Source organism: Arachis stenosperma, chromosome 3 (genome assembly GCF_014773155.1).
Source record: "Arachis stenosperma cultivar V10309 chromosome 3, arast.V10309.gnm1.PFL2, whole genome shotgun sequence".
Classification (NCBI taxonomy): domain Eukaryota; kingdom Viridiplantae; phylum Streptophyta; class Magnoliopsida; order Fabales; family Fabaceae; genus Arachis; species Arachis stenosperma.
In genome coordinates, this window is record NC_080379.1 from 49,868,736 (window position 1) to 49,940,824 (window position 72,089).

The 72,089-nt window shown below is 35.5% G+C and overlaps 2 protein-coding genes across 2 annotated transcripts; both read right to left on the minus strand.

The window, feature by feature from the left end:
- Positions 1–30,191: 30,191 nt before the first annotated feature.
- Positions 30,192–30,608, minus strand: LOC130966081 (uncharacterized). The gene has a single exon (XM_057890842.1). It carries the CDS (start codon positions 30,606–30,608, stop codon positions 30,192–30,194), a length of 417 nt encoding a protein of 138 aa, XP_057746825.1.
- A 63-nt stretch (positions 30,609–30,671) lies between these two features.
- LOC130966082 (uncharacterized) lies at positions 30,672–55,923 on the minus strand. The gene is made up of 19 exons (XM_057890843.1): positions 55,841–55,923; positions 55,630–55,751; positions 55,053–55,143; positions 54,624–54,776; positions 40,012–40,129; positions 39,705–39,779; positions 39,505–39,594; positions 36,431–36,581; positions 35,636–35,787; positions 35,380–35,494; positions 35,173–35,275; positions 34,910–35,082; positions 34,720–34,797; positions 34,176–34,566; positions 33,538–34,056; positions 33,394–33,471; positions 33,209–33,351; positions 32,188–32,988; positions 30,672–31,486 (listed from the first exon to the last, which is right to left on the minus strand). The coding sequence occupies exons 1-19, from the start codon at positions 55,921–55,923 to the stop codon at positions 30,672–30,674; spliced, it is 4,251 nt and encodes a 1,416-aa protein (XP_057746826.1).
- Between the last annotated feature and the right edge of the window lie 16,166 nt (positions 55,924–72,089).

A 72,089-nucleotide genomic window follows, 5' to 3' on the forward strand; every position in this document is an offset into this window, starting at 1 on the left:
CTATATAAACCCCTCCATTCCACTTCATTTTCACACAACACAACCCCCTCTTCTATACCTTGGCCGAAACCTACACTCCCCCTTCTCCTCATTATTTTCTTCTTCTTCTTCTTCTCTTCTTTCTTCTCTTGCTCGAGGGCGAGCAATATTTTAAGTTTGGTGTGGTAAAAGCATAAGCTTTTTGTTTTTCCATTACCATCAATGGCACCTAAGGCTGGAGAATCCTCTAGAAAAGGAAAAGGGAAGACAAAAGCTTCCACCTCCGAGTCATGGGAAATGGAAAGATTCATCTCCAAAAGCCATCAAGACCACTTCTATGATGTTGTGGCAAAGAAGAAGGTGATCCCTGAGGTCCCTTTCAAGCTCAAGAAAAATGAGTATTCGGAGATCCGACATGAGATCCGAAGGAGAGGTTGGGAAGTCCTAACCAACCCCATGCAACAAGTCAGAATCTTAATGGTTCAAGAATTCTATGCCAATGCATAGATCACTAGGAACCATGATCAAAGTATGAACCCGAGTCCAAAGAATTATCTCACAATGGTTCGGGGGAAATACTTAGATTTTAGTCCGGAAAATGTGAGGTTGGCGTTCCACTTGCCCATGATGCAAGGAGATGTGCACCCCTACACTAGAAGGGTCAACTTTAATCAAAGGTTGGACCAAGTCCTAATGGACATATGTGTGGAAGGAGCTCAATGGAAAAGAGACTCCAAAGGCAAGCCAATTCAACTAAGAAGACTGGACCTCAAGCCTGTGGCTAGAGGATGGTTGGAGTTCATTCAACGCTCCATCATTCCCACTAGCAACTGATCTGAAGTTATTGTGGATCGGGTCATCATGATTCATAGCATCAAGATTGGAGAGGAAGTAGAAGTTCATGAAGTCATCTCCAATGAAATATACAAAATAGCCGAAAAACCCTCCACCATGGCAAGGCTAGCTTTTCCTCACCTTATTTTCCATCTATGTTACTCAGCTGGAGTTATCATAGAAGGAGACATCTCCATTGAAGAGGATAAGCCCATCACCAAGAAGAGGATGGAGCAAGCAAGAGAGACCCTCCACGGATCTCAAGAGATGCATGAGGAAGCTCATCATCAAGAAATCCCTGAGATTCCTCAAGGGATGCACTTTCCTCCCAACAACTATTGGGAACAACTCAACACTTCCTTAGAAGATTTGAGCCACAATGCGGAACAATCAAGGGTGGAACATCATGAGCACTCCATCATTCTCCATGAAATAAGAGAAGATCAAAGAGCAATGAGGGAGGAACAACAAAGGCAAGGAAGGGACATAGAAGAGCTTAAGGACATTATTGGTCCTTCAAGAAGAAGACGCCACTAAGGTGGATTCATTCCTTGTTCTTATTTCTTTCTGCTTTTCGGTTTTTATGTTGTGTTTTGTGTCTCTACTTCATGATCATTAGTGTTTAGTAACTATGTCTTAAAGTTATAAATAATTCCATTAATCCTTCACCTCTCTTAAATGAAAAATGTTTTAATTCAAAAGAACAAAAAGTACATGAATTTCGAATTTATCCTTGAATTTAGTTTAATTATATTGATGTGGTGACAATACTTTTTATTTTCTGAATGAATGCTTGAACAGTGCATATTTTTGATCTTGTTGTTTATGAATGTTAAAACTGTTGGCTCTTGAAAGAATGATGAACAAAGAAAAATGTTATTGATGATCTGAAAAATCATAAAATTGATTCTTGAAGCAAGAAAAAGCAGTGAAATAGCAAAAGATTCCAAAAAAAAAATGGCGAAAAAAAATTTTAGAAAGAAAAAGAAAAAGCAAGCAGAAAAAGCCAATAGCCCTTAAAACCAAAAGGCAAGGGTAAAAAGGATCCAAGGCTTTGAGCATCAATGGATAGGAGGGCCCAAGGAAATAAAATCCAGGCCTAAGCGGCTAAACTAAGTTGTCCCTAACCATGTGCTTGTGTCATGCAGGTCCAAGTGAAAAGCTTGAGACTGAGTGGTTAAAGTCGTTATCCAAAGCAAAAGAGTGTGCTTAAGAGCTCTGGACACCACTAACTGGGGACTCTAGCAAAGCTGAGTCACAATCTGAAAAGGTTCACCCAGTTATGTGTCTGTGGCATTTATGTATCCGGTGGTAATACTGGAAAACAAAGTGCTTAGAGCCACGACCAAGACTCATAAGTAGCTGTGTTCAAGAATCAACATACTTAACTAGGAAAGTCAATAACACTATCTGAAATTCTAAATTCCTAGAGAAGCCAATCGTTTTGAACTTCAAAGGAAAAAGTGAGATGCCAAAACTGTTCAGAAGCAAAAAGCTACAAGTCCCGCTCATCTAATTAGAATTAATATTCATTGATATTTTGGAATTTATAGTATATTCTCTTCTTTTTATCCTATTTAATTTTCAGTTGCTTGAGGACAAGCAACAATTTAAGTTTGGTGTTGTGATGAGCGGATAATTTATACGCTTTTTGGCATTATTTTTAGGTAGTTTTTAGTAAGTTCAAGCTACTTTTAGGGATGTTTTCATTAGTTTTTATGTAAAATTCACATTTCTGGACTTTATTATGAGTTTGTGTGTTTTTCTGTGATTTCAGGTAATTTCTGACTGAAATTGAGGGACTTGAGCAAAACTCTGAAAAAGGCTGACAAAAGGACTGCTGATGTTGTTGGAATCTGACCTTCCTGCACTCAAAATAAATTTTCTGGAGCTACAGAACTTCAAATGGCGCGCTCTCAACGGCGTTGGAAAGTAGACATCCAGAGCTTTCCAGCAATATATAATAGTTTATACTTTATTCGGGAATTGACGATGTAAAGTGGCGCTCAACGCCAAGTACATGCTGCTGTCTGGAGCAAACGCCAGAAACACGTCACAACCCGGAGTTGAACGCCAGAAACACGCTATAACTCGGCGTTCAACTCCAAGAAAAGCCTCAGCTCGTAGAAAGATCAAGCTCAGCCCAAGCATACACCAAGTGGGCCCCGGAAGTGGATTTATGCATCAATTACTTACTCATGTAAACCCTAGTAGCTAGTTTATTATAAATAGAACTTTTTACTAGTGTATTAGACATCTTGGGACGATTAGTTCTCAGATCATGGGGGCTGACCATTCGGCCATGGCTGAACCTTTCACTTATGTACTTTCAACGGTGGAGTTTCTACACACCATAGATTAAGGGTGTGGAGCTCCGCTGTACCTCAAGTTTCAATACAATTACTATTATTTTCTATTCAATTCTCTTTTATTCTTATTCCAAGATATACGTTGCACTTCAACTTGATAAATGTGATGATCCGTGACACTCATCATCATTCTCACCTATGAACGCGTGTGACTGACAACCACTTCCGTTCTACCTTAGACCGGGCACATATCTCTTGGATTCCTTAATCAGAATCTTCGTGGTATAAGCTAGAATTGATGGCGGCATTCATGGGAATCCGGAAAGTCTAACCTTGTCTGTGGTATTCTGAGTAGGATTCCGGGATTGAATGACTGTGACGAGCTTCAAACTCCTGAAGGCTGGGCGTTAGTGACAGACGCAAAAGAATCAAGGGATTCTACTCCAACCTGATTGAGAACCGACAGATGATTAACCGTGCTGTGACAGAGCATTTGGACCATTTTCACTGAGAGGATGGGATGTAGCCATTGACAACGGTGATGCCCTACATACAGCTTGCCATAGAAGGGAGTGATAAAATTGGATAAAAGCAGTAGGAAAGCAGAGATTCAGGAGGAGCACAGCATCTCCATACGCCTATCTGAAATCCCCATCATTGGATTACATGAGTAACTTTTTCTTTATTTTATGTTTATTATTTATTATTAATTTTCGAAAATCCATAATCAATTATTATCCGCCTAACTGAGATTTACAAGATGACCATAGCTTGCTTCATACCAACAATCTCTGTGGGATCGACCCTTACTCACATAAGGTATTACTTGGATGACCCAGTACACTTGCTGGTTAAGTTGAACGGAGTTGTGTCCACACATAGCAAAGAGCCATTATAATTATTCCATACAACAACAAAGAATATAACATTGATGAATCACAATTACGTTCACCAACTGTGATGCCTCATTAAAGGGTTTAGGGTGCGTACTGATGCAACATCATAATGTGGTGGCGTATGTCTCACGACAGTTGAGGCCACATGAAGTTAATTATCCTACGCACGACTTGGAGCTTGCTGCGGCCGTGTTTGCGCTAAAGGTGTGGAGGCATTACCTCTATGGAGTTAAATTCCAAGTTTTCTCTGATCATAAGAGCTTGAAGTACCTATTTGACCAGAAAGAGCTTAATATGAGACAGAGAAGGTGGATGGAATTATTGAAGGACTACGACTTTGAGTTGAATTACCATCCGGGAAAGGTGAACGTAGTGGCGGATGCGTTAAGTCGGAAGTTGTTATATGCGGCTTGGATGATGCTTCAAGAGGAGAAGTTGCTTAAGGGATTCGAGAGTCTAAAAATTGGTGCTCGAGAAGTATCCGGAACTTTGTGTTTGAGCCGATTAGAAATCTCAAGTGACTTTAAGTCCGAACTCCTAAAGGCTCATCAAAATGATGAAACGTTATGGAAGGTGTTACCGGCTATTGAGCAAGGAAAACAGTGGAGAGTGTCGAAGAAAAAGATGGGTTATGGAGATTCGAGGGTAGGATCATTGTGCCGGATATTGGCACTTTGAGGCAAGATATTTTAAAGGAGGCACACAAAAGCAGATTCTCTATTCACCTGGGAAGTACTAAGATGTACCATGATCTAAAGGCGATGTCTGGTGGCCGGGTATGAAGATTGATGTGGCGGAATATGTTTCAAAGTGCTTAACTTGTTAAAAGGTAAAGATTGAACATCAAAGACCTTCCGGGATGTTGCAACCTTTAGAGATTCCACAATGGAAGTGGGAAAGTATTGCAATGGACTTTGTGTCGGGATTGCCAAGGACTAGGGCTGGTTTTGATGCTATCTGGGTGATTGTGGGCCGACTGACGAAGTCAGCTCACTTTTTACCCATTCGTATGACTTACACCCTTGAGGAGCTAGCACGGTTATACATAAAGGAGATTGTGAGACTTCATGGTGTACCTGCTACTATAATCTCTGATAGAGATCCTCGTTTCACTTCAAGGTTTTGGGGTGCATTTCAAAAAGCTTTTGGAACCCGACTATGCTTGAGCACGGCTTACCATCCTCAACCAGATGGTCAATCCGAGAGAACGATCCAAACACTAGAGGATATGTTGAGAGCTTGTGTTTTGGACCAACCGGCGAGTTGGGCTCGGTATATGCCATTAGTGGAGTTTGCATACAATAATAGTTATCATGCGAGCATCGGAATGGCTCCGTATGAGGCCTTGTATGGGAGGAAATGTCAATCTCCGCTATGTTGGTATGAAGTTGGAGAGAAAAGCTTGTTGGGACCGGAAATGATAGCTGAGACTACTGAACAAGTCAAGAAAATCTGAGATAGGATGCTTATGGTGTAGAGTCATCAAAAGAGTTACGCCGATCAGAGGCGAAAGCCCTTAGAATTTGAGGAAGGAGACCATGTCTTCCTTAAGGTTACTCCGACCACGGGAGTAGGTAGGGCGATTAAAACAAAGAAGTTGAATCCTCGATACATTGGTCCATTTCAGATCCTAGAGAGGATTGGACTGGTGGCGTATCGGATGGCCCTACCACCTCATCTTTCAAACCTGCACGATGTGTTTCACGTGTCGCAGCTTCGGAAGTACACTCCTAATGCTAGCCATGTGTTAGAACCTGAGTCGGTTCAGTTAAGGGAAGATTTGACGCTTCCAGTGGCTCCAGTCAGAATTGATGATACTAGTATTAAACGGTTGCGTGGAAAAGAGGTTTCATTAGTCAAAGTGGCATGGAGTCGAGGCGGTGTTGAGGAACACACTTGGAAACTTGAGTCGAAGATGCGAACGGATTATCCGCACTTATTCTGAGGTAATTGCATTTGAATTTTGTGGGCAAAATTCCCAATTAGGTGGGTAAAATGTAAAACCCGGTTAATTAACGGCTAATTAATCCATAAATGAGAATTTATTCTAGAAAGTCTAAAATGTGATTTTTATGGCTAAATGTGATAGAGGAGAATGAGACGAGAATTTTGGTACCAATTTTATAGAATTCGGACCAAGATTAGACTGAACGGCCCAAACCGGGCCAACCGGACCCAAAGTGGGCCCTTGGCCCAACATAACTAAATCAAAACCCTAGTTTTCAGCACTCTCTCTCCTCACTTATCACTCAAAAATGCTGAAATGGAGGCCATGGAGGGGAGAACTCTCTCTCAAGTTCTTTCTTTCACTTGATCTTCAAACCACCATAACTTTTGATCTAGAGCTCCGATTGCCGCTCCGTTTGCGGCCACGCGTTCACCGCGGAGAGCTCTACAAAACCCATACAATCAATTATGAGGTAAGCCATGTTTTGCTCTTCGAAATTCCAGCCTTGTTTTCGAGTTTTATGGGCAAAAAATGTTAAGATTTTGGGCTCTTTCATGTTATAGGACCCAACTCTCTTGAAGGAGAAGGTTAATCTTGTCTCCTTGGACTTTGGGTGTGGTAAGATTCTCAACTCTAGTGTAATTTGTTGTTCTATGATATTTGGGTATTGAGATGTTGTGTATGGGTATGATGATTGTGGTTTAGGTTGTGTATGTGTGAATATTGGAGCTTGATTGGTGATTTTGGAAAGCTTGGAAAGGGTTTGGTAGTGAAAAATCTGTTCTTGGAGGTATTGAGGCCTTGAGAGCTTGAGAAAAAGTGGTTTGGAAGTGCTCCGGTTGAGCTTGGGAATTCGGCTAAGGTATGGTTTCGGTTTCCCGTATTTAATATGTAATGTGGTAGGAAATACTTAGGCTAGAGGCCCTAAGATAGGCATTGAATGGTTGATGTTGTTGAATGATTGAGATATATGATGTGGTCATATATGTGATGGTGATTATTGATGCCTTAGTGGTATGATGTATGAGAAATATGCATGTTGTGATATATGCTTGATGATTGGTTATGGTTGAATTGTGGGTTGAACCATGTTGATGGTGAGTATGATATTGATTGTGTACAATAATGATTTATTAGAATTGGTGTTGTTGAAAATTGGCATGAGGAAGAGTATATGATATGTCAATGTGTTTGGGTTTGAACCACTTGGGTGAAGTGGGTTGGAATGATGGGATAGTGATTTTGGTAAATTGAGATAATGTGTCAATGTGTGAGTTGAGGAGGCTTGATGTTGAATTTGATATATTTTGATTGATTTCAAAGAAAATGGATGAAATTGGCATGTTTTGATTGATTTTGAAAAGAGTTGAAAATGGCTTGTTTTGAAAATGGCACTTTGTGGTTTTGTATGAAAAATATGGTTTTTGGGCATACTTTGACGGGACATAACTTAGACTACAGATCTCTGTTTTGTGCCAAATTTATTTAGAAATGAAATTGGATCCGGGATGTCCATGCCGTTCGAAGAACGGGTGAAAAACGATTTAAAATGAGGAAGTTATGTCCGTCGGAAAATTGTGGGTTGAATTTGTGAATTCTGCAGTTTTAACTTAGAAAATTTTTAGCAGAATGACCCCCCGCGCGTAGGCGCACTTGGCGCGTACGCGCCGTTCTTCTTGAAAGCGCCATCCACGCGTGCGCGTGATGTGCGTGGGCGCGCCGATGTACTGCACCCAATGCCCAGCCATTTTCCAGAGAGTTATGCCAGAACTGTGCCAGTTTTGTGCCTGTGGCACGAGAGTACCTACGCGTACGCGTGGTTGACGCGTGTGCGTCGTTTGGCTATTTTTCAATCCACGCGTTAGCGTGCATGACGCATACGCGTCGATGAGTTTTTGAGGCCATCCACGCATGCGCGTGGAGTGCGCGTACGCGTGGCCCTGTTTTCATCCCAAAGTTGATTTTTGAGTTTTAAAAGCCAAATCTCATACTTCTAAGCCTCCGATCTCACCACTTATGTCTTAAATCATTATGATATGCCTAGCTATTAGAAAAGGAGCTAGTGAATGTGGTAACTTGCGAGTGAAGCAAGGGAAAAATGAATGATCAATGAGGATCAAGCATGATTATGTGAGAGGCGGAGGATGGTGGTAGAAGTGCTTGTTATGCCATGGGCCGAAAGGTTGTGATTGATAATGAAACGGCTGGTTATGGATTTAACCGTGAGCCGGGTGGCTGGTTATGGATTTAACCGTGAGCCGGATGGCTGGATTATTGCCGTGTTACGGCGGAGCCATGATTATGGCTAAGAATAAATGCATATATATGCTGTTGAATGAATTGTGAATGTTGCACTTCCATTATCGGAGATGAGAGTTTCCCTGGGAGAAAGCAGTGGCTAGCCACCACGTGCTCCAGGTTGAGACTTGAAGCTCTTTTGACCCTATGTCGTCAAGGTGGCTGGGCACTGTGAAAGTCCCGGATGAGCTCACCCCCATAAATATTCACCAGTGAAGGTGATGGATATGGATCATGATTATGATCAAGTTTATATTGAGTATAACTCGAGTTGGGGAGACACGACAGAGGGACAGTCCAATGGTTAGCTGCCAGGACTTGTCGGGTTGGCTTTATAACTGACAGATGATATCATCAGCCACTAAGGACAGGCATTTATCATATGCATACTATATAAATTGTTTGAGATTGCCTATTTGACTGCATATTACTTGCTAATTGTCTAAATGCCTTATTTGTTCCTATTTGTATATTTCTTGTTTGCTATAACTGTGTTTGCTACATTATACTCCTGCTGGTGGTTGGGAGGTGTGAAGGAGTTGGAAAGGGAAGTATTAGTTAGACTGAAGAATCTTTAGTCAGTCGCCACATATGGTTTAGCTTGTTTATAAGCTTTGAATTATCTGGAGGAAGTTCTAGGATTGCCTTCGGCTTTCCTCTATTATTATGTATTATATATGTGGAAGCTGTTACCATGCTGGGAACCTCTGGTTCTCACCCATGCGGATTTTGTGGTTTTCAGATGCAGGACGTGAGGTTTCTCGCTGAGGCCTGCTGGAGACTGCTAGATTTGCGAAGATCCTTTGTTCTCGGGACTATGTTTTGGTTTATATGTTTTGCTTATATACTTTTATCTCCATTAAATAATACACACTGTGATGACTCCTCTTATGGGAGATTTTGGAGAATAGGTTTCTGTAATTGTGTCCCTTTGGGTTTTCTTGGGGTTTTCCTTATTTTATCATATGTATATATTGCTATGCTCGAACCGGTTATCTTCGCAGCCGGATTTTGAGTCTTGATATTCCTGTCTTTGACACTCCCTTGTATATATATTATCGCGCGTTGGTTTATCCTTGTTCGTTACGTTATCGATCGGAGTGTTGCGCTTTCAAGTTGCGATTTTTGTTTACCCCTTTTTTCTATAAAGGCTCCTAGTTATAATCAATCATTCATACTACTATATGTACTAAATTTTTTATTTTAGAGGTCGTAATACCTTGCCATCTCTGAATTATGACTTAAGCATAAGACTCTGTATGGTAGGGTGTTACAAATGCCACTAGTATGATGAAAACTGAACTACTGCAATTTAATAAATTCTAATATAATTCACAAATGCACTAAAACTGAACTAATGCAATTTAAGAAAAAAAAAAGTAGAAACAGAACAAGCCCAATTTCCACAATTTTAATACAAATAATTTAAATTGCAAAATACAACAAGTTAACTAGATTTCAAAATACAAGCATAATTTTATAAACTAAATTCTTATAATAGAAGCATAATAGAAGTATAATAAACTAAATTCTCAAGGACTTATTTGTCCTTCGAACTTTATTTGCAAAATGACGTCAAGGACTTATTTGTCTTTCGAACTTTATTTTCCTTCCGGTGTGGCACCGTAACGGACACCTGAACACTATTTCAGCCACGTCAGCCAGTTCTGTTTGGTGTATGAGAGGTAAATAGACGGAAAGACTAAATTGTCCTCCGTTTATTAAAGTCATGGACCATTTTGTATTTAAATTTTTTCAAAGATATATTTGTCAAAAATTTAAAAAGTCAAGAACCTATTTGTCTTTTTCCTATATATAATAAATGCATAAACCAGAGTCTATACACCCGGGACATGTTTGTATTAGTTATCGGATTTTAATATCCGAGATACGTAGGTTTGCACCTATATATAGAATGCAGTCAAGATTAATGCTCATTAGAAATATTTTTACAAATTTAAATAATTAATTGATATATTAGAATAATTCGATTTAAGTAGTTAAAAAATCTGTTAAAATATTAACATCTTAGATTATTTTAATTTAATTAATTAGTGAATATGTTAGGGTCGTTGGATTTAATTAATTAGAATAATATTAGTTAGAAGAGAATATTAGAAGATAATTAATTAATTTTTTAAATTTAGATGAAGTTCTCTTTTTTACCAAATACTTAATTATATTAGGATATTACTAATTAATGTTGTTATATGATATCTATAAATAGAGTATTTTAATTAATTTATTTAATTAGTTAAAAGATCATTAGTTAGAAGAGAATATTAAAAGATAATTAATTAATTTTTTAATTTTAGATGAATTTTTTTTACCAAATACTTAATTATATTAGGATATTGCTAATTAATGTTATTATTAGATTATATTCATAAAATAGAGTATTTTTTAATTAAATTATTTAATTATTTAATCTAATATTTAATTACATTAAATACCAAAAATTCATGAATTAAAAAAGGTTAATTTGTATAATTTAGTTATTGTTTGCATTGTTATATGCAATTACAAAAAGTCTAATCAATCATATTTTTACAGATGTCTTTAATTGTTCTTGTTACATATGTCGTATGATGCTCTCTATTCCACCATCTGACGTCCTACTATTTTACATTAGGGAAGCTGGGTTCGAACATGTAATAAAGTTAAAAAATTTTATGTTTGATAATGTTTTACTTTTTGCATTTGTTGAGCGGTGGAGACTCAAGATCCATAGTTTCTACTTTTCATCGATGAGGTCACCATTACACTATAGAATGTAGCTTACCATTTTGATCTACGCACAGATGATGAACTGATTGGAGTTGCAGTAGAAATTTTTAGTAGTATTATATATGGACATTCCTCATGACAGTGGGTTGAGGACTTGTTTGGCGACATGTCTCTACCACAACTAGAGGACATGAAGTAGAGAATTTTTGGTCTGAGGATGACTTGGTTAAGAAACAGGGTCGCATATATTCTCCTAAATCTACCCACCTCTTTACAAAATTACTCATAAATCTCATCATCTAATGTATAATATAATCAACATTTACTTGTTAATTTTATAAACTGTAAACAATGACATTCAGTAGTAGCTCAGATTTTGTCGAAGTGCTACGCAAAGACTTCATGGACACCCAGTAGAAGATTACTTACATCGACAATGATATTTCAGTCTATCCAACTCCAAAACTTTGTATTTAACTTTTCTTCAAATGTTGTAGTTTTTCACTGCTATGAGAACATCTCAGCTCCTAAATCTATAAGCCATCCGAAATTCCATGCCGCCATCTGTGTTCTAATCTTCCCTTTTACTAAGGTTGAAAGGATCATCCGATCCAGTTGCATGAGACCCAAGTTAAAATTGGGATAATGGCTTGGAACATCTTATACTTGTGAAATGGCTAAAGGAGAGGAAGAAGAAACTGAGCACCTCTACCAGCTGGAGTCTCCGACACAAACTTCTCAGAAGAATCACTCTCGTTACTCGATCCAGATCTAGCAACATAATCCAAATCAGGCTTATTATGGTCTTTTTCGACACAATTGCAAGATTCAGCAAATTAAAGTGAATTAGTGTTTTCATTACTGGGACTATCTACGGGATCGAAGAAGACGACAACATAGCACTCCATGTTGCGACATTAGCCTAATATATACGTCGAACATTATCCTCACCTGCTAATAAGTTTCAATCTAAAATGTCCTATTAAAAAACTTTTTATTTGGCAACGTTGATAGGATTGTATATACAATTTTTTCAATCTCCTTAGAACTTATTGTCCCCATATTATTCAAAAAAAAATTTTGCGCATCTAAAAAATTAGGGCAATTTACATAAATAAATAAAGTGGGATACTTATTTACGTAAATGTGCAAATCTGTTTGTTGTTACGATTTTGTGCAAAATGGAATTTTATGTAAACCGTGGCAACCCACCACGGTTTCTAAATATTCATAAACCGTGGGAGGTCACCACGGATTATAAGCAAATATTTTTACATGTAAACTGTGGTAGGTCACCACGGTTTACAAAGAAAATTTGGCAATAATAAACCGTGGGGAGTCACCACGGTTTATGTAGAGTAAAAAAACCTGGTGGGTTGCCACGGTTTACTCTGACGGAAAATCTATATATATGTGGGTGATTCAAGCACCAGAAGAGATCATTCTCACAATGGCTAGTGAGGAAGAGAGCTTTCTTGCTCTGGTGCATTGCTATGGAAAAATTAAAAAAAGCAAAAGCCAAGGTGTGAAGTTCACCGACAGAGAACCACTAAGTATTTTTATCAGTTCGTCTATGAGTTTGTCGGACTTGGAGAACAGCATCTTGGAGAAGCTTGGCGTGTTGGGTTGCAAGTGGGTGAAAAAACTATTCTACAAGATTCCCATGGCGGTTGTCTCGACCGGTGTTCAGTACGAAACCTTTGCGGTTAAGTCTGATGAAGATATTAGGGTTCTCTTCTACTGTGTAAGGAGTTTTCCGGAGATCAGAATCCATGAGTTGTTTGCGAAGTTGGAGGTTGGTGTCGATAGTTCTGGGGCATCCGCTCCAGTTCCTTGCGTAGCTTCCGCGGGTGGTGCATCTAGTTCGATGCCTGCGGTCAGACCGCATCTTCCGCCGGTTCAATCACCTTCTTTTGCGGCTGACTTAGAACAAACGGAGGTTGTTGGTTCTGTCCCTTTGGAGCATGCAGCAGTCATTGAGCCTCCCAACGTTGTGGGCACCGGTGGTGGCCTCGTGCCTTATCTCGAAGACTTTGGTGGACCTGATCAAGTAGAGAATGCAATGCGTGACGATGAATCTGACGAGGAGCCTGTTGATATCGATAGTGACAGCGACGAAAACACAGGCGGCGATCCAGATGCGCAGCATCGGCCTTCAAGTTCTGCTTCTCATCAATACCCTCCACACTTCTCCACACTAAACTTGGAAGCTCTTGGTCAACAGGAAGACAGTGGTAACAGAGTGGGTAGATCTTCTACAGAATTTGAGATTGGGCAATCTTTCCAGAGTAAAGATGAAGCTGTGCTCAGTGTGAAGGACTATAGCATCCGGCGAGGTGTTGAGTACAGAGTCATCGAATCGGATCATTTGAAGTATCACGGAAAATGCAAGGAATTCGGCAAGGGTTGCACTTGGTTGATTCGTGTAGCGCTTCGTGCACGAAAGGGAACTTGGGAGGTTAGGAGGTACAACGGGCCACACACGTGCCTCGCAACTTCTATTTCAAGTGATCACCGTCAGCTGGATTATAACGTTATATGTGCGAGGATTCTTCCTATGGTTAGGGCGGATGCTGCGGTTACGGTAAAGGTACTTCAACAAGCGACAGAAGCTGATTACGGTTTCAGGCCTAGTTACAGGAAGGTCTGGTTGGCTAAGCAGAAAGCAGTGGCACAAATATATGGAGATTGGGAAGAGTCTTACGCGGAGTTGCCCCGTTGGATGCTAGGGATCCAGACAACAATGCCGGGAACAATCACGGTGCTGAAGACGTCTCCGGTTCAGATTGGTGGTGCTGTTGATGAGTCGATGGTGTACTTTCACCGACTTTTCTGGACATTTCCACCCTGTATCGAGGCATTCCGGCATTGCAAGCCACTCGTCAGTATTGATGGTACCCACTTGTATGGGAAGTATGGAGGGACGCTCCTGTTGGCGATAGCTCAGGACGGAAACTCGAACATCCTGCCGATAGCATTCGCCCTTGTAGAGGGGGAAAATGCAGAGTCGTGGTCATTCTTCTTGTCCAACCTACGAGAGCATGTGACTCCTCAGGAGGGTATCCTAGTTATCTCTGACAGGCATAATGGGATCAAGGCGGCCCTTGAGGCACCTGAGAATGGATGGCTGCCTCCTCGTGCATTTCGGGCCTATTGTATAAGGCATGTGGCAGCGAATTTCGCCCTAACGTTCAAAGGTAAGGACTCAAGGAGGTTACTGGTCAATGCTGCGTACGCCAAGACTGAGGGTGAGTTTTACTACTGGTTCGACATCATGCGGACTGAGAATCCAGCAATGTGTGACTGGGCCAACCGTATGGAGTATGACAAATGGACCCAACATGAGGATGCTGGTCGACGGTTCGGGCACATGACCACAAACATCAGTGAATGTGTGAACTCCGTGCTAAAGGGTACTCGCAACCTCCCTGTCACATCATTGGTTAAGTCAACCTACGGGAGGCTTGCTCAGCTATTTGTGGTCCGGGGACAGACAGCAGAGGCACAACTCGGAGCCGGCCATGAATTCTGTCAGGCATTGGTCAAGGCTATTGATCGGAACCTTAGAGACTCCAGGTGCTTTACTGTGACATTATACGACAGGCATCAACTAGAGTACACCGTCGCTGAGACAACACCAACGGGGACGTTCTCTCTTGGTAGCTATAGAGTTTCCCTTAAAGATCACCGATGCGACTGTGGGCACTTCCAGGCGCTGCATTATCCATGTTGCCACGCCATTGCCTGTTGTGCCTACTCCCGGCTAAACTGGGCATCATATGTTCACGAAGTGTATCGTATGACTGAGGTGTTCAACGTTTACAATCATAGGTTTCTCCCACCAATTCCTGAAGGCCTGTGGCCTCCATATGGAGGCCCAACCATTATTCCTGACCCTAATCTGCGGCGTGCAAAGGAAGGTCGTCCAAAGTCAACCAGGATCCGAGGAAGCATGGATCAGTCTCAACAGAATCAGCCGAAGCGTTGTGGGTTATGCCGTCAGCCTGGGCATACGCGAAGGAACTGTCAGCAGCGATCACAACGTGGTGGAGGGGATGCGTAGATCTCATGTTGTGTAACCCTCTTCTATGTTGTCTTATTTGTTTCTTGCTCTAAGTAGTGTTAGTAATGCGTCGTTGGTTAAATATGTCACTTTCAACGTGTTTCATCAAGAACGAAATCTCAGTATAATAACCTCGTTTTATATTATCAGTTTCATTAAACCACTTTACATATCTTTAATAATGTGCATTATAATATAAACCATACATGAACACATGAAATACTCTGAATCAGGAACTCACTACATAGTCAAAAGATAAATAACATTTAACAGTAAGTCTGAAATACATACACACTAACAATCATGCACGTTACATAAACTAATTAGCATGCTGAATACATAAAGTCACTACCATGATCAATACATAACGTAACTAACATGATCAACACATAACGTAACTACCATGATCAATACATAAAAAAACAAACAAAGTACTGGACAGGAATAATGGTTAATAACTAATCAGAATCTTCAATGGTGTCACTGTCATCATCATCGAACTGGCCAAGCAAGTGCCCTCCGGTGCCACACAAAGGAGCACGTCTAACCCGCCTAGGTCGCTGATCTGGCGCTGGTGCTGTGGGGTGTGCGGGAGCCGCGCTGAAAGCGGAGGCAGGTGTACCTCCTAAAGCAAACCATGGGTCGGACGGCGAAACTGCTGGCTCGTTCAGGTCAACTGCCAACTGAGCCTGAACATCGTCACTGCCTGGCTGCTGAGCACCAAACTGGGCATGCTCCTCAGGCATCTGTGGCCTATAATGGGTCTGATCATCATCCCTAAGCATGTCAGCTATGTCTCTGTAAAACTCGGACTCAGTAACGGGGTCAGCAATGTCCACCCCAACACCCGCGGTCGTAAACTCGGCAAAACCATGTGGGCTCACGTTCCCAAATAGCTGTGAGCTAGAACCCACGTCGAACGTCGGCTGATCCATGGCTGATGCTGATCCTACTACATGCTCAGCGGCGACGTGACCAGTGCCTCCCCCCTGCTCGGATGATCCTCCATCAGGCCCACCTTGACGGTCAGGCCGCGCAGGTGGCCGTCTGCCTCTACGTCGAGGAACACGGTAGTCCACTGGATCCCCAGCCTCAGCTCCAGGAACGTCCTGCTCCAATCGGTCGGCAAACTCCCTCCACTCGCGATCGGTGGTCCGGGTCCCAATACGGCGACGCCTATCAACTCGTCTGTTATCTGGTCTGTCATAAACATGAACTCTAGGAGGTGCCTGAGACGACCCTCTGTGACGCGCCTCCTTAGTCAACACGATCGGCCTCGGATCCTGAAATGCTACATCTGGGGATAGGAACCTGTGCGCCACACGGCACCACCACTCTAGGTAATCTGATGAAGGACCAGGGTCGAGGACACGATCGACCCATATGACTGACTGATGCCGGTTCTCCCAATACTGGTGCCACTCCCGATAATATGCAGGAAACCACCGGTCCCCACCCCTACCATCCTTCGCATGTAGCCAATCTATGTTCAGAGCTACATCTGGGAGATGCTGAACACCGCCGAACTGGGGTAGAACCCTATCCACCTGATGCCACTCGATCGCAGCAAAATATATCAGGCTAGTGACGGCCGTCCATAGCCGTCGGTGCTGATCAACAAGTATCTCCGGATGAATAACAGCAGTAACATCAGCAGAAGAATAAGGCTCCCACACAAACTGCATAGAAACAGTAAGACGTTCATGAGGCAGTGCCATGTAAGAAAAACTAGTTCGACCATCAGTAATAAATAAATCACTCACATCGTGGACACGCAACCGATCAAGTGCAAGGCGTGCGGAAACTAATCTCTGTGCCCCTGCATCGTTCCTCGGAACAAACTCCGCCCACCTACAGTTTAAATTTAATGATGTCAAAACAAACCATAACACTAGCAATTTTTACAATTTATGAACGCATATTTTTAAACCATACCTAGAAGCAAGCGGAAAACCAAACCGGTCAAAACCAGTGGGCCTCAGAGTGGGAAACCTCCAGAAAATCCAAGACTGTAGTAGGTGTAGCGGCCCAGCCAAGTTAACGACGTTCCTGTTTGTACCACGACAAAGACACCTATACAACCAGGCTAGTGCAGCGGATCCCCAGCTATATCTGCCCAAGTCATCCAATGATGCCAAATAAGGCAACCAGCGAAGGTGTACCCTGTTTGCATTCTTGTCCGCAAACAGCTGAGACGACAACAGCATCAGGATATAAGCGCGTGCGTATACACGAACGGTCTCATCAGCAGCATCTGCAGGGAGAACACGGAACCTCTCGTGGAACCAGGTGTAGCACACTGTCATCTGCTTCACTTTACTCTGCGGAGGTAACTCCCCGAACAACTCCCGGAACCACACCCATGCTGGTCTACCGTGTTCCATCAGATTCTCAAACTCAGTCAAGCACCCACTAACGGGTGCACCATCAATCGGCAAACCCAGCTGATACGCAACATCCTGTAGAGTAATGGTGCACTCACCAAACGGCATATGGAACGTGTGGGTCTCCGGACGCCACCGCTCAATAAATGCGCTAAGCAGGGACTCATCAACCCAGAACCACTGACTGTTTAGCCTAGCAAGATGATACAACCCCGCAGTCTCCAGATACGGAATAATCCGGTCATGTAAGGGCATATTCTGTTGCCGCCTAACGGCTGTAATAACCCTACTAGGCTGCAAAACATTGGTAATAAATAAATCCCTTAACATACAACCATTACAAACAACAACATACATAATACTGGTGCTATGATAACTGTGCACATTAAATTCATGGATTCTCTTATCCTGTATTAAATACTGAAGCTAAAAAAACTGTGCACTCACTACAACAAATTAACAATTTAAATTCATGAAAAAAATCTTTGAATAAAATAAAATAATGATAACAAAATATTGTACAAAAATACTAAAAACCACACTAAGAAGAAAAATAAGCATAATAAAATATGCATTACTACCAATACCGATAATATCATTAATATTTATGTAAATAATATTAAACAGAATCACAAAACAAATAAACATAATAAAATAAAAATATTTACTAGCAATATTCCTACTAACATATCAATTGCTATATTAGAATTAAATTTAATTACAATAATAATAACAATAACAGTTACTAACCTCTTCGTCGATATTTCCTGCCACGTGAGCGATGCCATTTAGTCGGTACAATCGATCCTCATCCTCCATTGGCCCCACCACCCACTTCTCCTTCACTGCCTCCAAACCTTTTCCCAAATTCTCTCTACCACAATGAATCCACTTTTTTCCTAAGGTAGCAAATGAATCCGTCCCTGCCTTCAGCGGATTACATATATATATAGATACACGTAAACCGCGGTGGGTTACCGGGTTTTACGTTCAACATTGTTTTCTCATAAACCGTGGTGACTCACCACGGTTTATGCACACCTATTTGCCTTCGTAAACCGTGGTGACCTACCACGGTTTACATGTAAAACTATTTGCTTATAATCCGTGGTGACCTCCCACGGTTTATGAATATTTAGAAACCGTGGTGGGTTGCCACGGTTTACATAAAATTCCATTTTGCACAAAATCGTAACAACAAACAGATTTGCACATTTACGTAAATAACTCTCCCACTTTATTTATTTATGTAAATTGCCCAAAAAATTAAGACAGCAAATGTGCAATATTACAAGTAAATTGCACTCAATATCATTCCCTTCTCATCATTTTTTATAATCCATTAGAATAAACTACCACACAAAAAAAAACTAATTACTAGCTATATCTATGAAAAAGAAGGAGAATAAAAAATAGTCAAATTGATGTAGCGTGATTAGCTTTTAAGTCTTGAAGCTCTTTATATAAAAATTTTTTATATAGTTATCTAATATATAGATATTCTTAAATAACGTTTGTTTTGGAATACTGAAACTGAATTTTATAAGACTAAAACTCAATATTATATTTATTGTCTTAAAACTAAAACTAAAATTTTAGTGATAGCATACAAAATTTCAGTTTTTAAAATTAAAAATTTAAAAGACTAAAAATTTAAAAAACAGAGACTATAATTTAACTGATAATTTCTTTCAAAACTATCAATACAAATCTTAAATTCTAAATTGTTCTTTGTTCAAAACTAATTAGGACTTCTTGTTATTGGTTTCTTCTCTTCACTCAACCTGAAGTACCACCATCGTCGCAAAAAAAAAATCCGTGAATATCAATACTACTTTGGAGATTTAGTGCTCAATTTTCAAACGGACAAAAAGTTGAGTTGTGACTGGTCATCATTTATATATTTGAATCTTCTATGACGTTCCAGTGGAGATAATTTTTTACTATCTTGCCACCAGGGCTATGTGCTATGCCAGCGGAAAAGTTAATTAACCTTTTTTAACTTTTCCCTCCTCCGCGTAATTAGGGAAAGAAACTATAATAGATTTGGTCCGTATTAGTGTATTACTCAATAAACTATAGTTGTGATATGCTAAAAATTAGTTTTGAAATCTTATTATTATTAACGAAATATATTACGCAAAAAAAAAATATAGGTAAACAATAAAAATATTAAACAATGTAAATAATAGATATATCGGATATTCATTTTACTAGTGTACGAATGATTATTTTAATATTAAAATTTAAAAAGTTAATTTAAAAGTGTAATGTGTTTTTATTTGATTGGTGGTTATTCATATTATTCAACAAAATTATTATCCCCTAACATTCCCCTTACACAAAATACATTCCTCTCGATGTATAAAAAATTAAAAATAGTGCTAGATAAATAAATTATTATTCAATTAAGTTTTAACACAAATATTCCAAAAACCAATAAAAAATATATGGGAATGAGGGCTGTCATTTTTATTTTAATAATCTTACCTTTTTATAATATAAAATATAAATAAATCATACATAATTATGTATAAAGTGACATTATAAAACATAATACTGAAAGTTACCTAACAAAGCAATATTTTTTTTCTTTTTTCTTAATTTTTAATTAAATATTTTATAATTAAACTTTTTTCATATAAAAAAATTAAAATTAATAGAATATTTTAAAAAAAAATCATTTACGTTTAGAGATTTAATCCTTAAGTGTAGGCATCTTTAATTTATAAAAAAAATTATTAATTCTAATAATTTTGGCACAACAATAATCTAAATACAAAATTTAAAACAACGTAGGAACTTAATTGAAAGTTTTTAAATTATAAAAACTTAATTACAAGTAAGGACTGTAACACCCTAACTTTTAGCACGTTATATTCGTACTAAAAGTAAGCCGTTACTGATCTGTTTTCTATATTTACTATTTAATACTGAGCCTTTAGTTCGATTTCACGTTTCAAATTAAAAAAAAAAGCCGAAAAGTTATGTTTCTATTAATTAAAATTATATATCAAAGATCTCCAAAAAATACTAGTCACATAGTCAGTAAGAATAATAAATATCATACAAAAGAATTCAAATGAAACTCAGATGCAACTCCTATCCCTCTGTATAAAATAAAATCTTAACTAACAAAGGCGAGAGAATTCTAGGAATGCGACTCAACCATAAACTTACCTCAATTAAGATTAATAATCGCCCGCAGCTTCAAACTGAGTCTTCAAACCTGTGTCACGGAAAGGGTGGAAGATTTTGGGGTGAGAACAAACCACGCATTCTCAGTAAGGAATGCGAATGCCGTAAGAGTAATGAAATAAAATGCAAATAATTAACTTTACTCATTAAAACTATATTTTTATCAAACCTTTTGAAAATACTTTTTACTATTATTTTATATGATTAATTTCCATCATTAAATTTCCGAACTTAAGACAAATCTCAATTACAACCTCAGTTCTCAGTCACCTCAATGCACAACCTAATAGCACGGAAAACAGGTCAACACACAAACAAATATCAATAAAACAAACAGCACAATCACAGAGAGACAAGATAAGCAAACACAATCAAATGCAAATATACAAATAATGATGAGGTATGTCTAGTCTTATCGCAGGTAATGAGCTCATTTGTCGGTTTCGACCTGCACCCGACGCAATTCGACTCGCAAGTCAGATAAGGCATTTCAGCAGCATAACATCTGCAAGTTTCTACTTCTTGCAAGCGCTGATTTTCCAGCTGAAGTATGCCGAACATGACCTCTGCAAGTACTTGCAGCGCTGATTCTCCAGCTGAAGCATGTGCCACTTTCTCCTGAAAGCCATTCCATACACACGGGCGTCCCCGCACAATCAATCACATATAAAGGCCACAGCTTAACATTTTCCTATCGGCACCATAACCATTTACTTTCCGTCACCCTCTCATGATCTTTTAAACATTTCATAATTACACGTGCCATGTTCTTTTCTCATTCTTTCTTTTTCTTAACAAACCGAACTCCGATCATTTTTTATTTAAAACCAACAACAAACTCCAAAACCAAACAATACGATTTCTCAAAATATAGTTTCTTTCTTAAATAATTTAAATAATTTAATTGTGAAACATAAACCTTTCTTTGATAAATCGAATTCAAAATAGAATAATTCTTTTCTTAACTAAATAAAACTTAAATAATATCATTTTCCAAATCCAAATCTTCTAAAATAACCTTTCAAATAAAACCTCAGATTTTATAAAATTTCGACATCTCTCCTAAAACTCGGATTTTGCTACCCTTTTCGGGTCCCAACCGAACCATTCTCAACCTCTTTTCAAATATTTTCAAAATCAGAAATCATTTTCAAATCTCAGTTCAATACCAACAAATCAAACCGAAATCAATCTCACCAGTTAATCACTCACAACAACGACCCCAGTCATAATCACAGCCATAACCCAAACTCAATTCATCAATTATCCATACAATAGATTTTCAATAATCAACTCAGCATATTCAAGTTAATAAATAATCCCAGATTAATCACCATTCACAGCCACAATTCAACCAATTTCATCACATTCAATTATATGCACAATCACCAACAATTTCAATCTTATCAATTTTCATCAGTTAATCAAACGAGACATTTATGAATTATTTGCAGTTACTCACTAAACTTCAATGGTATTTGTAAATTAAAACAGTTAATTTTAAAATAAATCCCCTACTTCCGTGCGAAATCAAAGTCAATAAAAATTTCGAAAAAACTTTTTGATCGAGCTGTTAAAGAAAAAAATGTCAGAAAACGTCTGTGCCTCCTAGAACTCCAATTGACCAAATTCAAGGAGAAGAAAAACTACGTCACCGTCAATTTCTACCGGACAAAAATAACGCCAACATATAAGAAGGAGGATACAAATATTTTTACTAAATTAAATTTTTTATTAGAATTACGAATCTCAAAAAATCAAAATCAGAAGTTCAGAACTTTCATAGTTTCTCAATCTCTTTTTCTCACGGCCTTTCTTTCATTTTCTGATGGTTTCGGTCATGTATGCGAAGAAATGAAGAAGATTAAGGATAATAGTGTTTTGTGGTGGTTAAGGTTGCGTTAGGTGTCAAGGTTGGATATATACATATTGCATTAAAGCCACGTTTCATGATTATAAGGGAATGGTTATATGTATTAAAGGGTCACAAGCCACGCACGTTCCCTTATAATGATGATAATGAATTATTATAAGTAAATAGATATATATTATGTATGTATGTAACAAATCTTTCTTTGTTTCTTACCAAAACTAAATGATTAATAATAATAATAATAATAATAATAATAATAATAATAATAATAATTCAATATTTGTCTAATCAAAATATATATTTTTTGATAAATAATTTAAATTTAATAAAATAAATAATAATTTAATTAAATTTCAATAATTATAAAATTATTTTCAACAAATAAAATATATCTCAATATAATATAATAACTTATAAATAGTTAATTATTTAATTTTTAAAAATCTGGAATCTTACATCTTACTCTACTTATAAAAATTTTTATTTTCGAAAATTGCTATAAAATAAAAGAGGTCCATATGGCATACAAGTACTAGAGTGAAAGTACGATTATAAAACTGAAGTTACAAGGTAAGATTGATACAAAAGATGACATGATTCAAACGTGTGATGGTAAAATAAGGTGGGCGAAAGATTATAAAACAGATATGAAGCTAAAATGACACGCTTAACGTCCGCACATTGATCTCTTACCAACTCCAGAGTTTCAACTTCCCAAACATCAACCTAACGTATATTCACCATTCCAGAATGTACTTTAACAAGTAGACTATTCGTGAATTTTCTCAACCTCATCAAACACTTCGCAACCCAATACTGGTCACAAACTTATCTTCTACAAACTTCTTCACGGGACTCAGAACCCTAAAATATCATGTGACGTCGCACGCTTAAAAGCTCTACCTTTCGTGTTCACGAAACACATCATAAAGAGCTAACACACCACTTGCTATGTATAACGGTCGCACGTGACATCAAAACAAATCTCAAGTCACTAAAAAGATACAAAGACCTTAGAAAAAGAACAAGCAACTCAGACAAGGTTCACAAAAATTTTAACGATTCACTTTGATACATTAAACAAGTCCAAAATTACATCAAAGAATATACGAGTCAAGAAGAGGAGTTTAAATAACACAAGGCAGATATCTAAGAAATTTAAGAGGACATATGCAATTAGGATCAAATGAGAAAGCATATGAAGAAGGAACAAGGTTGAAAAATAATTAGTTAAATTTTTAAGAAAGAAATCCCGAATAAGAAACTCTCGACAAACCATGAAAGAATAGATACGTAACTGAGTGGAATCAAGAAATTAACTCCTAACGTTCCCAAAACCCATGATTCACGTTACTTATTACTTCTATCTCGTCTATGATAATCCATTAGTGTTTTCATATACATGAATCATTAGTATTAAGTTGACCAGACCTAATACCATGAGAGATGCAACGGCCAACTAACAACATTAATCAATAGACAATCATGCATTTGAAACTCAAACTCTTGTCAGTGAGACAAGTCCTACTGCATGACAGACACTCAGAGTACGCAGTAAAGCATAGTCAGTCTATTCCCAAGGCTCTAATGGAAACGAACTGCTCTGATACCATAATGTAACACCCTAACTTTTAGCACGTCATGATCGTACTAAAAGTAAAGCGTTACTGATCTGTTTTCTGTATTTACTATTTAATACTGAGCCTTTAGTTCGATTTTGCGTTTCAATTTTTAAGAGAAAGCCGAAAAGTTATGTTTCTATTAATTAAAATCATATATCAAAGATCTCCAAGAAATACTAGTCACATAGTCAGTAAGAATAATAAATATCATACAAAAGAATTCAAATGAAACTCAGATGCAACTCCTATCCCTCTGTATAAAATAAAATCTTAACTAACAAAGGCGAGGAAATTCTAGGAATGCGACTCAACCATAAACTTAACTCAACTAAGACTAATAATCGCCCGCAACTTTAAACTGAGTCTTCGAACCTGTGTCACTGAAAGGGTGGAAGATTTTGGGGTGAGAACAAATCACGCATTCTCAGTAGGGAATGCGAATGCCGTAAGAGTAATGAAATAAAATGCAAATAATTAACTTTACTCATTAAAACTATATTTTCATTAAACCTTTTGAAAATATTTTTTACTATTATTTTATATAATTAATTTCCTTCATTAAATTTTCGAACTTAAGACAAATCTCAATTACAACCTCAGTTCTCAGTCACCTCAATGCACAACCTAATAGCACAGAAAACAGGTCAACACACAAACAAATAACAATAAAACAAACAGCATAATCCCAGAGAGACAAGATAAGCAAACACAATCAAATGCAAATATGCAAATAATGATGATGCATGTCTAGTCCTATCGCAGGTAATGAGCTCATTTGTCAGTTTCGACCCGCATCTGACGCAATTCGACTCGCAAGTCAGATAAGGCATTCCAGCGGCATAACCTCTGCAAGTTTCTACTTCTTGCATGCGTTGATTCTCCAGCTGAAGTATGCCGAACATGACTTCTGCAACTACTTGCAGGCGCTGATTCTCCAGCTGAAGCATGTGCCACTTTCTCCTGGAAGCCATTCCATACACACGGGCGTCCCTGCACAATTATTTACATATAAAGCCCACAGCTTAACATTTTTCCATCGGCACCAGAACCATTTACTTTTCGTTACCCTCTCATGACCTTTTAAATATTTCATAATTACATGTGCCATGTTTTTTTCTCATTCTTTCTTTTTCTTAACAAACCGAACTCCGATCATTTTTTATTTAAAACCAACAACAAACTCCAAAACCAAATAATACGATTTCTCATAACATAGTTTCTTTCTTAAATAATTTAATTGTGAAAAATAAACCTTTCCTTGATAAATCATATTCAAAATAGAATAATTCTTTTCTTAACTAAATAAAAATTAAATAATATTATTTTCCAAAACCAAATCTTCTAAAATAACCTTTCAAATAAAACCTCAGATTTTATAAAATTTTGACATCTTTCCTAAAACTCGGACTTTGTCACCATTTTCAGGTCCCAACCGAACCATTCTCAACCCCTTTTCAAACATTTTCAAAATCAGAAATCATTTTCCAATCTCAGTTCAATACCAACAAATCAAACCGAAATCAATCTCACCAGTTAATCACTCACAACAACGAACCCAGTCATAATCACAGCCATAACCCAAACTCAATTCATCAATTACTCATACAACAGATTTTCAATAATCAACTCAGCATATTCAAGTTAATAAATAATTTCAGATTAATCACTATTCACAGTTACAATTCAACCAATTTCATCACATTCAATTATATTCACAATCACCAACAATCTCAATCTTATCAATTTTCATCACTTAATTAAACAAGACATTTATGAATTATTTGCAGTTACTCACTAAACTTCAATGGTATTCGTAAATTAGAACAGTTAATTTTAAAATAAATCTCCTATCTCCGTGCGAAATCAAAGTCAATAAAGATTTCGGAGAAACTTTTTGACCGAGCTGCTGAAGAAAAAAATGTCAGAAATCGCTTGTGCCTCCTAGAACTCCAATTCACCGAACTCAAGGGAAAGAAAAGCTACGTCACCGTCAACTTCTACCGGATAAAAATAACACCAACATGTAAAAGAGAAAGATACGAACATTTTTATCAGATTAGATTTTTTATTGGAGTTACGAATCTAAAAAAATCAAAGACTGAAGTTCATAAATTCCATGATTTCTCAATCTCTTTCTCTCACGGCCTTTCTTTCATTTTCTGATGGTTTCGGTCATGTATGAGAAGAAATGAAGAAGATTAAGGATAACAGTGATTTGTGGTAGTTAAGATTGCGTTAGGTGCCAAGGTTGCGTTAGGTGTCAAGGTTGGATATATACATATTGCATTAAAGTCACGTTTCATGATTATAAGGGAATGGTTATATGTATTAAAGGGTCACAAGCCACGTTCCCTTATAATGATGATAATGAATTATTATAAGTAAATAGATATATATTATGTATATATGTAACAAATCTTTCTTTGTTTCTTACCAAAACTAAATGAATAATAATAATAATAATAATAATAATAATAATAATAATAATAATAATAATAATAATAATATTTGTCTAATCAAAATATATATTTTTTGATAAATAATTTAAATTTAATAAAATAAATAATAATTAAATTAAATTTTAATAATTATAAAATTATTTTCAACAAATAAAATTATGTCTCAATATAATATAATAACTTATAAATAGTTAATTATTTAGTTTTTAAAAATCTGGAGTCTTATAAAGATGGAGCTAGATGAAATATTAAAGCAGTAAAAAATATTTGTACAATAAAATAAAATTAAAAAAAAATTTAAAGAGTGCTAAACTGAAATTTACATATAATTTATATGTAAAAGATTAAAATTAGGGGGTCGTTGTCCCCCTTTCTCTCCATGTAGCTCCGCCCTTTATCACAAGTTTTAGTAAAACGATAAAAATTAATAGAATAATTTAATCTTTCTTTTATTATTGTACTCTTTTACCTTTTTTATTTTTTCCAATCTTTTTCTTATTGTGTTTTTTTTAAAAGAAAAATAAAAAACATAAAAGAAGAAGAAGCAACATAGAAAAAGAAGAAAGACGAGAAAGAGAAAATGAATTAATTAAAGGGGGTAAGTATGGTTTTGGTCTCTAACGTTGAGGGTGAAAATCAAAACCGTCCCTTATCTAATTTTCGATTTAGAATCGTCCTTAACGTTTTTTTCGTATTAAAATTGTCTTTTTAATTTTTTTCGGACAAAAGTACCCTTACCACTATCAGCACAATTACCTCCTCCACCACCACCAACACCAACACCAACACCAACACCACCACCACCACCACAACCACAACCACAACCACAACAATACCAACACCAACACCAATACGCCACCACCACCAACACCAACACCACCACCACCACCACCACCATCACCATCACCATGGATAATGGAATCATAAGAACTCAGAACCAAAACTCACCACCACCACCCCTACTCACTGCTACTCCATCACCATCTGCATCACACCAACCAAAACTCAGAAAATTAACATCATCATTGTCATCCTCATCAAAACCCAGAATTCAGATCCAGAACTCAAACTTAGAAAAACAACCCAAAACTCAAACTCAAAAAAATAATAACTCAACTTAGAAAATCATCATCATCATCAGAACTCATAACTAAAAAAAAAAAAAAATCCAAAACTCAAACTCAAAAAACAAGAACCCAAAACTCAGAAACAGAGATCGAAGCAAGAAGCAGAAGTGGCGAGTTGGCGAGGAGCAGCAGCGATGGTGGCGCTGGCTTCCCTCAGCGGCGAGGCGGCAAGAAGCAGCAGCGCGAGTCCTTCTCCCTCTTCGCGTCTCTCTCTGTCCGATCTCTCTCCTCTAGTGTGGGTGGCTGGCGCGACGGCAAGTTGGGCAGCGGTGAGGCGCAGCTGGCGGTGAGGGTTGGATGTGGTCTGGGTGGCGATGCGACGGGGCACGCAGCGGGTTGGGCGCGGCGGCGAGGTTTCCTGCGTTTTCTTCCCATTCAGCTCTCTCAAATCTCCCTCTCTTCTCTTGTCAACAGCGGCGGCGACGGCGACAATGACACCTACCACGCCGCCTCCCTCTTCCTTTCCCCTTTCCCCCTCCCCTCCCCTCCCCTCCCCCTTCGTATACCCTTTTCCTTCCCCCCATCCTCCCCGACGCATTTTCTCCCCCCAACACGGTTTTTTTATTTTTTTTTAAATTTTATAACTTTTTTATTAAAATAGGGATAGTTTAGGAATAATATAAAAAATTTTATTAAAAAGGACGATTTTAATACGAAAAAAACGTTAAAGACGATTCTAAATCGAAAATTAGATGAGGAACGGTTTCGATTTTCACCCTCAACGTTAGGGACCAAAACCATACTTACCCCTTAATTAAAGATACGATCGATAAATAAATAAATAAACACAAAAAATAAGAAAAAAAACACAATTTTTGTATTTTTGTGTTTTGTTTTCAAATATTTATATCCTATAAAAAATCTTTTTGTTTGGTTTCAAAAAATTTATATGTTTATGTTATTTTAAAAAATGTAGTTTCAAAAATACAAAAAATAGTAACTTTTAGTCACTTGATTGAAACTTGATTACAGAAATTCTTGATTCCCCAATATTTCTCAAAAAAGAAAAAGATATTATCAACACAAATATGTAATGACTTTGCAATTATATACGTATAGTAACGTGTTGAGAAATGACATAAAATTATATCTTAATTTTTTTTAAATTTTTTACTTTTATCAGATTTTTAATTAGATTATTATATTTTAAAAATTTATAATTGAATTTTTAATTAAATTATTTTAAACTATTCTTTTTGTTAAAAAATATTTTTTTAGAATATTCACTTTTGTATTTAATGTAGGGTAAATTAAAAAATATTTTAAATTCAAATATTCCAGTATTATTGCATTTTTTATGAAAAATTATAGCTAATAATGATATAATTATAAATTTTTATTTAATATAGAGACTTAATACAATTACAAACTTTTAAATTGTAATGATTTAATTAAAAATTTGTTAAGATTATAGAAATTAATAGAGTAATTAAACATAAAATTATTCACAGGTGTGTTTCATTATGATAATTTGAAAAGATTTTTACAATTTTAATTTTGTATTTTTTATATAGTTGAATTAAAGCTGAAATTGATTTTAATAATTAGAAACTATTGTTGTTATATTTTCAAAGTTGAAAAGAAAAGAAACTGATTTTTTATGATTTTGTTTTGTTATTTCATAAAGTTATACAAACTTGTGAAAAATTGATTAGTCACCAAAAAAAGAATTGTGAAAATTGATTTTTTTTAATAAAAGAAAACTGATTTTTTTAAAATAAAAAATATCAAAGGAACCTTAACATTTTATTAAAACTAACCTTTAATAATTTATCTATATTTAAAAATATTATATGCTTTAATTATAACTTTATAAAAGTATATATATATATATATATATATATATATATATATATATATTATAGACAACTAGTGTAAAAACTCGTTCTCAGCACGGAAAAATTTATAAAAATAAGAAAAAAAATTATATGTTTCGATATTTAAAACAAAAATACAAAATGATTATTATTTTAAGAAATTTATAAAATTATTATCAAAATTAAAGTTTAACTTAAAAAAGGGAGTAATAATTATTTTATATTTTTTAAAATAAAATAATTATACACTAATACAGAATTTAAAATAAAATTAACATATTTACATTAGAATACTATTTTTTCAAAGACTTCTCTATAAACAACATTGATGGTTGAATTTGTAGACATTCCTACGTGATTCATAAGTAAAACTTTTAAACCTCTCTTACTCTTAACTCTTGAAAGTGCCACATATAGTTGGCCATGTGTAAAAACTGGTCTGGGCAAGTACAATCCAACCTGAGATAAAGTTTGTCCCTGAGACTTATTAATTGTCATGGCAAACGATACTATTTTGGAAAACTGTCTTCGTTGGAATCTAACTGGGACGGTTTCATTTGTTGGTATCATATACATTCTTGGAGTCAAAGTAATATGACCAACATTGTTACCCGTTAAGACTTCACATTCTATGACATGATTTCCAAGCTTCCTAACTTATAGTCTTGTACCATTACAAAGACCACTGGATTCGTCAATATTTCTTAGTAACATCACCGGAACACCAACCTTGAGTATTAATTTATGTGGAGGCAAACCAGAACAATTTATGCTATTCAGTAATTCAGGACCATAGAGATCTAGTTGACTCTCCATATTCCCTTCATCCATACAAATAGAATTCGAACTAAGATATAATTTTTTCCCTCCAGGAATGATAGCCATCAGATGGTTGTTGACCTCTTCAACAATGTCTAGTGTGGGAGCCAGTATAGTTCTTGCTTTGAAAAAATCCTTTGAGGACATGTTTTTCAAAATATTTAGATAAGAAAAATAAACCAACTCATCAAATGCCTGGTCCGAAGAAGGAATAACAATATCTCCTGGAAGACATATCTCAGATTCACCATCCATATTGTCACTTATTAGACCATCACCAACTTTTAATAACCATTCACCAAATTGCTCTGTCTCATCTTAATCTGAAGCAGTCGTCCCTACAGAGAGTCTCATGTTTTTTGTTAGTTTGAGCACCTGACAAAACTTCCAAAGGTAAGATGAATTCACGGTTGAATGAACGATATCTTGTCTCGATCCTCGTGGAATGACAGGAAGAATTTGTCTAAAGTCTCCACCTAGTACAACCACTTTTCCTCCAAATGGCAAATCTTTTTTATATGTTGGAAAAGACCTCATGATATCACTCAAGCATTTATCAAGTGCTTCATAGCAGTACCTACTAACCATTGGAACCTCATCCCAAATTATAAGTTTGGCTTTCAACAGCAACATTGCTTGAGGAGAACCAGGTTTGATGTTACATACAGAATCCTCAGTTATATTCAGCGATAGTTTAAACCTTGAGTGTGCCGTTCTTCTATTGGGAAGAAGTAAAGATGCAATACCACTCGAAGCAACGTTTAATACTATATCACCCCTTGAGCGAATCTCAGCATACATAAGGTTCCAGAGAAATGTTTTTCCAGTACCCCCATGACCATACACAAAGAAAAAACCCCCTTCATCACAATACACAGTTGTAACAATTTTATCGAATGCATATCTCTGCTCAGGTGTTGCGATGGCTAACATGTCTAAGGCATTTTTCTTTGAATCATCCCTGTTAAAGTTTAGCTCTTCCCTAATAACCCTTTCGGTTAACAAAGAACTATCAACTTCAGTTGTTAAAGGCATAGGAGGATAGTCTTTCAAAGTTTTACCATAGGAATATAAGATCTTGTCTATATCCATTAAGCACAACTGCTTAATCTCATCATCTGACATTGTTAACTCTGTATACTATACGATATTGTAAAAATTCAATCAAACTAAAAATGATCAATAAGGAAGAACTTTTATCATTGTAATTAATAAAAATTTACCCCTCATGTTCATCACGGCTCGCTGTCGATACAAAATATCATCTGACAGTTCATGCCAACATCTATCCCAGACATGTTCTGGTCTTGAGATATTGTTGGATGTTAATAGAATGACAAATAACCTTCTAACATATGATCCTGAGGCCCATGAGCTTGCTTCCTTAATTGCATCAATGAATTCTTTGTCATCTTGCAAGAGTCCAAGGGCGAAGCATGCATCTCTATACGTAGCATAAATTGTTCCTCCTACTGTTCTTATATCTCGAAAACTCATTCATCCTCTTTGAGTATTCAAGAGAAGTCGTTGATAATATTCTTCGGTATTTGCTGCAAAAAACTTGGTTAAAATTTGACTTTTAAGTTGTTAAATGGATTAAGCTATGCTATTTTAATTATTATGTGGCTACATATCTGCATAAGAATAATTTTCTGAAAAAATATAGAAAAATAAAAAATTGTTTAATCTATAGATTATAACTGTTGAAAGTTATTTGAACATTTATTTTCTAGTGTAGATAAATCGAATAAAATGGACGTGGGGTACAAGCTATTAAGATTTTAATAAATCATTAAATAAGTAAGATAAAAAATGAATATAAACTCGTCATTACCTGCAGGTACATGAGTTAACCTTCCAATTGCAAAGCCTTTCTTTCGAGGAAACCACTTTGAAGAATCATCCTTCCAAACAAACTTGGTTGGAAACTCAGCATAAGTCAGACTTCGAGCATAGAGATATGACATGTTCGCCGCCATCCATCCCAAAAACATAGACTTATGAGATATTGCTCTTTCGACGATATCATTCACAGTAGAAGTTTCACCATAAACCACAGGCTGCTCATCCTCCAAATGGAATGGAAGTCTAATCACAAATGGTTCTTTCTCTTGGATTTCGTATCCAAATAGATGCCAGACTGCCTCACATGCCGAAATGTACCTACAATCGTAGTAATTCCTAATTTTGTCAACAACTTGTGTGGCTTCTGACGGATCACTAGCATTGTATAGAGTAGCTGTTACGCAGTCATTACCCTTGTGTACATACTTAAACAGATACTTAATAGAACTTGTTTGGTATGTGTATTCCACATTTATGTGGCACCCGAACTTGAGCAACAATTTTGGATTATACGGAACAATGAACTTATTGTCTAGTACATATTCCCTTTTCTTCACTATTCGACAGTTATCAATACGCCTATATTTGGGAAATCTGGCCTCGTCAATGAGTGTTCGTTGTCTAAACTCTTTAGGGTAAAACTTTGAACAGGATCCATTCTTCATGCAAGGAGAATTCTTGTTGTACGGACCACATGGACCATGTACCATGTAATTTTGAACAGCTCCATGTAGATTTGGCCTTTCATTTTCATCAGGAATCTCAGCTGTTATATGTTTGTCTATGTCATCTGGTGTTTATGGCTTGAACTCGTTACTCATGAATAAAAGAATATGTTGTATGCGGAAGCCCTCTCTTTTGAAACTCTACGGTGTAAACATCTGAAAATTGAAAAAGATAAATGAGCAAAGCATTACAACATAAGATTTTAATAAAGCATTGCATAAACACAGACTTACATCCCAAAATTTTGCCAAAGATTTTTCCCTATTTTAGGTCATCAATCAAACCATCAAGCTTGATCTTGAAAACTCGACACAATATATCAGGACGGTATTCTGCTTTCAATCCAATAGGAGTCACTTCTCTTCTTATCTCATCCCATTCAGGGTTGCAGGTCATGGTAATAAAATAGCTAGAATATCCTGCATATCTGCAAATTACAAATGCATCTTTACAATTATTCATCATATACCTAGGTCCACCGGTAAAAGTACTGGAAAGAATGATTCTTTTGCCAGGCCTTGCAGCATCTACATCCCCGTTTATAAGACTTTCATGTAGACATTTGTATTTATCAACCCTCAACTACGGTTGTTTACACCTAAAGAATTTTAACCTCTCTGATTCCACCATTGTGTAGGCATCTACCAGAAACTGTTGGAATAATCTCTTTGATCTCAGAATTAACGGAGATTCACCCGTCCTTTTCTGTAGTCGAAAAGCAAAGAACTGTCGCAAAGTGATTGTTTTGTTTTTCTTTGTAAGTCTAGCGAAGATAGAATCTGATGTTGCAATACCTAAACAAAATCCATCCTCCCCATACGGAAACAACAATGGATATTGCAAGGCTAAATAAGATGGATGAAAAACATCAATCCGCTGGAGCTTTCTAGATTGACTCTCTATAATAATATCTCTATCTTTGCTAAGTTGATCGACATCGCCAACAATCAATGCAGCCACTTCAGATGCAGATGGCAAGTTGTATGTCCTGCCATCTGTAGTCTTTTTACTAATCAACTTAAGCTTTATGTTTGTGCAATTTTTCTGTTGGTACCTATCTCTTGCATAGCGAAAACTCTTTGCCAAACTATTATATTTGTCTAGCATGTTTCTTAATATTGACACAATTTCCCTATCCCACTCATTTATAGCTTCATTGGAATTGCAAAAAAAAAAAACATTAAAATTTATGTTATTTTCTCTCACAGATAAGAAATAACTAAAAAATTTGACTGGTTGCATGAAAATTACCGAAGTGTGCCTATTTGATTATCAATCTCATTTTCTGTGTCATAGATATATAGCTGAGCAAATGTTGGTCGCAAACTATCAGGAGGAAGTAAGCTACCAATGCTATGGTAGTTTTGACCCCCAAGCTTAAAAATTGGAGGAGCAGTCCCATTGTTCACTCCACGGTCAATTTTTTCAGCCATTGATGTAAAACAAAACATTGAATTAAATGTCCTTATATTTTTTAGGAAACGAATACTTCTTTGATCTCCTACAGTATGAAGCTGAATGAGCTCATTAGGAGGCACAGAAAGTAGAGGAAGCTCGATCTTTCCTTCCATACAACATAATGAAAACTTTGGTTGGGGCGACTGTTTGGATTTAGCAAGCCTTTCTCCAGACCACATCCATACTTTACAGTGTTGACATTGATAAATAGAATTTTCTATATCCCAGACATCTACCGAATGAACTCTCTTTAGCTACTCAGTTGTCATACCGATACAATTTAGTCCATGATGTACACAAAGATGCAAATAAACATACACTTAAAAATTTTACATACCGTCTAAGGTTTCTGAGGATGGTATAAAATTATCTTCCATATCCACATCCAACATTGAATCATCATAACCATTCAAAACTACAGTAAAAAAATTTATAAAAAATGCAAACATAATCATTTTGATGTATTACTAATAATTTATATCTCTTGCAAACTACAAACTTAAATTTTTGATATAATGAGAAATTACCTTCATCATCAACAAAAGGGTCAACATGTTGGCCACTGTGTGTGTCAGCGCTTGGTGGGTGCGTCTTAACAGTCGATAAATTTACATCTTTATAAAGCTGTGCCAAATTAATAGCCACCGAAGCAACAACAGAGGAAGATTGTCCTTTTTGCACCCCAATTATGGTAGAACTTCTTTACAAAAAAGTTTAATTTTATTCAATTAAACCATAGAAACTACAGAAAAAAAGAATATAATAATGATGATTATCTTTTCTAAATTACCTTTCTGTTAGGCACGATCTATGGGAACCAGAGTGTGATGGAAGCTGATTTTGCGGAATGACTTCAGTTACATTATTGGCGGATCCTTGTACACTGGAGTATGCTAGAATTGTAATAAATCAATGTTATATAAATTATTTCCGATGAAGTATACTTTTTATTAAATATTGGTGTATGAATCATTTGGCAATCATTAATTATACGTACGATTTGTTAACACGGACAGTGGAGTTCTTGTCAATGACGGATCCGTTTGTAGAGTTAAAGATTTAGATCTTATCTCTGATATAGAAGGTCTTACATAATTAGGAGGAGTATTTTCCTGTCCAAAAATTTCATGCGAGGCACAGTGTACACCATGCATAGATAGTTACTTTCCTATGAATGAGTAATGAGAAATATATAGAAAATTTTCGTCATTATACCGATATAAATTAAATTTAGATAAATATGAGTCAATTACAGTGAGAAAAATGTCACCTTTATCCTCACTGGATTGTAAACTGAAAATATTAGATGAGGTACCAGTTTCTCGACACACTGTTCTTTGACTTGTAGTAATATGATGCACATTTTTATGTACGTCAAAATTTGTATTATTGTTGTTCTTCAAAACTGTTAAGTCAAAAAAAATAAATGAAACACAAATAATAATTATTCAATTAACTAATCTTGTATTTGATTTTATATAATTTTAGTAGTATACTTTCGTATTTGATTATATAATTATTAAACTAAATCAATGAGTATTTATATCATATTATTTAAAATATAACCAGTCATGACTTAAAAATAAATACAATTCAATTTAAATAACAAATAAAACTCTAAATTTAAATATAATTTTAAATTTTCAATTTATTTAAATCGAGTTAAATAGATCTACACAAAAGCATCAAATTTTATATTTTCTCAATTAATTAGAGTTTTATGCATTAATTTAGATTAAATAGTATATTATTTTAAATTATGATAGAGTATATTTTAAATAATATTAAATATTTAATTAACTTAAATAGTACATGAAGATTTGAAAATTGCATAGTTTTTATATAATTCATAGCTTATTAAATATGAGTTTAAAAAATAAAATTATAAAGATGAATAGTTATTTACAGTTTTCAAATCACTAAACTAAAATATTTAAAAAATTATGTATAATACAAAATACTTCGCTAATATTCTCAACAATGATGATAGTTTATACTCTATTTCTCATAAAAAATAGAAATTAAAAAAGTTTTAGAAGAACACTTACCAGAAGCACAAAAGAAAGCAGACTCATTATCATCAAGTCTTTTTCGTTTTCTTGCCAAAATTATCTTTCGTCTTAACCTTGCAACCTTCGATTGTGTGATTGGAGTGGGATACATTATCGTTGTTAAGTCACTATCTACAATGTACTTCTCCTGCAATAATGAGCTACGAATACAAATTTTAAATTTTAATACTTATTTTGAAGTTAAATTTTAAATATCCATTAACTTACAATACTGATTATTTATTGATTAATTTATGAGGTATCAATTTTACTTAAAAAGTAAAAAATTTAATTTTTAAATATGTAAAAATATATTAACAATGACTTTTAATTCACAAATTAATAATCTAATTAAAATGGATATATATATATATATATATATATAAGCCAATCCAATTTAAATATAGCTATCTTAAGTAAACTAATTTTTATATTATATATATTATCTAATAATTAATTGAAAATATACACTTCTGCACGACAATTTTTAAATTTGAATTTAGAAGTGATAAATAAATCACATTTTTTTAATCAACGTATAACAAAAAAAATTAATTAAAGACAAAATATTTAACACAGAATAATTTTAGTCATTTAAAATTTAAATATTAAAAATTAGATTACATATTAAAAATTAAATACAACTTTGTGATATGCTTCAATAATAATAATAATAATAATAATAATAATAATAATAATAATAATAATAATAATAATATACTTTTAAAAGGTGGTACTACATATTCTCCGTGACATGTATTTTTTAAATTTATTTTATAAATAATGAAATAATTTTTGTTTGTTAAATTACATTAAGTGAATAATAAAAATTAATATCCAAATTAACAAACTTTAACCTATCTGATAAAAGAAAATGAAACTTACATAAAACATATGAAATTTACATAAAATATAATGTATTGTGTAGTAACAGTATTTTTAAAGAGTGTATAATAGTCTTATTTTTTTCATGTATTTAACAATTATATAAATATTATTTATTTTCAATTACTAAGCTAATAAGTTTATAACATGTGAAGAGTAAAAAAAATAAAATTGTAAAAAAATTGAACAAAATAAAATGAAAACACTAATCAACACTTAAAAAATTTATTTGAAATGAAAAAACAAATAAAACTTACATAAAGATGTGGTGCAATGTGCAATAGTAACACCTTCAAAAAATATCTAATAATCAAATATTGAATATGATAGATTATATGTAATTGTAGAGTTCTTATATAGAGCTATTGTATTTTGGGTTGGGCTAAAATATTAATGTGTATATGTTATAATTTGTTGGAAAGAATCAAAGATATTATTTTATTTTAAATCAATAGTTTTTTTTTTTGAACGAAATAAAAAATTTCTATTTATGGAGTTATAAATATAATATAACCTACTTTAATGAGTCACAAAGCATACAACACCAACACCCTAACAATCACTCTCATTCAGTAATTACTCTCATTTAATAATATTTTTTATTTGATAATTTAACGTTCAATCATTAATTAATAATAAAGTAAAAGCAGTTTTTATTATTGTTATTATTTTATTTTGGAAAAATCCATATACTAATTTTTATTTATGGATTTTGAGTTTCAGGTTGAAGAATTTAGAATATAAATAATATATATCGATAGATCTCATATCATGATTGCTTAAAACTTGTGCTATCTTCTTCGTAAACCACTCCTATTTCTGAATATTTTTATGATCTTTAAACATTTTTATGAATAAATTTTTTTCTCTAAATCTCGATCTTAAATGGGGAGGAAGGAGAGTGGAGGGTCACTGCTGTCAAAGTAGAGACAACGGCAGCAACCCTCCAGCTAATTGTGTGTTACCATGAAAAAGAAGAGAGTTTTTATTAACAGAGAGAAAAATTTTTTTAAGTAATAATATAAATGAAATAATTCCAAAAAATTATATAATTTATTTAATTAATTTTATTAAAAATTAAGAGAATCAAACATAAGTCACCTAATATAAAATTAGTAGTTCAATATTAGAATCTTAAAATAATGCTGCATGAGAATATAATCGAATATTGAAATTTTATTATTCTTAAAATTGATAATGACACCTTTATTTTATTATTTTATTTTTCCTAAAAATTTTTTCATTAAGAATAAGTTGAAAATAGCATATAATAAATAAGTGACACTATTAATTAGAAGTTGGTAAAATCGTTCTCCTTCGAATTAATACTAAATTATAAAATTGGAAGAAAAAAAGAGTCAAGTGTACTGATATTTTGGAATTCATGATGAATATTTAAAAAAAAAAACAACACCAAGAAGCTTACATTGTATCTTCTTTAAAGGAAAAAGAAAATGATAAAAGTTGCTTAAAATACGATGATTGATCCCCACCCAAATAATAATAACTTGAGGAGTAAGGTCGCTGAATGCCAATGACACTTGTTTGATATACAGGTCAATTAGACAATTACTTTCTTATTCTTTTAGTCAATTATAGAAATAGCAGACATAAATATTGACTCATATTCCATTAGTCAAAAAATCTCTATTCTAAAGTATTCTATTAATTTTAATAAAAAATAAATAACGTCTAAAATAATATATATATATATATATATATATATATATATATATATATATATATATATATATATATATACTATACGCTAATAATACTCATAATTATTGACTTATATATTAGAGTCATGTTTGACTTGTATCAAAATAAAAAAAAGTACTTCCAGTGTCATTAGTATGTCCAAAAAATATAGATAATTAAATAAAATAAAACAACAATTGTTCAATTTAAAAGATTTTAAAATTTGAATAGCATGGTTCTCTTAATAAATAATAGCTATAGCCAAGACTCCACCAAATCTTTAAAGCATGCTCTTTTATTTCCTTTACATGAAAAATCTCATGTTTCACAGCAGTTACTTTTTAATGGAAGGAGCACCAAACATGTTGAACTCATCCAATAGGCACTTCAAACAAAACAAAACAAAAAAATATAATTAAGATTTTAACCAAAAAATAAAATCTAAAATATAAAAGAGGCCATATAAGTGAAGACTAAATGAATACCCTGACAACAGGTCTTTTAGTAACAGACAAATTTTTCACGATTGGATCAGGTGACTCATCACAAACAGAACATTCATCTTCACCTCGAGGCTACATAGAAAAACAATGAAAAAATAAATAAATAACACCTCATATTTGGCAAATTAAGCCTTAATATACATAGTCTAAAAATCAACAAAAAATAAAGAAAAAAATCAAACTTGCACAGGGTTAACAGGACCAGCAGGGGTACACCAGATTTTACCGGGCCTTGAGTGTCCCTCCACCTCGGTAAACTGGTAGAATCAGAACGTATCACCGATACATCATAAGAATCGCACCATCCAGTAGTTTCTACTTCGACCTTGAATAGAAACTCCTTATCAAGAAAAAACTCATTAAAACCAGTAGGATCTTTGCTTGCTTCCCCTTTTCCTACACCAAATATTTTACATTTTTATCGTTCTAAATAAACAAACATCTCTTATTGATAATCATAACGTGTTCAACGAAATTGGTTTCACGTACATTCAACTCTTTCACCATCTCAGTACAGGTTCGTCCGAATAGAACTGCGATCTCCTTATCGAACACAACAAAGTTTGTTGTACCAGTACCATCAAAAACCAACAAATTCAACTTATACCTATTTTTTTTATTCAAAAACATCAATTAACACCTGGCCTATCACCTTTTAGTTACAACAAAATTATAAAAATTATATTCAATATAATTTAGATGCTCAAACACAATTTTTTTAGATTTATCAGTTTTCTAGATTTTAGTGTAACACCCTAACCTTTAGCACGTCATGATCGTACAAAAAGTAAGGAGTTACTAACTTGTTCTCCTTATTTACTATTTAATATTGAGCCTTTAGGTCGATATCGCATTTCAGTTTTTAAGAAAATTTCAGAAAAAGATTTTAGTAATTAAAATCACATAACAAAAGATCTTCAAATAATAATAATCACATAATTGCTAATAATAATAGATGTTATACGATTAAATTCAATGTAAAACCCAAATACAATACCTATCCCTCTGGATAACATAAAAACCCTAAAGCAACAAGGACGAGGGAACTCTATAAAAACAAAAGGAATCACAAGTAAATCTACTAGTCGTCTGCATCTTCTAACTGAATCTTCGAACCTGTGTCACTGAAAGGGTGGAAGATTTTGGGGTGAGAACAAACCACACGTTCTCAGTAGGGAATGGGAATGCCGTAAAAGTAATGAATTTAATGCAAATAATTAACTTACTTAGTAAAACTATTTTGTTAACCCTTTGGAAATACTTTTATTTCTACTTTAGATAAATAATTACTTTTCTTTAAATTTCTAAACTCAAAACAAAATTTAAATATAAAACTAGTTACATTTTCTGTCTCTCAGCCACATAGTTAATCCTCAGTCAAATGTCAACTCGTAATCACTTTAATACACTCACAAACAAATAGTGCAAGCAAGAAATTCAATTCAATGTACAAGCAAGTCACAACAAGACAAACAATACAATCATAAAGTAATAAAACAAGCAAGCGCAATCAAATGCAAATGTGCAAACAACATGATGCATGTCTATCCCTAACGCAGGCCATGAGCTCATGTGTCGGTTGCCTACCCGCTCCCGACATTACCCGGGCACAAGTCCCAGATATGGCTTTCCAGATGCATCAGTGTGCTTATAAGTCGTACGGCTAGGCCGCATCAGTGTGACTTTCCAAATCAATAAGCGTACATATGGAAAACAGTTCTCAGTGTGTGGGCGTCCCCACTTTACATTTGGCACTAAGGCCCAAACAATGTCACATCTGCTCTCCTGTGGCAGACGCTTCTTTAATTAATATATTCCTTTAATCTTTGTTCTCTGCTCTCCTGTGGCAGAGATTCCTTTTCTTAAAAAAACAAACTCAAAACAACACTTAGAACAAAATCTCTCCTTACAAAATTGGATTTAAAACATTATGTTTTTCTTAATAAATCTAGTTTAAAAATAGAATACACCTTTTCTCAACTAAATAAATCTCAAATAATTTAATTTTCCAAAACCAAATCTTTTAAAATAACTTTTCAATCGAGAAATCAAATACATATTCATCAAATTCAGTCACAAACACAACTCAAACTCATCATTCAATCATTTCAAACAATCATAAATTATTTACAAATACCCACTAGACTTCCATGGTATTCATAGTTTAAAAACAGTTAATTTCAAAACAAAATCCCCTACCTCCGTATGAAATCAAAATCAACAAAAGTTTCGGAAAAACTTTCTGACCGAGCTGCTGAAGAGGAAAGCGTCAGAAATCATCTGTGCCTCCTAGAACTCCAGTTGACCGAACTCAAGGGGCAGGAGAGCTACGTCACCGTCGACTTCCACCGATCAAAAGTAACGCCAATACGTAGAAGAGGAGGATACAAACACTTTTATCGGATTAGATTTTTTATTGGAGTTACGGATCGCAAGAAATCGAAACCAAAAGTTTTACGGTGTCATGGTTCCTCTCGTTCTCTCTCACGGCTTTTCTTTCTCTCTCGGTGCTTTCTTTCCTTTTCTTTCTTAACGCTAAAAGGGAGAAATGAGATGCTGAAGACGATGATTAATGAAAATTAGGAAGCTTAGGTGTCGTTAGATTATACATATATAAACAAATATGTGTCATGAAAGGAATATCATTGGTTTTATAATATAGATGCATGCATGCATAAGTCATGTGTTGGCTTTTCTTAACTTTACTTTCTTAATGGCTTCGGTCATTAATATAATAATAATAATAATAATAATAATAATAATAATAATAATAATAAAAATATTTCTTTTATATATATATATATTTTTTTGAAATATCTTATTATAATAATAAAAATAATTTAAAACTTTTAATAGATTTTAAACTCAAATTATCATAAAATTTAATTTAATCTTTTAGAAAAATAATATTTTTTAAATAAAATAATATATTATTATTTAATTTTTTTAAAAATTCGGAATGTTATATTTAGCCTAGCAAAGGAGACTGTGGTATAAAAGTGTTGTAGGTATATGAGCTTTTTCTGTGCACTCTATCTTTGTTTGCCATATTTTTTTTGTGGCTAAACCATATTTCCATCAATCAAAGCAGTTTTTGTTTTTAATAATTATTGGTATTAAGCCAGATATTGCTAAATCATTATAAAATCAACATAATCAATTAGTTAACTATATTGCTTTTTTATGAAAAGATTGCACAAATAAATCTAATTAGAGTAATATGTAAAATCCGGTTAATTAATGGCTAATTAATCCATAAATAAGAATTTATTCTAGAAAGCCTAAAATGTGATTTTTATGGCTAAATGTGATAGAGGAGACTGAGACGAGAATTTTGGTACCAATTTTATAGAATTCGGACCAAGATTGGACCGAACGGGCCAAACCGGGCCAACCGGACCCAAAGTGGGCCCTTGGCCCAACATAACTTAACCAAAACCCTAGTTTTCAGCACTCTCTCTCCTCATTACACACACAAACACGCTGAATTAGAGGGAAGGGGGGAAAAGAACACTCTCTCAAGTTCATTCTCTCACTTGATCTTCAAACCACCATAACTTTTGATCTAGAGCTCCGATTGTCGCTCCGTTTGCGGCCACGCGTTCACCGCGGAGAGCTCTACAAAACCCATACAACTAATCTTGAGGTAAGCCATGTGTTTCTGTTCGAAATTCCAGCCCTTATTTTCGAGTTTCATGGGTAAAATGTTGAGATTTTGGGTTCTTTGATGTTATAGGACCCAACTCTCTTGAAGGAGAAGGTTAATCTTGTCTCCTTGGACCTTGGGTGTGGTAAGATTCTCAACCCTAGTGTAATTTGTGATTTTATGATGTTTGGGTTTTGAGATGTTGTGTATGGGTATGATGGTTGTGGCTTAGGTTGTGTATGTGTGGATATTGGAGCTTGATTGGTGACTTTGAAAAGCTTGGAAAGGGTTTGGTGGTGAAAAATCTGTTCTTGGAGGTGTTGAGGCCTTGAGAGCTTGTGGATAAGTGGTTTGGAAGTGCTCCGGGGGAGCTTGGGAAAATCGGCTAAGGTATGGTTTCGGTTTCCCGTATCTAATATGTAATGTGGTAGGAAATACTTAGGCTAGAGGCCCTAAGATAGGCATTGAATGGTTGATGTTTTTGAATGATTGATATATATGATGTGTTCATATATGTGATGATGATTATTGATGCCTTGGTGGTATGATGTATGAGAAGTATGCATGTTGTGATATATGCTTGATGAATGGTTATGGTTGAATTGTGGTTGAACCATGTTGATGGTGAGTATGATATTAATTGTATAAAATGATGATGTATTGGGATTGGTGTTGTTGAGAATTGGCATGAGGAAGGGTATATGATATGTCAATGTATTTGAGTTTGAGCCACTTGGGTGAAGTGGGTTAAAATGATGAGATAGTAATTTTGGTAGATTGTGGTAAAGTGTCAATGTGTGAGTTGAGGAGGCTTGATATTGAAATTGATATATTTTGATTGATTTCAAAGAAAAGGGATGAACTTGGCATGTTTTGATTGGTTTTGAAAAGAGCTGGAAATGACTTGTTTTGAAAATGGCACTTTGTGGTTTTGTATGAAAATATGGTTTTTTGGGCACACTTTGGCGGGACATAACTTGGACTACGGATCTCCGTTTTGTACCAAATCTGTTTAGAAATGAAATTGGATCCGGGATGTCCATGCCGTTCGAAGAACGGGTGAAAAACGATTTAAAATGAGGAAGTTATGTCCGTTGGAAGATTGGGGTTTAAATTTGTGAATTCTACAGCTTTTAACTTAGAAAATTTTTAGCAGAATGACCCCTTGTGCGTGGGCGCACTTGGCGCGTACGCGCCGATCTTCCAGAAAACGCCATCCACGCGTGCGCGGGCGCGCCGATGGTGCTGCACCAATGCCCAGCCATTTTCCAGAGAGTTATGCCAGAATTATGCCAGTGTTGTGCCTGGGGCACGAGAACACCCGCGCGTACGCGTGATTGACGCGTGCGCGTCGATTGGCAAATTTGTAATCCATGCGTTAGCGTGCATGACGCTTGCGCGTCGATGAGTTTTTGAGGCCATCCACGCGTGCGCGTGGAGTGCGCGTACGCGTGGCCCTGTTTTCATCCCAAAGTTGATTTTTGAGTTTTAAAAGCCAAATCTCATACTTCTAAGCCTCCGATCTCACCATTTATGTCTTAAATCATTATGACATGCCTAGCTATTAAAAAGGGGCTAGTGAATGAGGTAACTTGCGAGTGAAGCAAGGGAAAAATGAATGATCAATGAGGATCAAGATGATTATGTGAGATGCGGAGGATGGTGGTGGAAGTGCTTGTTATGCCATGGGCCGAAAGGCTGTAATTGTTAATGAAATGGCTGGTTATGGATTTAACCGTGAGCCGGAATAGCTGTGTATGCTATGAATATTGGCTGGTTATGGATTTAACCGTGAGCCGGAAAGGCTGTGTATGATATGAATATTGGCTGGTTCTGGACTGAACCGTGAGCCGGATGGCTGATATGGATGTTGATCCATGGATGAGAATTCATGCATGTTTATGCTGAATTATTGATAATTGAGATTTGCACTTCCACTATCAGAGGCACGAGATCCCTGGGAGAAAGCAGTGGCTAGCCACCACGTGCTCCAGGTGGAGGCTCGAGACTCTGTTGACCCTATGTCGTAAGTGTGGCCGGGCACTGTGAAAGACCCGGATGAGCTCGCCCCCGAAATATTCACCAGTGAGGGTGATGGATATGGATCATGTTTATGATCAAGTTTATAACGAGTATAACTCGAGTTTGGGATGCGCGACAGAGGGACAGTCCAATGGTTAGCGACCAGGACTTGTCGGGTTGGCTCTATAACCGACAAGATGATATCATCGGCCACTAGGGACAGGCATTCATCATATGCATACTATGTGAATTGTTTGAGATTGCCTATTTGACTGCATATTACTTGCTAATTGTCTAAATGTCTTAACTGCTCCTATTTGTATATTCTTTGTCTGATATAATTGTGTTTGCTATAATATACTTCTGCTGGTGGTTGGGAGGTTTGAAGGAATTGGAAAGGGAAGTATTAGTTAGACTGAAGAATCTTTAGTCAGATGCCCTTATACGGTTTAGCTTGTTTATAAGCTTGATATTATCTGGAGGAAGTTCTAGGATTGCCTTTGGCTTTCCTCTATTATTATGTATTATATAAGTGGAAGTTGTTACCATGCTGGGGACCTCTGGTTCTCACCCATGCGGATTTTGTGGTTTTCAGATGCAGGACGTGAGGTTTCCCGCTGAAGCATGCTGGAGACTTCTAGATTCGCGAAGATTCCTTGTTCTTGGGGACTCTGTTTAGTTTATATGTTTTGCTTAGATACTTTTATCTCCATTGAATAATACATACTGTGATGACTCCTCTTATGGGAGATTTTTGGAGAATAGGTTTTATGTATTTGTGTCCCTTTGGGTTTCCTTTGGGGTTTTCCTTATTTTATCATATGTATATATTGTTATGCTCGGACCGGTTATCTTCGCAGCCGGATTTTGAGCCTTGATATTCCTGTTTTTGACACTCTTTTGTATATATATAATCTCGCGTTGGTTATCCTTGTTCGTTACGTTATCGATCGGAGTGTTGCGCTTTCGAGTTGCGATTTTTGTTTACCCCTTTTTCTACAAAGGCTCCTAGTTATAATTAATCATTCATACTACTATACATACTAAATTTTTATTTTAGAGGTCGTAATACCTTGCCATCTCTGAATTATGACTTAAGCATAAGACTCTGTATGGTAGGGTGTTACATTATGGTATCAGAGCAGTTCGTTCCTGTAGAGTCTGAGGAATGGACTGACTATGCTTCTGTGCATTCTCTGTGTGTGTGTTATGTGCTATTAGTATATCTGCTTAATATAATTGGCATAAACGTTCATGAGCAGGCATTTGGGACTTTGAAGCACTAGACTTCCGATATTGAGACTGATCAACTTAATATCGATTGTTGGGTGTGTATAGGAACCAGATGGCGCCTCGTGGACGCGGTAGAGGTAGTGCGAGAGGTCGTACGAATGCTCGTGCACCGGAGAATAACCCTAATGACCCGGTGAACTTTATGGCTGCGTTGGAGAACATGGCTGCTGCTATGCAAGCCACTGCTGAGGCTCTTGGTCAACAGATGAACAACCATGGTAATGATGGAGGTGGAGTTCAGGGCCCGATGACCTTGGCAAACTTTTTGAAGGTTAATCCGCCTAAGTTCAAGGGGACTACTAGCCCGACTGAGGCTGATACATGGTTTCAGGCTATAGAGCGAGCACTGCAAGCACAAGTGGTACCTGAAGGACAGCGTGTCGAGTTTGCTACCTATATGCTCATAGGTGAAGCATCGCATTGGTGGCATGGCATCCGATGTCTTCTGCAGCAGGGTGATGACTATATCACCTGGAATGTCTTTCAAGAAGAGTTCTATAAGAAGTACTTTCCGACTTCTGCTAGGACGGCTAAGGAACTTGAATTGTTACAGCTGAAGCAAGGTACTATGTCCATATCAGAGTATACGGACAAGTTTGAGGAGCTGTTCAGGTTCTCTCGTATGTGCCAAGGGACTCCGGTGGAATATGAGGAATGGAAGTGTGTTAAGTATGAAGGAGGACTCCGGAGCGATATCTTCAGTTCAGTAGGACCAATGGAGATTAGGACTTTCTCCGAATTGGTGAACAAGTGTAGAGTTGCTGAAGAGTGTGTGAAGAGGGCAACCGCCGAGAAAGGGATTCACAAAGGTTCATTCCCACAGAACCGAGGGAAGAGCTTTGCACCTAGAGGTCCGTCTTTCAAGAGGGGAGGCTCTTTCAGGAGGCCCAACAACAACAACTCCCAAGGAAAGAAGTTTGGGAGGCAGCCTCAGAATGATCAAGCTTGCGCTAGGTGTGGGAGTCACCATCCTGGAGCACCATGCAAGGCCGGATGGGGTTTGTGCTACAATTGTGGAAAAGCGGGGCATAAAGCCGCCAGTTGTCCGGAGAGGCAGAAACAAGGTGCTGGGAAGGCACAACAGACTGGTCGGGTGTTCACCACTTCAGCTGTAGGAGTTGAGGGATCCGAGACACTTATTCGAGGTAACTGTGAAATGGCTGGTCAAACTTTAAATGCTTTATTTGATTCGGGAGCATCGCATTCATTCATTACATTTGAGAAAGCCCACGAGTTAGGATTGAGGATTGTAACCTTAGGTTATGATCTAAGAGTGTACAATGCTACCCATGAAGCCACGGTAACTAGGCTAGGATGCCCGAAAGTTTCCTTTAGGTTCAAGCAGCGTGATTTTGTTCATAATTTAGTCTGCTTGCCGATGGTCGGTCTTGATCTTATCTTGGGATTGGATTGGTTATCTAAGAACCATGTCCTGCTTGATTGTTCTACAAAGTCGGTGTACTTTATGTCGGAAGATACAGAAGGGCCGGTCGTGGTGAATAATTATTACTTGAACTCGATGATGGTGAACTGTTCTGGAATCGAATGTCAGGGTATCATGTTATTAACCGCGGGCGTTTCGGGAGATGATCAAAGGTTGGAACAGATTCCGGTTGTGTGTGAGTTTCCGGATGTGTTTCCCGATGATATTGATGAGTTTCCACCTAACCGAGAGGTTGAGTTTGCTATTGAATTGGTGCCTGGGACAGGCCCAATCTCAAGTGCTCCTTATAGAATGTCACCGTTAGAGATGAACGAGCTAAAGTCTCAGTTAAAGGATTTGTTGGAAAAGAATTTCATACGACCAAGTGTCTCTCCGTGGGGTGTTCCAGGTTACTGGTGAAGAAAAAGGATGGGAGTATGCGGCTCTGTGTGGATTACAGGCAGCTGAACAAGGTTACAATAAAGAATAAGTACCCATTGCCGAGAATTGATGATCTCATGGACCAGTTACAAGGAGCTGGAGTTTTCTCCAAGATCGATTTGCGATCCGGTTATCACCAGATAAGGGTGAGGGGTGAGGATATCCCTAAGACCACTTTCAGGACTCGTTATGGTCATTACGAGTACACCGTAATGTCTTTTGGGTTGGCGAACGCTCCTGCGGTATTCATGGATTACATGAATAGAGTCTTCCGTCCGTTTCTGGATAAATTCGTTGTTGTCTTCATTGATGACATACTGATTTATTCCAAGACTGAAGAAGAGCATGCGGAACACTTGAGGACCGTGTTGCAGATTCTAAAGGAGAAGAAACTTTATGCAAAACTGTCTAAGTGTGAGTTTTGGAAGAGTGAGATGAAGTTTTTGGGCCATGTGGTGAGTAAGAAGGGAATAGCCGTAGATCCAACTAAGGTGGAGGCGGTGATAGATTGGAAACAACCAACCACCGTAACAGAGATAAGGAGTTTTCTGGGTTTAGCTGGCTATTACCGAAGGTTTATCAAGGGCTTTTCACAGATAGCTTTGCCAATGACAAAGTTAACCCGCAAAGACACTCCGTTTGTTTGGACTCCTGAATGCGAGGAGAGCTTTCAGGCATTGAAGAAAAAGTTGACAACTGCACCTGTGTTAGTGTTACCCGAGCCGAACGAGCCTTTCGAGGTGTATTGTGATGCCTCATTGAAGGGTCTAGGGTGCGTGCTGATGCAGCACCATAATGTGGTGGCGTATGCCTCACGACAGTTGAGACCTCATGAAGTTAGTTACCCTACGCACAATTTGGAACTCGCTGCGGTTGTGTTTGCCTTGAAGGTGTGGAGGCATTATCTCTATGGGGTTAAGTTCCAAGTTTTCTCTGATCATAAGAGCTTGAAGTACCTCTTTGATCAAAAAGAGCTTAATATGAGGTAGAGAAGGTGGATGGAATTGTTGAAAGACTACGACTTTGAGTTGCATTACCATCCGGGAAAGGCAAACGTAGTGGCGGATGCGTTAAGTCGGAAGTCATTATATGTGGCTTGGATGATGCTTCAAGAGGAGAAGTTACTCAAGGGATTCGAGAGTCTGAAAATTAGTGCTCGAGAAGTATCCGGAACTTTATGTTTGAGCCGATTAGAAATCTCAAGTGACTTTAAGTCCGAACTCCTAAAGGCTCATCAAGATGATGAAGCGTTATGGAAAGTGTTACCGGCCATTGAGCAAGGAAAACAGTGGAGAGTGTCGGAAGAAAAAGATGGGTTATGGAGATTCAAGGGTAGGATCATTGTGCCGGATGTTGGCACTTTGAGGCAAGATATCTTAAAGGAAGCACACAAAAGCGGATTCTCCATTCACCCGGGAAGTACTAAGATGTACCATGATTTGAAGGCGATGTTTTGGTGGCCGGGTATGAAGAACGATGTGGCGGAATATGTTTCAAAGTGCTTAACTTGTCAAAAGGTAAAGATTGAACATCAAAAGCCTGCAGGTATGTTGCAACCTTTAGAGATTCCACAATGGAAGTGGGAAAGTATTGCAATGGACTTTGTGTCAGGATTGCCAAGGACTAGGGCTGGTTTTGATGCTATTTGGGTGATTGTGGACCAACTGACGAAGTCAGCTCACTTTTTGCCCATTCGTATGACTTACACCCTTGAGGAGCTAGCACAGTTATACATAAAGGAGATTGTGAGACTTCATGGTGTACCTGCTACTATAATCTCTGATAGAGATCCTCGTTTCACTTCAAGGTTTTGGGGTGCATTTCAGAAGGCTTTTGGGACCCGATTAAGCTTGAGCACGGCTTACCATCCTCAAACAGATGGTCAATCTGAGAGGACGATCCAAACACTAGAGGATATGTTGAGAGCTTGTGTTTTGGACCAACCGGCGAGTTGGGATCGGTATATGCCATTAGTGGAGTTTGCATACAATAATAGTTATCATGCGAGCATTGGAATGGCTCCGTATGAGGCCTTGTATGGGAGGAAATGTCAATCTCCGCTATGTTGGTATGAAGCTGGAGAGAAAAGCTTGTTGGGGCCAGAAATGATAGCTGAGACCACTGAGCAAGTCAAGAAAATCCGAGATAGGATGCTTACGGCGCAGAGTCGTCAAAAGAGTTACGCTGATCAAAGGCGAAAGCCCTTAGAATTTGAGGAAGGGGACCATGTTTTTCTTAAGGTTACTCCGACTACAGGAGTAGGTAGGGCGATTAAGGCAAAGAAGTTGAATCCTCGATACATTGGTCCATTTCAGATCTTAGAGAGGATTGGACCGGTGGCGTATCGGATGGCTCTACCACCTCATCTTTCGAACCTGCACAACGTGTTTCACGTGTCGCAGCTTCAGAAGTACACTCCTGATGCTAGCCATGTGTTGGAACCCGAATCGGTTCAGTTAAGGGAAGATTTGACGCTTCCAGTGGCTCCAGTCAGAATTGATGATACTAGTATCAAACGGTTGCGTGGAAAAGAGGTTTCATTAGTCAAAGTGGCTTGGAGTCGAGGCGGTGTTGAGGAACACACTTGGGAACTTGAGTCGGAGATGCGAACGGATTATCCGCATTTATTCTCAGGTAATTGCATTTGAATTTTGTGGGCAAAATTCCCAATTAGGTGGGTAGAATGTAAAATCCGGTTAATTAACGGCTAATTAACCCATAAATGAGAATTTATTCTAGAAAGCCTAAAATGTGATTTTTATGGCTAAATGTGATAGAGGAGACTAAGACGAGAATTTTGGTACCAATTTTATAGAATTCGGACCAAGATTGGACCGAACGGGCCAAACCGGGCCAACCGGACCCAAAGTGGGCCCTTGGCCCAACATAACTTAACCAAAACCCTAGTTTTCAGCACTCTCTCTCCTCATTACACACACAAACACGCTGAATTAGAGGGAAGGGGGGAGAAGAACACTCTCTCAAGTTCATTCTCTCACTTGATCTTCAAACCACCATAACTTTTGATCTAGAGCTCCGATTGCCGCTCCGTTTGCGGCCACGCGTTCACCGCGGAGAGCTCTACAAAACCCATACAACTAATCTTGAGGTAAGCCACGTGTTTCTGTTCGAAATTCCAGCCCTTATTTTCGAGTTTCATGGGTAAAATGTTGAGATTTTGGGTTCTTTGATGTTATAGGACCCAACTCTCTTGAAGGAGAAGGTTAATCTTGTCTCCTTGGACCTTGAGTGTGGTAAGATTCTCAACCCTAGTGTAATTTGTGATTTTATGATGTTTGGGTTTTGAGATGTTGTGTATGGGTATGATGGTTGTGGCTTAGGTTGTGTATGTGTGGATATTGGAGCTTGATTGGTGACTTTGAAAAGCTTGGAAAGGGTTTGGTGGTGAAAAATCTGTTCTTGGAGGTGTTGAGGCCTTGAGAGCTTGTGGATAAGTGGTTTGGAAGTGCTCCGGGGGAGCTTGGGAAAATCGGCTAAGGTATGGTTTCGGTTTCCCGTATCTAATATGTAATGTGGTAGGAAATACTTAGGCTAGAGGCCCTAAGATAGGCATTGAATGGTTGATGTTGTTGAATGATTGATATATATGATGTGTTCATATATGTGATGATGATTATTGATGCCTTGGTGGTATGATGTATGAGAAGTATGCATGTTGTGATATATGCTTGATGAATGGTTATGGTTGAATTGTGGTTGAACCATGTTGATGGTGAGTATGATATTAATTGTATAAAATGATGATGTATTGGGATTGGTGTTGTTGAGAATTGGCATGAGGAAGGGTATATGATATGTCAATGTATTTGAGTTTGAGCCACTTGGGTGAAGTGGGTTAAAATGATGAGATAGTAATTTTGGTAGATTGTGGTAAAGTGTCAATGTGTGAGTTGAGGAGGCTTGATGTTGAAATTGATATATTTTGATTGATTTCAAAGAAAAGGGATGAACTTGGCATGTTTTGATTGGTTTTGAAAAGAGTTGGAAATGACTTGTTTTGAAAATGGCACTTTGTGGTTTTGTATGAAAATATGGTTTTTTGGGCACACTTTGGCGGGACATAACTTGGACTACGGATCTCCGTTTTGTACCAAATTTGTTTAGAAATGAAATTGGATCCGGGATGTCCATGCCGTTCGAAGAACGGGTGAAAACGATTTAAAATGAGGAAGTTATGTCCGTCGGAAGATTGGGGTTTAAATCTGTGAATTCTGCAGCTTTTAACTTAGAAAATTTTTAGCAGAATGACCCCTTGCGCGTGGGCGCACTTGGCGCGTACGCGCCGATCTTCCAGAAAACGCCATCCACGCGTGCGCGTGGTGTGCGCGGGCGCGCCGATGGTGCTGCACCCAATGCCCAGCCATTTTCTAGAGAGTTATGCCAGAATTGTGCCAGTGTTGTGCCTGGGGCACGAGAACACCCGCGCGTACGCGTGATTGACGCGTGCGCGTCGATTGGCAAATTTGTAATCCACGCGTTAGCGTGCATGACGCTTGCGCGTCGATGAGTTTTTGAGGCCATCCACGCGTGCGCGTGGAGTGCGCGTACGCGTGGCCCTGTTTTCATCCCAAAGTTGATTTTTGAGTTTTAAAAGCCAAATCTCATACTTCTAAGCCTCCGATCTCACCATTTATGTATTAAATCATTATGACATGCCTAGCTATTAAAAAGGGGCTAGTGAATGAGGTAACTTGCGAGTGAAGCAAGGGAAAAATGAATGATCAATGAGGATCAAGATGATTATGTGAGATGCGGAGGATGGTGGTGGAAGTGCTTGTTATGCCATGGGCCGAAAGGCTGTAATTGTTAATGAAATGGCTGGTTATGGATTTAACCGTGAGCCGGAATAGCTGTGTATGCTATGAATATTGGCTGGTTATGGATTTAACCGTGAGCCGGAAAGGCTGTGTATGATATGAATATTGGCTGGTTCTGGACTGAACCGTGAGCCGGATGGCTGATATGGATGTTGATCCATGGATGAGAATTCATGCATGTTTATGCTGAATTATTGATAATTGAGATTTGCACTTCCACTATCAGAGGCACGAGATCCCTGGGAGAAAGCAGTGGCTAGCCACCACGTGCTCCAGGTGGAGGCTCGAGACTCTGTTGACCCTATGTCGTAAGTGTGGCCGGGCACTGTGAAAGACCCGGATGAGCTCGCCCCCGAAATATTCACCAGTGAGGGTGATGGATATGGATCATGTTTATGATCAAGTTTATAACGAGTATAACTCGAGTTGGGGATGCGCGACAGAGGGACAGTCCAATGGTTAGCGACCAGGACTTGTCGGGTTGACTCTATAACCGACAAGATGATATCATCGGCCACTAGGGACAAGCATTCATCATATGCATACTATGTGAATTGTTTGAGATTGCCTATTTGACTGCATATTACTTGCTAATTGTCTAAATGTCTTAACTGCTCCTATTTGTATATTCTTTGTCTGATATAATTGTGTTTGCTATAATATACTCCTGCTGGTGGTTGGGAGGTTTGAAGGAATTGGAAAGGGAAGTATTAGTTAGACTGAAGAATCTTTAGTCAGATGCCCTTATACGGTTTAGCTTGTTTATAAGCTTGATATTATCTGGAGGAAGTTCTAGGATTGCCTTTGGCTTTCCTCTATTATTATGTATTATATATGTGGAAGCTGTTACCATGCTGGGGACCTCTGGTTCTCACCCATGCGGATTTTGTGATTTTCAGATGCAGGACGTGAGGTTTCCCGCTGAAGCATGCTGGAGACTTCTAGATTCGCGAAGATTCCTTGTTCTTGGGGACTCTGTTTAGTTTATATGTTTTGCTTAGATACTTTTATCTCCATTGAATAATACATACTGTGATGACTCCTCTTATGGGAGATTTTTGGAGAATAGGTTTTATGTATTTGTGTCCCTTTGGGTTTCCTTTGGGGTTTTCCTTATTTTATCATATGTATATATTGTTATGCTCGGACCGGTTATCTTCGCAGCCGGATTTTGAGCCTTGATATTCCTGTTTTTGACACTCTTTTGTATATATATAATCTCGCGTTGGTTATCCTTGTTCGTTACGTTATCGATCGGAGTGTTGCGCTTTCGAGTTGCGATTTTTGTTTACCCCTTTTTCTACAAAGGCTCCTAGTTATAATTAATCATTCATACTACTATACATACTAAATTTTTATTTTAGAGGTCGTAATACCTTGCCATCTCTGAATTATGACTTAAGCATAAGACTCTGTATGGTAGGGTGTTACATAATACCTGTCAACCACATTATTCACGTTCCTATTATAGCCATCGCAGAAGTATTCATCCGCATTAGCTTCTGTCTTCACACTGCAAACACGATTTATACCACCAACTTGGAACGGGTTCAACATCAAGAATAGTGGCCCGAACAACATAGAATCCAACCTACATAGGAACAGTTTGAAAGTTAAAAAAAGAAATTGAACCAAACAAAAAAAAATAGTTTTATATAAATCACTCACATCCGCAGCAGCACGTAACTCCTTTATTGTCTTCCTCCCAATGGAATATAGAACTTCATCTTCATCAAGATATGCCGGTTTTCCAGAAATCACAAACAGGTACTGCGAGATCTCTCTATAATACACACTACTTATCAATCACGATGCCACAAAAATACAGTCAATATGCACAACAATAAATAATTCACAATATTGGTACAATACCTTTTTTCGAAGCATCAAAACCTCAGGAATATCTGGATTTATCAAGAGTCTAGTACCATACATAATGTTCTGCACAATATTGGTACCTATATATAACAATCATTGCTTAAATGAGTTGTACAATTAATTATTAAAACTTTTTATTTTAGCAATGACGTATAAAAAAATATTTAATGCAAATATAAAATAATAAAAAATATTATATAATAACAAAAATATAGTTTAAAATTATATATTGATTAATTAATTTTTGAGTAATTTAATATAGAATTTACAATCAACAAAGAAAAAAAAAACTGGTGATACCTCATTTATCCAATTTTATATACTAATAGTTTGTATCACTTCAACCAATTAAATTTTAGAAATTAAAAACAAAAAAGAGAATTTCCAATAATATTTTTAAAAAATTTTTTACTTATCTCAACTGTTTTTACTATATGAAAATATTGATGGCATAACCTTCCTTCTATTGATAACCTTTCCTGATCCACTCCTTTCGCATCTCAATAATTAATAGAAATAGTTACAATAAGATATAATCATTTGATCGTAATCAAATTTTCACGTACCTCCAGTATTTTTTACTCTTGCAAATTGAAAAATTACTATTGGCAGTTGTTGATCGCCCGATGTCAGAAAATTCTTGATCCGGTCCACCATCTCTCCAAGAACAACAATAGTAAGCTTTAAACTGTATAGAAATGCAAATTATTTAGAAAATAAAAAATTACTTATTTAAACATATTAAGTGGTGAGTAAGGATTGTTGGAAAAAATGCACCCGTCATTCTCAATATGAACAACCATCATGTTAATAAGTTTGCCATCATTCACGTATTTTCTCTTACCCTCTACGCCGGTCATAACTCCAGCAACGTTTTAAATAAATATCAAACAAAAAAATGTGCCCAAATCACACGTTTTAGTGATATTTTGTCATAATTACAAAACAAGAATCAACTTGTGTACTTGCCATAAATTATACACTTACCAACCAAAAAAGGATGATGAGGAGAGTATCCCATAATTTTCCTAAAAGGGACCAACTTAATACTATATAACGGTATTGCATCACAGAAAGAGGGTAAGACAGTAGTTCTCTCTTGAAAAAACAACCGAAATTGATGCGATGTTGTGCGATACAACACACAGTTGTTGCTAACTCCAAAGTATGTAAAAACATACACAGTTCCTTCCGATATCAATGACTCGAACACAGATATCAGATCCTCACCTACAGAAGCACGCATAGTTGTTTCCTATTTGTTCACAGAGAAAAAAATTTTATTATTCACTTTCTACACCCAGTATCAATAAGGTCCAACTAAATAAACAAACAAAATTTATATAAAAAATTTCTTTCAATATTTATAATCGAATAAATAAAAAATATGATTTCAATCTAAAATATTAAATATTAAGCATTAATAACGGATTTATATTCAGCAAATGAAGAATATACATATAATGGATTCAAATATTTAATAATTTAATATATCCTATCGTTATATTTTAAACATATATTTAACTATATATTGAGACAATAATTAGAATATTTAATTTTAACTATATATCTAATTAGAATATTTTAAAAATTTTGCTAAAAGTCTCCCAAATCCCCCTCTTTATTGGCCAAATATCCCTCTATCCCTTCTCAATTTAAATAATTCTCTTATCCATTATAATTCCTCGTGTACATTTTTTGTAAAAGGAAGAGTTAGTTTTATATTTTGCACATAGATTTTGTTCTTTCTATATATATATATATATATATATATATATATATATATATAACACCCGAATTTTTAAAATTAAATTTTACGTTTTGAATTTAAAAATAAAATTTAATTTAATTATGATTTATTTTATTATTTTAAATTATCTATTAGAAATTATATTGATAGTTACAGTCTAAATTGATTTTTATAATTATTATTATTATTATTATTATTATTATTATTATTATTATTTGGTTTTATGCAACTAGTTAAAATGGAACAAAGAAAAGAAAAAAAGAAAGTTAAATGTGAATTTTTATATGCATGTGCATATATATATATAATGAGGACACATAATCCAATTATTATTATTATTATTGTCACCTGACCTTATCATGAGCGGTTCCAATAAGGGAAGTAAGGAAGAAATGAAACGTGTCTTGAAAGTATATATCTATATACATATATACATGACATCTATCAATGCTTAGATTACCACCACAAATTAATATCCATTACTATCTAACCTTTAATTGACTTCACTTCCTTTTAACCGAAACCATAAGGAAAGAAAAGGAAGAAAGAGGGACCGTGGGTGAGGGAGGAAACCGCGACTCTTTCTGATATTTCAGCTTCGATTTTTTTGAGATGCGTAACTCCAATAAAAAATTTAATCCAATAAAAGTGAGATGCGTAACTCCAATAAAAAATTTAATCCAATAAAAGTGTTCGTATCCTCATCCTCTATATATTGGCGTTATTTTTGTCCGGTAAAAACTGACGGTGACGTAGCTTTTCTGTCTCTTGGGTTCGGCCAACTGAAGTTCAAGGAGGCACAAATGATTTCTGACGCTTTCTTCTTCAACAGCTTAGTCAGAAAGCTTTTCCGGAGTTTTCGAGGATTTTGGTTCCGTACGAAGGTAGGGGATTTTGTTTTGAAATTAACTGTTTTTAAACTATGAATGCCATGGAAGTCTAGTGGGTATTTGTAAATAATTTATGATTGTTTGAAATGACTGAATGATGAGTTTGAGTTGTGTTTGTGACTGAATTTGATGAATATGTATTTGATTTCTCGATTGAAAAAAGGTTGAAAATGGTTCAGTTGGGACCCGAAAAAGGGTGGTTAACCTCGAATTTTAGGGGAAGTGCTACCGAAATTTTATAAAAATCTAAGATTTTATTTGAAAAGTTATTTTAAAAGATTTGGTTTTGAAAAATTAAATTATTTGAGATTTATTTAGTTGAGAAAAGGTGTATTCTATTTTTAAACTAGATTTATTAAGAAAAACATAATGTTTTAAATCCAATTTTGTAAGGAGAGATTTTGTTCTAAGTGTTGTTTTGAGTTTGGTTTTTTAAAGAAAAAGAATCTCTACCACAGGAGAGTAGATGTGACATTGTTTGGGCCGTAGTGCCAAATGTAAAGTGGGAACGCCCACACACTGAGAACTGTTTTCCAGATGTACGCTTATTGATTTGGAAAGTCACACTGATGCGGCCTAGCTGTACGACTTATAAGCACACTGATGCATCTGGAAAGCCATATCTGGGACTTGTGCCCGGGTAATGTCGGGAGCGGGTAGGCAACCGACACATGAGCTCATGGCCTACTTAGGATAGACATGCATCATGTTGTTTGCACATTTGCACCTGATTGCACTTGCTTGTTTTATTACTTTGTGATTGTATTGTTTGTCTTGTTGTGATTTGCTTGTACATTGAATTGAATCTCTTGCTTGCACTATTTGTTTGTGAGTGTATTAAAGTGATTACGAGTTGACATTTGACTGAGGATTAACTATGTGGCTGAGAGACAAAAAATGTGACTAGTTTTATATTTAAAATTTGTTTTGAGTTTAGAAATTTAAAGAAAAGTAATTATTTATCTAAAGTAGAAATATAAGTATTTCCAAAGGGTTAACAAAATAGTTTTACTAAGTAATTTAATTATTTGCATTAAATTCATTACTTTTACGGCATTTCCATTCCCTACTGAGAACGTGTGGTTGTTCTCACCCCAAAATCTTCCACCCTTTCAGTGACACAGGTTCGAAGATTCAGTTAGGAGATGCAGACGACTAGTAGATTTACTTGTGATTCCTGTTATTTTTATAGAGTTCCCTCGCCCTTGTTGCTTTAAGTTTTATTTTATCCAGAGGGATAGGTATTGTATTTGAGTTTTATATTGAATTCATTTGTATAGCATTTATTATTATTAATAATTGTGTGATTTGAATTACTACAAATAATTTTCTGATATTTTCTTATAAACTGAAACGCGATATCGACCTAAAGGCTCAATATTAAATAATAAATAAGGAAAACAGGTTAGTAACTCCTTCCTTTTGGTACGATCATGACGTGCTAAAGGTTAAGGTGTTACAATATATATATATATATATATATATATATATATATATATATATATATATATATGCGTGCTAGCTAGTTCTCCACGCACACTTATTGAAAGACTTAGTATTTGGATTGAATTCCTTTCTTTTAAATTGACTCTTGATAAGGACATATACCGAATTATCTAAAAAATTCATGAAATAAAACACAACAAAATAGAAGGCAAAGATTAGTTTTTCTGATATATGTAAGTCACAAGCAAGATGGGGATCTCATTGTGACATGACTTCATCAGATTGAAGATAAAGTTGTTTCATATATATTAAAAATAAAAATATAAAATACTGTTAATAAATAGTTAGAGCCTATAGACCGAAATTCATGAAAAAATAAAAAAATTAATAGGTTAGTATTCTTTACCAACGATACCTTTAAGGGTTCTAATTCTTTAGTTGCTATATATATATGAAATCTGTCTTTAGATGTGTTAAAATAAAAAGCATAATAAAAGAAAACAAAGGCAATAACAAATTGAAGAAAAATTTTACTAAATAATACAATTTTTTTTAATCCTATACCTATAACAAAAAATAACGCATCAGCCAAATTCAAATGACATACATTAAATATAGATATATTATGTAATACAATCATATTGATAAATTATTTTGCCTAAAAAAATTATATTTCCTTAATAAAATTCTTTAATACAGAATTTAAATAAAAATAAGAGACATTAGTTTTTAAAGTATTATTTAATTATTATAAGACATTATAAGGAGAATAATTAAAATTATATAATTTTTTTTATGAAACAAAATTTAAATGAAACAATATTTAACTAAGTTAAAAGTTAAATCTTTTTTTATTGCAAAATCTTTCTCTAAAAAAAATTTTACGTTTTCTTGCAAGGAAATATACAATTGGATTTTATTTTTGTTCAGTTTTTAATTGAATGGCCCCAAGAAAAGCATAAAATTGTTGAGATTGAAATTGTAATAATTATGAGAGTGAGGATCATACAAATGTAGGACTATGTGTATAAAAACAGAAAAACAATTGTGTGGATGAATAAATTAGAAGTACCTGCTCATCCATCAACACTATTTCAATGGAGCTATTGGATTTGGGGTCTTTGAATTTTGGTAAAGACCAGAGTCTGATTACTCTGACATGAATCTTCCAGCTCTATTTTAGCGGTGCAATCATCTCTAACAAATCATATTGTCTATCCATTTTTTCTCTAGAGAAAAAAATAAGACCAAACGTAAATTCTGGCAAGTATGTATGGTAAGAGTATAAGACCATACTTTCTAGGCTTTTATAGCAACTAAGAAGAGGTATATTTTTTGGGTAAATCATTTTAAAATTAGACTGCATCCAAAATCACATTTCTTCCATAATCCAAAAGAAGAAAAAATCTGTCTTGATAATTTAAAAAATGAAAAAAGATTTGAATTAAAAATACAGCTCTTATTCTATATCATAAATACTGTCAATTCAAAATATATTGAGTAAACAAAGATATGAAAATAAGTGCTGAATCCATGTCTTCCTGTGATTAAAATATATATATATACGTGTATAATAATACCCATAATATATGTATTAGAAAAATCCATAATATATACGTATATAGTAATACACATAATATATGTATCAGAAGAAAGATATATTATTATTTTATTTCAGAAAAATCTCATCCTTTTATTGTTATTTTTTAAACCAGGCATCATACGTAGCAAATTTAAGATAGTTTTATTCCAATCATAAGTCTTTTTTATGAGTTTAAATTATTAGAAAAACTAATTTTATAACATAATATCATATTTTCCATAATTTAAAATCTGAGGTATTGATTTTTATTGACTCCAAAAAAAATATTGCAGCATAAGAGAAATAAAAAAATAATATATAAGATTTAGACAAAATAAAAAAATTACGTGAAAAAAAGTATTAAAAATAGGATCAATTGTATGATAAAATTAATTATATATGGGTCGCATGCAATTTGGGATTAGAGTTTTAAATTACATATATTAATGAATCGGTTCAAAGGCTTACCATGATTACAACCAGGATTCTGAGAACTGGGGAAGGACCCAACAAAGGATCCACTGGGAAGCTGTTGTTAGGACTGGGCATGTTTGTGTGCAAGTGTTTCAAGTAATTGATTTTTTTTCTATAATCTAAAACACAACACAAAACACACAACCCTGAGCTGAATAATCAAATAATCATCTACAAATTTTACAAAAACACAAAGATCCAGAGATCTAGAACCCAAAAATCAAATAATCATTCAACGATTTCAACAAAACACAAAACCCTATAATCATTCAATAATTTGTTGATTTTAGAACAGAGATCCAGAGAATAAAATGAAAATCGAAAAATAGGTGCACACCAAAGCCACTGACCTTCGAGACAATGATGCCGAGACGATGGCGACAAGACAACCACGAGCAGCCTGAATCCGACGGAGGATGGGCGCCGGGTGAGGAAGAAGACATCGAACAGGGGATCCGACTTGAAAAACACCGATAATACAAAGAGAGACTCCTCGGACAGCCATGGACTGCGACAACCGGTCACTTCGTTCGGCGACGGTGGAGGCTAGCTAAGGTTTTCCCTTTTTGTTATCTTTGAATGAAGGAATGAATGCAAGTAACAAAAAAGAAGGGGGAGACCAGCAAGGAGACCAGCAAGCAGTAACAGTAATGTGTTAACGTGTTATCCCTTATCCCTTTTTGTTTTCTTTTGTTTTCCCTTATCCCTTTTTGGTTCTTTTATTTTCTTTATTTATTCTAATTTATAAAGAGACTATCTGTGATTGATCAAATTCTCTACACGTATTTTTGTAAACGAAGAGATTGATTAAAAAAAATCTTATTTTTAATCATTGAATATATCCTGTCTATTTTAAAATTATTGTTTTAATTTTAACTTTTAGATTTATTAAAAAATTAAAATGTAGTAAAATTTAATAAATAATATTAAAAAATTCCAATAAATATTCTTTTAGATTATTACATTTCTTTCTTCAACGGGCTTTCATTTGTTTATATAATTATTCAAATAATAATAATAATAATAATAATAAGTATTATAAAAAGAAAACACACTCAAATCTTGGATTAAATAAACAAATATACGAAACAACTCTTGTATCAAGTTCTAACAGATAAATTAATGTCGACACAAAAATTTCGAAAAATAAACTACTCATATATGGTAGATCCTAATCACTATCAAACAACCATAGTTCATTCAAATAATAGTGTAAATAAATTATTCTCCTATATCATAAATCGAACTGTGTAGAGGCGTGTTGATTTAGTCCTCCATCACAACCCACTTCCCTTTCTTAGATTTGGATGAAACTGACTCCTTTCCCACCTCTTCAATATGTTTCTTAGCTCCGAGAATCTTAGAATTATGTTTCTCATCAACTGCAGATGATGGACTTGGCTCACTCTCACAAGCCTGGGATACGCCATCATGTACCAATAAATATAAGAATAATGATATTTTAGTTACTATATAAAAACTAAGAACATCATTGTAACATTTTAAATTGGAAATCATTTGACACAAACCTTAGAAGTGTGGTATGGACCAATAGACAAACTCAATAGTTCAGAATTTTCATGGGACAAAAGGCCCTACAAAACAATTGATTAAATAAAAAGACATCATCAAAATCTGATTGATCTGTTTTGCAATACTAAAACAAAAGACAAAGTTATTAGCCAGAGGGGGTTACAGTGTCAGGATTGTATTTATCCAAGAAAGCAGAGACCAGAGAATTCTCATTAGTCATTCTTAGCACATGAATCACATATGGTTCATAAGAGTTCAGATTCCTCATCTTGAGTTGCACTTTGAAGATGAACTTAATATCCCTAAGCTTATTAATCTCTTCGGGACAGGAATTTTTCTCAACACCCTTCACAGTTAGCGAAAAAAAGTTCATTCATGCTCTCATAAGAAATAAAAATTAAGGTATAGTCCAAAACAATTAACACAAAAAAAATGAATATGACATCAAACCTTAGTCACACAAGACTGCCTAAGGTCATTAGCAGAAACTCCAAGAAATTTTACAGCTTCTCCATCGAACAAAACAAAAGAGACAGCATCGGTGTGGTCTATCACCCTTATGTGAATGCTGTACCTATTATTCACCAAAAAATATACAATCCAAGAACAACACACTACATAAATTATACCAATAGTCAAAGTGTTATACTATGTTATTATTGAATTGGACGCAAATAGTTTTTCAATGGCTTATCTAAGAGTCTTCATCCCACAAGGGAAAATAAAACGTATCAAATGGAATTAAAAAAATCTAAAAGCAAGTGACCCCATGAACAAATCAAAGCCAAATAAATCAGTAGCCAATAATATTTTTTATATTTTCTTTGTGAATCAGAAACCAAAAACATAGAAAATAGCAAGCCACAAGAGTAACTTTGCAATGTGATTTCAATAATAGTTAATCTAAATGTCCAACCCCACATTCACACAATTAACACCAGTTGGCCATAACAAAAGCAAGAATTATGAGCAATTCCTTTTAATTATAAAAAAAATACTAATCAAGTAGAATTTTACAACATGTAATCAAGAAAAAAATAATAATCATGAACAATGTGAAATTTCACATCAAACTCAAAAACAACACATAAGATTTCATATTAGATTTGGAAACTCAGAAAGGAGAATTATCCAAGTCTCTCAATCCCACAAAGGAGAATAGTTTAAAATAATCCATATTATATATCTATTCATAAAAAATTGTTAAAAAAATACCAATTAAAATAATAATAACTTAATAGTGTCTGAGCAAATAATACGAATGATTAGTTTATGCCATTATCTTCGAGGACAAAAAATATAGTGTGGGAATGTTAAAGAAGTATACTGAGTCATACCTTGGCTCATAGAACCCGTAATCTCTAATGCAATTGGAACAGAAATATCTTTTCTCAAGTTCCCTTAAGCCACGACGACATTTCTTACATCCTTTGTACCATCAACCAAATTCAGTCTCAACTTCTTTAATCGTCCCGGCTGTAACAAATACAGCATCCTAAAATCGATGGATGCGAGGGTACAATACAATAATTGAGATTATGATCCAACAAACATTAGAACTAATACAATAAAAAAAGGAAGACTAATAAAGAAAGGATTTTACCTGATTATGCTCCTTTATCTCTGCAATTATTTTGTAGACTGACAGACGCAAAAAATCTTCCTCAACTGAAACAGGTTGATCACAGACCAGCGGCATTATGCCTTGTCTGTCAACAGGATCCAATTTGTTCACCCTTGCATTTTTAAATCAAAATTTATAAAATTTGTTAATTTGTTAATAGTTTAATAAATCAAAAGCATTGTATAGATATTCTGCTGGCCATACTACTGATCTATACATTGTACCTCGCAAAGAAATTCCTGGCAGCTGGAAACTCAACATTGATAAACAGTTTCGAATTGTAGTTTGTGTTGGATACACCCATGACCCCTACAAAAGACATAACAAAATAAAAAAATAACAGAAACATATGATGACACAAAACATGCATTCAAATACCAGTAAAATAAACAAATAAACAAATCACTATAAAATTTCATCTTGTCCATTTGGAGAATAACCACATAGCTATGACACGGGTGTTCCTCCAGATATTTGAGCAAATCAGAAGCAAAAGATTGTCACAACGTTACCCTTAATTTCTGTCCACCCCTATAAGAAATAGCAATTCTTGTAGAGTAAATAGAGGCACAAAATTCCAAAATAAGATTTTAAAACAAAAGTCACTATCAAAGAGATATTAAGCATTACTCAAGATCATCAAGTTCTATGGTGATATAACTTGACGGCTTCCCGTCCCGTGTAAATTCGACCAAGTTACCTTTAGAAGCAAACTGACCTATCACATCTACAAAATAAAGGTACCAATCTTTTCATTAACAAAACTCTATATGCTCAAATTTTTCTCTTTGGAATCAACACATTTTATTCATGTTGAAATCAAACCTTTTTAATTCTCTTAAAAAAAAATATAAAAGACTGTTAATAAATAGTTAGGGCCTAGAAATCGAAGTTCGTGAAGAAACAAAAAATAAATAGGTTAGTACTTGAGAGGAATAGCAACAACCATTAATTGAATCCATATCTGTCTACTATATGCTCACAATAAAAAAGACAGCAAATGGTGCAAAAGAATATATAGAATTAAAAATTAGACCTCAAAGAATTAAACAACACATGCAGTATAGAATAATCTAACAAAGTACTTACCAACTAAATAACCATCTTCTTTAAACTCTGCATGAATTATTTTGAACGGAACAAAATTGAATCCGTTCAATGAAACTGAAGAATCTTGTACCGGACGCAAAATCGTGTCCCTCTTGAAGTGGATTCTAAATTTGTGTATAGTAGGCTTGAACTTGATGGTATTCAAGACAACTCCAAAATTAGTGACCACGTACACGTTGCCCTCAGCGAGTAAGCCCTCGAAGATAGGAACAAATATGTCTTTTACAGTGCATTGAATTGTATCTCCCTGAATGCATTAATTTTATAGAGTCCTAGATAAATGAGGTTTATTGACCAGTCATTACCAAAATAAATCTCAAATGCAAAGAGAAAATTTTACCTCCTCATCAAGGACAACCATCTCAATAGGTGCCTTCATCCCAGATTTTGCAAAGTGAGAAACGGTCCAAAATCTAATGACACGTACTTTGAGCTTTCACACCTTATGCGTTGGACCAGCATTGATACACTTGATGAGATCATACCTAAAAATCAAGGACCTCATATTCAGTGAAAGATAAAAAAAATTATTGTGGAACAATCTACATGGCACATGAACTCACCTAGCTGCCATTGCTACCTGCCACTACAAAATTACTCAAATATTATGAATTTCAGTATAGACAAAGGATAAGTGTGGTGATCACGTATACTATACTTATAAAGAGTCATAGTACTGTTCAGCCCCAGTATTGGTAAGGATTGCAAGAATCTTTACGTACAAAATTCAACTTAAAAAAAGAGAAAGTTTTTGAACTCTTCAGGATTAAAGAATCTGAATCATATCAATCATATCAATAAAATAATTATCAAAATTAGGATAGAAATTAACGACCAACATTTATTGTGTTCCATTTACATTGCAAATTGGAGTTTAATTTTGAAAAATCAAAATAAGAAACAATATATGCTGAAGAGGAAATCACCATATTTACATATACTAATTAGGTACTGTAAATCGTAAGAATTTCGAAAAGGCATGAAATTATTTTATTTTTGTATGTTGTTAAATTATTCTATATCATAGATACTGACGTTTCAAGAGGTACAGAATAAAAGGGGTATGAGAATTAAATTTGATATATAACACCAATTTTTTATTTTTTAATTTGATATAATTCCCAAAAAATTTGTTAACAGTACCTTCAATATGACCAAAGATTGTATTGATCGCAGCAAGCCATTTACCTCTTTCACCCTGCATCCAAGATTATAAGCATTCTCCTTTTATGATCCTCAGTCAATTGCTTTATGCGCTTGACCTTCAGTTTCTGCTATAGCTTTAACTAAAATAGTAGATAATTCTATCTCACCACGTTCTCTCTCAGTCTACGCTACGGTGGCTACGGATTTACAATTTAGGAAGCTAGGATTCTATCAATATCAGAATTTCAAGTCAGTTCCAAAAAGGAGAAGCGAGGAGTGTCAAGTGTGGGAGGGGAAATGGGTTACGTGTTATGGGCTTAAGCCGTTGGGCTTTCATTTTTTTATTAAAAGTCAAAATGGCACAATTAGTTTGATTATAAATTAATGTTAAGCCGATGGGCTTTCATTTTTGTTTTTAAGTCAAAACGATAGAATTAGTTGGATTATAAATTAATATTAATTCATATGTAGTATATAAGCAAAATTATTTAGAATAAATAACAAATTAACGTATTATAAATTAATGTATTATTTTATTTTAGACTTTATAAATAAAAAGACTAATTTAATTACTAATATAACGAATTATAACTAATGTAGTATAATTAATTAAGCAATATAAATTATAATAAATAATATGAATTATTATATTAATTATAATGAATTATATTAATTATTTAATCAAATTAATTAGCTGATATAATTAAGTCATGGTAATAAATTATATTGAATGAGTTAAAATAATTAAATCAAAAAACATAGAGCATGCTACGTCAACTCCATCATTAAGTACAGACATCCGATTTTTATATAATAAATAAAATAGATAGATATCATCGTATTAAGTGTTAATTTTTTTTTTGTTGTAGACAAAAGAAAAGAGAAAATTAAGAAACAGAAAAAAAAAATTCCTACGATACATGAGAGGAGTCCACAGATTCATTAGTCTGCTTCAAGGCATGTTTAACCATCCTATATGCCATTGAATTAGCCGATCTCTGCACCAATTTTACATCTACAACATTCCAGTTTCAAGGCATAACTTACGAATTCTATTTACTTGAGAAGGGGGACAATTGCCAAACACCAGTACACCACCTCCCTCCCAATTAATAATGTTTACCCATAAAGTTCTAATTTTTTTGGCCAATAATGCTTAAGAAATAATAATTTAAAATTTTTATTTAACTTAATATTTATAATTTTATGTATATAATATCTAAAATTATATATTTATTATATTTAATATTATACATTTATTTCAGAAGTAATTAATGAATGTAAACTAAGATAATTTTAAATTGATTGAAACTAATTTTTATTATCTCTCAAATATTTTTGTTTTCTAATGTTCCTTAATTATTGTTTTCTCCTCTCAAGTTGTGCTTTCATATAGGTCCCTCCAAGTAAACGTTCTAAGCTCTACCCTTGTTTCTTGGTTGCAATTTAAGTATCTAGATTATCTATTCACATATTACTTCTCAAAATTCACTCTCCCAATTTAATACAAGTCCTCTTCAAACACACACAAAACTCACAACACAAAACAGAGGCATATGAAAAAATTCTTGTGCAACTCTTCACCCAATTTTCATTAGCATTCCAACTAATGCAGCTAAAACCAGATGATTTTTCAACAATTGACATGCTAGTTAGCATCATAATTCACCTTAGTTAAGTGAGGAGATGGAAACTGCTAATTAGTTAAGAAAGATAAAAATATAATATTCACATGAAATAAATAAATTCTTTCTATTTCTTGAGTTGAATTACAGCTTAAGTTTATTACTTTTTTTGTAAGCTATTGTTTAGATTTTTTCATATTTATCAGACACTAGAACAAAATAGTGATTCGTTCTTCTTAATCCATTAAGACGAACAAAATTTTGCTTGTTAAGTAGCAGGTACAAATTTAAAGCTTTTTAGATATTAAGAGTTTTCAGACAGACTCTCAAATATAATAAAAAACATATTCAAAAAGATATGTTATACCTTAAGTACGCATCTAAGATTACACATAAAACCAGCCTAAATTCAATCATCTAGAACCAAAACAGCATCATATAAACAGAAATAGATGAAAATTTTAATTTTATCAAAAATCTTTAATCTTCAGAGTCATAATTAGTTCCTAGTCTCCTGGCAACCATCCATAAGCATGTGCAGTGTAAAACTTGGTTAATTAACGGTTAATTAACCCATAAATGAGAATTTATTCTAGAAAGCCTAAAATGTGATTTTTATGGCTAAATGTGATAGAGGAGATTGAGACGAAAATTTTGGTACCAATTTTATAGAATTCGGACCAAGATTGGACCGAACGGGCCAAACCGGGCCAATTGGACCCAAAGTGGGCCCTTGGCCCAACATAACTTAACCAAAACCCCAGTTTTCAGCACTCTCTCTCCTCACAACACACTCAAACACGCTGAAATTAGAGAGAAAGGGAGGAAGAACACTCTCTCAAGTTCTCTCCCTTGGTTGATCTTCAAACCACCATAACTTTTGATCTAGAGCTCCGATTGCCGCTCCGTTTGCGGCCACGCGTTCACCGCGGAGAGCTCTACAAAACCCATACAATCAATCTTGAGGTAAGCTACGTGTTACTGTTCGAAATTCCAGCCCTTATTTTCGAGTTTCATGGGTGAAATGTTGAGATTTTGGGTTCTTTGATGTTATAGGACCCAACTCTCTTGAAGGAGAAGGTTAATCTTGTCTCTTTGGACCTTGGGTGTGGTAAGATTCTCAACCCTAGTGTGATTTTGTTGTTCTATGATGTTTGGGTTTTGAGATGTTGTGTATGGGTATGATGGTTGTGGCTTAGGTTGTGTATGTGTGGATATTGGAGCTTGATTGGTGGTTTTGAAAAGTTTGGAAAGGGTTTGGTGGTGAAAAATCTGTTCTTGGAGGTCTTGAGGCCTTGAGAGCTTGTGGATAAGTGGTTTGGAAGTGCTCCGGTGGAGCTTGGGAAAGTCGGCTAAGGTATGGTTTCGGTTTCCCGTATCTAATATGTAATGTGGTAGGAAATACTTAGGCTAGAGGCCCTAAGATAGGCATTGAATTGTTGATGTTGTTGAATGATTGAGATATGTGATGTGGTCATATATGTGATGATGATATTTGATGCCTTGGTGGTATGATGTATGAGAAATATACATGTTGTGATATATGCTTGATGATTGGTTATGGTTGAATGGTGGGTTGAACCATGTTGATGGTGAATATGATGTTGATTGTGTGCAATAATGATTTATTGGAATTGGTGTTGTTGAAAATTGGCATGAGGAATAGTATATGATATGTCAATATGTTTGAGTTTGAGCCACTTGGGTGAAGTGGGTTAAAATGATGAGATAGTGATTTTGTATATTGTGGTAAAGTCTCATTGTGTGAGTTGAGGAGGCTTGATGTTGGATTTAATATAATTTGATTGATTTCAAAGAAAAGGGATGAAATTGGCATGTTTTGATTGATTTTGAAAAGAATTGGGAATGGCTTGTTTTGAAAATGGCACTTTGTGGTTTTTATGAAAAACATGGTTTTGGGCATACTTTGGTGGGACATAACTTGGACTACGGATCTCTGTTTTGTGCCAAATCTGTTTAGAAATGAAATTGGATCCGGGAAGTCCATGCCGTTCGAAGAACGGGTGAAAAATGATTTAAAATGAGGAAGTTATGTCCATTGGAAGATAGGGGTTTGAATCTGTGAATTTTGCAGCTTTTAACTTAGAAAATTTCTAGCAGAATAACCCCTTGCGCGTAGGCGCACTTGGCGCGTACGCGCCGATCTTCCAGAAAACGCCATCCACGCGTACGCGTGATGTGCGCGGGCGCGCCGATTGTGCTGCACCCAATGCCCAGCCATTCTTCAGAGTTATGCCAGAACTGTGCCAGTGTTGTGCCTGGGGCACGAGAACACCCACGCGTACGCGTGGTTGACACGTGCGCGTCGATTGGCAAACCTTTAATCCACGCGTTAGCGTGCATGACGCTTGCGCGTCGATAAGTTTTTGAGGCCATCCACGCGTGCGCGTGGAGTGCGCGTACGCGTGGCCCTGTTTTCATCCCAAAGTTGATTTTTGAGTTTTGAAAGCCAAATCTCATACTTCTAAGCCTCCGATCTCACCATTTATGTCTTAAATCTTTATGACATGCCTAGCTATTAAAAAAGGGCTAGTGAATGAGGTAACTTGCGAGTGAAACAAGGGAAAAATGAATGATCAATGAGGATCAAAGATGATTATGTGAGATGTGGAGGATGGTGGTGGAAGTGCTTGTTATGCCATGGGCCGAAAGGCCGTATTTGTTAATGAGATGGCTGGTTATGGATTTAACCATGATGCCAATGGGCTGGTTATGGGTTTAACCGTGAGTCGGAAGGCTAGATTATTGCCGTATTACGGCGGAGCCATGATTATGGCCATGTACCAAATGCATATATGTTGTTGAATGAATTGTGAATGTTGCACTTCCACTGTTGGAGATGAGAGTTTCCCTGGGAGGAAGCAGTGGCTAGCCACCACGTGCTCCAGGTTGAGACTCGAAGCTCTTTTGACCCTATGTCATAAGTGTGGCCGGGCACTGTGAAAGACCCGGATGAGCTCGCCCCCGTAAATATTCACCAGTGAGGGTGATGGATATAGATCATGATTATGATCAAGTTTATAACGAGTATAACTCGAGTTGGGGATGCGTGACAGAGGGACAGTCCAATGGTTAGCTACCAGGACTTGTCGGGTTGGCTCTATAACCGACAGATGATATCATCAGCCACTAGGGACAGGCATTCATCATATGTATACTATGTGAATTGTTTGAGATTGCCTATTTGACTGCATGTTACTTGTTAATTGTCTAATTGCCTTAATTGCTTCTATTTGTATATTTCTTGTTTGATATAATTGTGTTTGCTACATTATATTCCTGCTGGTGGATGGGAGGTTTGAAGGAATTGGAAAGGGAAGTATTAGTTAGGCTGAAGAATCTTTAGTCAGATGCCCTTATATGGTTTAGCTTGTTTATAAGCTTTGATATTATCTGGAGGAAGTTCTAGGATTGCCTTCGGCTTTCCTCTATTATTATGTATTATATATGTGGAAGCTGTTACCATGCTAGGGACCTCTGGTTCTCACCCATGCGGATTTTGTGGTTTTCAGATGCAGGACGTGAAGTTTCCCGCTGAGGCATGCTGGAGACTTCTAGAATTGCGAAGATCCTTTGTTCTCGGGATTATGTTTTGGTTTATATGTTTTGCTTAGATACTTTTATCTCCATTAAATAATACAAACTGTGATGACTCCTCTTATGGGAGATTTTGGAGAATAGTTTTTATGTATTTGTGTCCCTTTGGGTTTCCTTTGGGGTTTTCCTTATTTTTATCATATGTATATATTACTATGCTCGGACCGGTTATCTTCGCAGCCGGATCTTGAGTCTTGATATTCCTGTTTTTGACACTCCCTTGTATAT

Bases quoted from the DNA above. Each gene is read 5' to 3' on its own strand.
- LOC130966081 (XM_057890842.1), bottom strand. From the start codon at position 30,608: ATGGATGGTGAATCTGAGATATGTCTTCCAGGAGATATTGTTATTCCT.
- LOC130966082 (XM_057890843.1), bottom strand. From the start codon at position 55,923: ATGACCGGCGTAGAGGGTAAGAGAAAATACGTGAATGATGGCAAACTT. The intron at 54,777-55,052 runs GTACCAATATTG...GTTCCTATGTAG, and splicing joins ATGCTTCGAAAAAAGGTATT to GTTGGATTCTATGTTGTTCG. The intron at 33,472-33,537 runs GTTAAAATTCTT...TCTACATGAAAG, and splicing joins ACAATGGTGGAATCAGAGAG to TCTTATAAACGGGGATGTAG.